At 39.3% G+C, this 52,153-nt stretch overlaps 2 protein-coding genes and 1 long non-coding RNA gene across 3 annotated transcripts; 1 reads left to right on the forward strand and 2 right to left on the reverse strand.

Moving 5' to 3' along the window:
* Nucleotides 1–22,292: 22,292 nt before the first annotated feature.
* Nucleotides 22,293–24,258, reverse strand: LOC144704757 (uncharacterized). Its single transcript, XR_013581899.1, has 4 exons — nucleotides 24,106–24,258; nucleotides 22,923–23,026; nucleotides 22,572–22,704; nucleotides 22,293–22,493 (listed from the first exon to the last, which is right to left on the reverse strand). It is a non-coding gene; the product is annotated as an uncharacterized LOC144704757 (long non-coding RNA).
* Nucleotides 24,259–30,723: 6,465 nt separating this feature from the next.
* Nucleotides 30,724–43,388, reverse strand: LOC144704436 (uncharacterized). The gene is made up of 6 exons (XM_078576854.1): nucleotides 43,324–43,388; nucleotides 43,011–43,218; nucleotides 42,163–42,217; nucleotides 35,194–39,503; nucleotides 34,010–34,123; nucleotides 30,724–30,896 (listed from the first exon to the last, which is right to left on the reverse strand). The coding sequence occupies exons 1-4, from the start codon at nucleotides 43,386–43,388 to the stop codon at nucleotides 39,235–39,237; spliced, it is 597 nt and encodes a 198-aa protein (XP_078432980.1). The 3' UTR covers nucleotides 30,724–30,896; nucleotides 34,010–34,123; nucleotides 35,194–39,234.
* Nucleotides 43,389–43,986: 598 nt separating this feature from the next.
* Nucleotides 43,987–51,136, forward strand: LOC144704069 (signal recognition particle subunit SRP54 2). Its single transcript, XM_078576297.1, has 10 exons — nucleotides 43,987–44,455; nucleotides 44,746–44,845; nucleotides 45,536–45,689; nucleotides 45,924–46,074; nucleotides 46,307–46,455; nucleotides 47,055–47,155; nucleotides 47,316–47,473; nucleotides 48,597–48,711; nucleotides 49,296–49,625; nucleotides 50,953–51,136. The coding sequence occupies exons 1-9, from the start codon at nucleotides 44,225–44,227 to the stop codon at nucleotides 49,619–49,621; spliced, it is 1,485 nt and encodes a 494-aa protein (XP_078432423.1). The 5' UTR covers nucleotides 43,987–44,224; the 3' UTR covers nucleotides 49,622–49,625; nucleotides 50,953–51,136.
* Nucleotides 51,137–52,153: the final 1,017 nt, after the last annotated feature.

Below are 52,153 nucleotides of genomic sequence, written 5' to 3' on the forward strand. Positions count from 1 at the left end.
TAATTCTCTCTAAATATTGATTCGAAGAGGATGTGAAGGGATACTTATAAAAAGGAGTTAGTGGTACGATGAAGGTGGAGAGATGAGAGGGATGATATTAAATATTTAATGAGGGGCTCAAGTTCCAGAATTAGAAGTGAGTTTAATAAATAAAATAGTATAAACCAATACTCACATCGAATACTAGATAGAAAATGAGTACGTGTTGTCTCCATAGAGAATGGATCTTAGGCATTTAATTCTCTCTAAATATTGATTTGAAGAGGATGTGAAGGGATACTTATAAAAAGGAGTTAGTGGTACGATGAAGGTGGAGAGATGAGAGGGATGATATTCAATATTTAATGAGGGGCTCAAGTTCCAGAATTAGAAGTTAAGGTAGGGTGACATGAATAGGGATAATGGAAGAGATGGTGAGAAGTTGGAAAAGATGTAGAGAAACGATGTGGATTTCGTAGATGAAGAAGAAGTGGATATAGTGAGATTCTGGAATTTAAGGTTTTGTGATGATATAGAGGTAGCATAATTGAGATATGACATGGAGGTGGTAGGATGATATGATGGAGGGTGTTACTAACGATGTCCGTATGCTTAATCTGTAATTAGATAATGCGTTATCCATTCAAAGAAAAATGACAAACGCGACAACATCGGTATCAGATATTGATAACGGATATAGTTATGTAGTTATCAATTACTCGACGGATATCGATTCTGGATATTGTTAGTTTGGTAACGATATCGGATGTCGATATCATTAAGAGGATAATGATATCGATACCAAATTCAATGTTGAAACACATAACGGATGGCATATATTGAATAGTAGTTGTAATAGATAATAGAATACGGAATGGATAACGGCCGACGCACAATATGAACACTGATGGACAATGTATGTACATTAATGAAACAATGTAACGAAATTAATGGTAAAATAATGTTCCACATTGATGTAAATTTTGGGAACTTAACGAACGTAAACTATAAAACATGCCCGATGGTACAGACATAGCAAACATCATAGACTTTCATTCCAAAAGCCATCCATTTCCCTCACTGTCGTCTTTGGGTGATGCACGTTGGCGGTTATACAGGTTGTGGGCGACCTGAAACTCAACAAGGTTAATTATTATTGGGGTGAAGTTGTAGCAGGTCTTGTAAATGTGGTCAGCCCATGGCTCAGAAAATGGATCACAACTCATTGGGATGGGCTCAATTGGAGTGAGGTGAAGGCTTGCAAGGATTCGTATCGAACTGTCATTAATCGATTCAATTTTCCTTGGTGAGAATTGAAGGGCATTGACAGCGATGTCTGTCTAATTTATGTCAGGCCTCCCATTATTGTCGTCATCTTCAAAATCAGAGCTAATGACGTGCACAGTTTTGTCTTGTGGTTTCATCACCATGCGCTGAAGGAGTAGTTGCATACTCTGATGTGGTATGCGTCTATGTTGTGTTGTTGGGCCACTAACTGACGCCATGGCACCTATAATGGTTTATATGGCTTAGGTAATATTGGGTGTAATACTCAAATATAAAGTGAAAAGTATCACATTTCCAACTAGCTGCAAACAATGTACTTATATTAACAAAAGAGTAATGAAAGAAAATGTTTCAAAATTTTTGGAAACAAAGTTAGATTCGGCATCACAACGATGCAGAGACTTCATTGTAAACCCCTTGCTTACATGTGTATTTGCATTAAATTTCTCATATTTGCATGTTATCAAGCATAAAATGATTAAATCTATTTTTAGAATGAAATTCTGAATTTTATACATTTGTTGTGCATTTTTTGGGATTTTTCTAATAATAAATTCTAAAATAATATAATTTTTGAAATAGAATATGATTTTTTGGAATATTTTGACATTAAATTTGGAAAGATATGATTTTTCTAAGTCGAAATATATATTTATATCTATTTTCTGGGATTTTATTTTAATTAATATAGATTTTTAATTTTTTTTTGGCCCTTTATTTTGTGCGGCCATGTGTTGCTGGTTGATTTGTCTAACGGCGACGAATTAGAAGTTATTATGGTGATTGCCGACGGCCAATCATTCCATCATGCAATCATGGTTTCACAATTTGCAAAGCCATGATTGCAATTATAATTGACAAATCATTTTTTGAATTTTTCGACACAGGGGCGACGTAGAAGAATGAGAAAAAAGGAGAAAAAGACAAAATACCACTTTTCTCTTGTGTTTTCTATTTCTCCTTTGAAATATCGGCGGGCGACGTGGCCAGATGACACGATCCCACGTGTACATGTAGCACGCACGTGTACACATGGCACACATGCGTCTGCCACTTATTTACTTAAAAATTATTCTGCATTGACGTGCCACCACGTCAGCTGCGAGTCTTTCATTTTTTATTTTGTTTTGTCTTTTTCTCTCCTTTGTCCTTTTCTTTTTGCTAGGTACACGTGGCATGGAATATGAAGAGCGCCATACGGAATACATTGACGCTAATGAGGAGAGAAGGGAATCAAGGGCTAAGATTGGCTAAACTTCAAACGGCCATAATTTTTGATCTACAACTCCAATTGAGCTAAAATTTTCAGTGTTGCTTCATCTTCCTCTCCACATTCCATCCATACTCGATGCGGCGGCTGGAACGGGCGCGATGGAGAGAAGACGTAGAGTAATCAGTAGAGAGTGAAGGAGGGAATGAAGAGGACGACGCAAGGTGAACCTTCAGCTCAAGCGGTGAAGGACTTGGCTAGCACGTCCCTATGAACCGGTGTGGACGGGGTGCGATGGTGGCTGCGAGTGATGGATCGTCTCAGCGGTAGGGTGTGGCCAAGGTGACCATCAACAGCAATTCGTGTGGCCGCGCGGTCCGGTGGAGATGAGGACGCAGTGCGGTCTCTGATATATAAATAGAGGCCTAGATCATTGTGAAATTCATCTTGAACTTGCTTCCTACTAGTGTGGGATGATTGAAAGATAGTGAGTTTTGAGATCCATCTAGTGTGTTCTTGGTGTCTTGGGTGTGTGGGAAGAAGCATAAGAGAAGAGGGGGAGTTTATCGGGACCACAAATCGCCGTGATCCTAGCGGAACGTAAGGATCTAAGGTAAGTGTCTTCGCCTTACATTGTTTCTCTCCTGACATCATAGTTACTATAATTATATTTTTTTATCAACTTTTCATTTATCATTTCACATACTTGTCTCGATCTTTATCATCATTCGTTCGCTCACTCGATCACTATAGTATTTGTCGCACCATCCACTTTATTCTCGTAACACTTTGCGTAATTCCACTTATATTTCCATGATATCAATATCTCGCGTATTATATTCTCGTATTTATCTCTTCTCATACTGATAGTCACTATAGTGAGAAAATTAAATCCTTACTCATCGTTTCCTGTGGAGACAATCCGTACTCATCACTAACAAAATATTCTTAAGTATGGTTAAATATAAATTTTATTGAATAATCTCAATTACGAACGAAGAAATTTAAACCCCTAAAATTGAGATTATCAGTAGTCTCTTACCAGTGAACAACATGGACTCAGCTATTCACTTCATAACATCCTCCATGTGTCGTGTTAACGCACGCTGATAAGCCGAAAATAGGGGTAAAAACTATGCAATTTTAAGCCCTTGTCGTTGTGGATTTTGGCTTATGCAATAAAATTTATAAGAACTCCACTTAAGACGTATAGTGATAAGTACGAGTGTCGTCGAAGGGAAGCTAGTAAGGAATTCGATTTGGTGATTGTATTGGTCGTTTCACTCTGATTAAACTGAATTTGATCTTCAATGAGGATCAAGTCACCCTAATTAGATGAGAATTTAGAAAGGGGGGTAGAAGAGTTGAGATGAATAGAAGAAATATGGAGCTCTAAATTGTTTTCTTTGATCCTAATAAAAGGATCCAAGAGGTGATGACTCTCAATACGTCATCGAATGTTTAGAGTTTTTGAGCATAAAAGCATCAATCGTATCCATTCAATCCATGTTGGTTGTCATTCATATGCATTGTTTTATGAACTTACTAACCCCACTTGATTCTTCGAATCAAGTGGATTATATCTGACATTTTCGATTAGTGAGTTCAGAAATAGATTAAGGCAGCCAAAGGAAGAGGAAATTGATCAGGAGGAGCTGGCGAGAAATCAGGAAGAAGAAAATTCCAAAAATACCCCCGGAGCTTGTTTAAGAGAAACCTATATATAGTCTCTCAAAAGCTCATTTTGGGGTTGTCCAGAATTTCTCTCAAGGAAGCTAGGGCTTGGAGAGGAAGGATTTCTGCAGACCCTCCAAGGCTGATGAGCATTGGGGCTGGGAGAGAAGCAGGCTGAAGAATAGCTGGAGCACGACGATCGTCATCTTGCCGGAAGGGCGTGACACAAGGTGGTGTGAGCGTTTCAATTTCAGTGAATCTTCTTCTCCTTTCTGAGACAATCAGAGTTGGGCTGGAGATCACAATCTATGTCTTCAGCATTTTCCAACTGCTGTTGTTCCTCTGTTTACACTTGAATTCGAGTTTCACAGTTGATTGAATCATTTTCCCTTTTGTTCTCCTAAAAATCCCCACTCATTCTTCACAACCGAGCATGAAATCTCCTCCTGCAGAGCTTCCAAGCAGCTAGCAACCCAGGCAACAACCTAGGTTGCCAGCAATCCAAGCCGCGTGCAGTAACGCCGCACGCAGCAGCTCAGCGAGTAGAGCTCGCCTGCGCACAGCAGCGCTGCGAGCAGGCTCGCCCGCGCGCAGCAGCGCTGCGAGCAGGCTCACCAGCGCGCTGAGACGCCGCGAGCAGCGCTCGCTTGCGCAGGGTGGCAACGTGCAAACCTGCGCGCAAGTGAGAGCCTGCGTTCAGGCCTACCTGCACGCAGGGTGCTTGCTTATTTGCCCCAAGGGGCAAAGACACACTGTCAGCAGAGAAATTCTCTGCTGACTGACCTACTCAGTTAAATTCTATAAAGTTTACTTGTAGAAACTAACTGATAACAATTTAACTGAATTATAGAACTGAACTTAGCAGTCTGAATTTTAATATACTTCGAATTAAAAAAAGGGGAAAATACTCTGAATTTACGTGCTCCCTGTGGATCGACACCCCACTTGCCCTAAGGCTGTGAGGTTATAAATTGTGTTAGATAAGCTCAGTCCTCACACGATTAGACCGATAAATAACCAGTAAAACACCCAAATTTGAGATTATCAAGAGGTCAATTAGAGAGGTTAAAAGGGAATTTTTAATTTGAGTTTGGTTTGTTTTTGCAACTTTGATAATTCAGAACTGAAATGGGGGTAATTTCATCAACTAAGAATTAAAACTAATTTTTTTAGAGTTTTTCTTTGGAATGCAGTTGAATGCTTAGTTGAATCCCTCAAATTTTCCTCTCAATCCTAATCAGGGCTTGTACATGCCGCTCAAGCCAAGCGATTTAGAATTTCATATCAAAACCAAGAAGAAGAAACAAGAAATTGAACTAATCTCATTCAAAATGCACAAATCCAAATACAATCAAGGAAAAAGTACCAGATAACTTGATCCAAGGTGGGACTCCTCTCTGTCTTGCAGCTGTGATAGAGAACCATCAAGAATGAGCTCCCCCTCTCAAAATTCAGCTTTTATACCTAGGTCACATTGTGAAAATTACCATTTTACCCCTGTTTATTATTTAATATTTATCTATCAATGTAGGCTAGATCTGAATGATCCAACCATACAAATAGAAAGAGGGGATCAAGATGAGAAAATCCATTAAAAAATCATCTCAATCGGACTTCAGGATCAAAAGTTATTAATAAATCAATTTTAACCAATTTTAGCCATTGGATTAAAGTTTGATTTATTTAATAATACACGCCATGACGTGTCGACAGCCCATTGGCTGTGACGTTTTAAATTCTTTTGGCGGGTGCTCTCTCGTGGCGCCACATACCCCCTGCAAAAAAAAAAGAAAACATAAGAAAAATTGAAAGTGCGGAAAATGCATACGTATGGCTGTGCGCCTTTGCGTGCGTCTGGTCGCAGGAAGACCCGCTGAGAAGTCGCCACGTCACCCCCCGTGCGAGCGCTTCGCATGCGCCGCACGGGCGGTGATCTTACCGTCCGCACCCTCTCTTTCTTCAAAATCCATTCGATCCGCATCCGACAGCCACCGATGCGCCACGTCGCCCCCCCCCAAGCTTCTTTCTGACTTTTTGCGCAAAACCCCTTACAAATCATTCTTTTGCAAATAAACGCCGCTCAAATGTATTTATACATATATCGTTTTTCGCCTTGTCTCTCCTCCGATTTTTTCTAAAATATTAAAACAATTAATAATGGAATTGCAATAAAACCCTGAATGATTTTAAATAGGATCTTTACGCTTGCAATGGCGACCGAGAGCCATTTTCAGGGTCTTTTTGCAACGAAACGTTGCAAAAAGGCCCCGAAAAGTCTAGAAATTGTATAAATACATTTTTTTCTCTTATAAATATGCCCTTTTTAATAGAATAAATGCATTTCTTCTTGAAATAAATCCCAAAAAAATCCTAAAAATTCGTTAAAAATTCTATAAAATTCCAGAAAAATCACTGATTCATTCCCATCCTGATAAATGTCGAAATAAAATATTAAATATGCCATTTTCATCCCAAAATAATTATTTCGAGCTTCATAAAATCCTTAAAAATTCATATAATTAACAGAAAATTAAGGAAAAATCAGAAATTACTTGAAAACATTATTTTCGTGTAAATGTATGATAACAACCCAATTTTAAGCTCTTTAAATACATAAAATCATGTTAATAACATGAAATAAAGACCGAAATTAGGATGTTATCATATACCCCCAGGAAGAGGACATCCCCAACAACAGACTCCTTTAATCTGGTAACATAATTTGTTGTGTACGCAAAAGTGCCCAGTAAGAAAGTTAACTCCTTAACGAACTCCCATTCTTCACGCGAGAACTTTGTATGGCTACCCCCAATAGTGAAGAATGCATCCCCTGTGTCAATCACATCTCTATTGGCAATAGCTTCTTCAAGCATTTCGTGCATGTTACTCCATCGTGTCAAACAATCAAGTGAGGGAAATCTTGGTTTTAATTTATGTGTTCGACGTGGATCAGTATAACACATTCGTTGCTTTGTTGTTCGATGAATAGCTTGAACTATGTCCCCAAGCGAACCAATGCGCTGCTGCAATGAGCCGTCCTCTTGGACCTCCTCCACATATGATTCACTGTCATACATGTCGGTAGTCATGCCAATATCACTCTCCTCCTCGACTATGGGTGCTGTAGTGAGTATAGAAAAGCTCTTCAATGCAGCTTGAATGATGATGTTCACTATGTGTGTGACACATGGAACGTATCGCCTGGCACTAAACCCTATGTCGTGGTTACGTAATCTTCTTCCTAATATGGCCATCATTCTTTTGTTTTGCGTTATCAGTGTTAACAGCATATAACTGCAATGAAAAACACATTACTCACCTTTGAGTCGAGTCCAAATTCTTAAAGCACCTCGGCAAGAATTTCTGTCATAGAGTCCCCATCGTGGGGACAAATTTGTACCACCTTTGTCGCATTCTTCGTGTGACAAATTTCACACTCATATGTCGAATCCCCAACAAGTGTAAAGTACTTTAGTATGGGTGATCTTTTTGCACATCCACGTAGTAGTGACGCATCAGCAGTATGCTCCGCTGGTAATTCCTCAAACGCCAACTCCTCATCTTTTTGGGGTAAAGCGCTCGCTGCCGTTGACATGCTAGCTGCTTGGGTGAGGCTTAAGGTGTATATGTAATGTACTGATGTTAAAAAAATGATTCTAAATAATACTTGAAAAATAAAATATCACCATAAATAATATTAAAAAAATAAAATAGGCGATCTAGTAATTCAAATGATAGCTAATTTTTCAAAACATTCACTGATGTTTGTTTTTTATATGACTTGGAATTTGGAATTTGATGACAGAACAATCACATTAAAAAATAGATGATGCATCAATTGTACAGAAACATGTATGGACTGTTTAGAAACCTCAATCAATTGATGGATAAATAGATGATGTGGTGTATAGGTACGTAGGTAAGAGGGAGAGAGAGTGAATGAATGAAACATAAAGAATGAGAAAGTGCAAGATGAATAGAAGATAGAGTGAGAAGCAATGACAGAGAGTGAGAATAAGAGAGAAAAAGGTGAGAAGGAATGAGAAAGTGAAAGATAAAGAGGGAAAGAGTGAGAAAGAAAGAGAGAGTAGGAAAGTGAGAGATTGAGAGAGTGAGAAGGAGAGAGTGGGAGAGTGTGAGAGTTAGAAAAAGAATGTGATATAGAGATTGTGACTCAGAGATTGGGAGGCACATAGAGATAGAGAGTTAGAGATTGAGAAAGATAGGAAGTGAGAGAGTGAGAGAGTGAGAGAAAGTGAATGAATGAAATGGAAAGAATGAGAGAGTGCAAGATGAATAGAAGAGAGATTGATAAACAATGAGAGAGAGTGATAATGAGAGAGGGAAAAGTGAGAAGGAATGAGAGAGCAAAGATAGAGAGGGAAAGAGTGAGAAGGAAGGAGAGAGTAAGTGAGAGATTGAGTGAGTGAGAAGGAGAGAGTGGGAGAGTGAGATAGTGAGAAAAAGAGTGTGATATAGAGAGGAAGAGTCAGAGATTGAAAACAATAGGAAGTGAGAGAGTGAGAGAGATAGAGAGGGAGAGATTGAGAAAGATAGAATGTAAGAGACTTAAAGAGATGTAGAGGGAGAGATTGAAAAGGATAGGAAGTAAGAGAATGACGGAGATAAAGAGTGAGATAATGAGATATTGAGAGAGTGAAAGATATCAACAAAATTAAATTGACTATCCACCACAATCATCTAGAAACTTTATAGACAGCAGAATTGTTTACAATAATGATGGGATATTTTCAACATAAATGATAATGTCTAATTGATGTGGTACATTTAATAGAGCATGCCACATCATGAAAATATCATGCTCTGAATTGAATGACTATCTATTGATCATGATCATGCAATACAATGTCTTAAGATGATAGATATGAATGTTTCAACTAATTAGCCAAACTTATGGGGAAAACACCTTGTTATGATGAGTCAGTGTTAAAGTGTTTGCTAAACCAGAATGTTCAATAGATACAATGTGCCTGATAAATATAACTTTAACGATTGTGTGATATAAATCTTCATTAAATAAATTAGTTAAATAACTTTGCACAATTCACCATAAATCACTTGCTCGGCATATGAATCACATAAAGAGTGTGAGAGTTCAATGTCTAGAGATCGTGAGGGTCTTTACCAGCTCATGTAGACGTGGTGGCGTGGCTGGCGAGTACTAGTGACTGATGGTGATGTAGATCAATGCATGATTGTAACACTGGTATTAAATGTGTGTGGCAACATGCAATTCAGTATTATGAATAATGAAAAAGATATATACGTAAATACAGGTCGATGCATGATGAACCCTTTCGAGTGGAGAATATACATGAAGCAAATGAGAACCCTTGTCGTGGTATGCGTCTACCTCCGGCGTCTTCAACAGCTCCAACCGTTGTCTTCAAAAGGAGATCTTCAGCAGCAAATCTTCCAGCAGAAACTTTTCACCAGCACATCTGGCCCTCAAAATCGAAGCCCCATAATCTGGACACTAGAGAACAAATTGGCTCCTCCAGTTCCTCCACCTTAGATGCACATGTTGGGCCAACAAAAACATAAATATATTTTTGGCCCGTCACAAATATTGTTCCCGTTATCCGATATCCATACATGACATCAGATAACGAACTATGAAAACTATTAATTCATTGAACAAAGACGAATAACAGACCCGTAACAGATAACGTCTGAAATTTTTTCCGTAATTTGAAATCAATCTCCGATGACGGATATCGGATATTGATTACAATCATGTGGATAACGAACAAACGTCGAACGAAATGCTTTGCGTATTCAGATACCAGCACCCAGTTTTGTATCCGTTATTGGAACGGTCGCACCCTATTCTCCATTTCTATGTTGATCTGCTCTAATCATTAAAAACACCAAGAACACCACGGTGGATCTTCAAAACCCTCACTCTCTTTCAATCTGCCTCTCTTGGTGGAAGTGAGATCAAATATTTTTTACAAAGATCTAGGGATCAATATATATATATATATAATTATGGATGTATGGAACAGAGACAGATAAAGCTTCCCCCGAAACTTCGGCTTAATCAACTTTCTAGATCATTGGATATCAAGCCTTGAAGTTGGACGATTCTTGGCTATTAATTTAAACTAAATATTTCTCTCTCCTTCTCCTCCTCAGCACCACCACATTGCTTTTAGGTTTTTTGTCTTTAGTTTGATATTGATGCAATGACTGGCACCATCCTCAATCAACAGCTTGCATTGGGTGATGTGTCACTACTAGAAAATACAAAAAAAGAATACGGTAGTATTTTACATCTACCATCATTGGAGTTAAAAAAATAATAATGGCACAAATGAGTCATGCTCATTATGGCGTCACTTATCATGATGCCATAATGCCATGTTTTCAATGATTAGCTAAAGGCGATCATTAACAATATTCAATGATTGGTTAACACCAATTGTTAACGAGAATAAATTAAAAATAATAACATTTGACGAATCGAACAGCGACACGTGGCATGGCAAATTTTGAGCCTACAAATATTTGGTAAATTAAAAAAATAAAAATAAAAATATTTTCCAGCTTATAAAATCATATCTTTATGAACATAATATTGAAAAATTCAGGAAAAATCATATTTGGACTCAAAACACTTAAAATACTTAATAACTCGTAAAATTCAAATCATCATTGTAAAATAAATTTTAATCATTTTAAGCTTGATAACATGCATATATAACCAATTTAATGTAAGTAAACATGTAAATATCATCATATTAACCTAATTAAGAATGCATGTTATCAGTTACTCATCAATACATTTACATAGAATTAGTTCATTACATTATTCACAAACTTGATGAAGTTTCCTCGGTTCATATTTTTTGGAATCAAGTTGTTGTCTGCACACTGGTATTATTGCTTAGCTTAGCATACCTTAATTGAGATATTTTATTAGTGAGTTAGTCAAGGCAGACCAAGGCAATATCAATAGAGGGAAGGTCAACCACCCAGGTCGAGGTATACCTAGTCACAGTCTTCCCAGTTATAGCCAACCAAGACATGGTTAATGGTCAAGTAAACACTGTCAAGGTTAACAATAGTTAAAATCAAACCTAAGTTAAAGAAGACACCAAGACAAAGTCAATTGGAACGCAAAGTCAACGTGAAGTCAAAGTCAACACAAGTATGAATCCACTAACAAAATATTCAGAGACAACTGATGTTCAAATTAACTACACTATTGACATACTTACTTCTCTCTAGTTTTAATGTTATGCATATTGAATCTAGTAATTAAACACATTATTATATTTTTGTTTACTCATTGTGATTTGGAGGATCCATAAGGATCATAAGTGTAGGGAGTACAAGAGGTTCCACCTAAGTTCAGAATAATACCACATGGAGGTATGGAAAGTTTATGGAGATGTGGGATCTCTGTGAGGAGGTCAGCCCAAGGGAGTGGGCCTTTAGTAGTTAGTGCGTGAAGACCGGCTTGGGTAGAGATATTTGATAACAATGAGTGGTAGGGATCACCAGAGGGGCATTATCTGCATCTTGTGTCAAGCTAGTCTTACAATCCTAGTTGGGTGTTTACTGATCAATAATCCCTGGTGAGTTTTAGAGGTGTTGAGGTAGACATACTCAAGACTGTAAAAAGGAAAACATAAATTTCTAATATTTTTAAACTCAGCTTAAAATTTTAAATTATACATCCCAAGGTTTAAGAACTGTCATTGAGATAAAATTTGGTTCCAGGTTAGACTCGTTATCTCTTCGTAATCATATATATATTTATTTCACTTTGCCTAAAATAATAAAGGATTATATCATCCTTTATACTTTATACCCCAACTTCCCATCATAAAAACATGCTAAAAATTACGGCTGTACATTGTCTCATCTATCATTGAGAGTAGTTGGCATCATCCTATTAGAGTTCGTCCATCTAAAATTTCATTGAAAATATTCTGATTGATAAGCCTTTAAAATATAAATTTGATCATTATTCACATATCTCAATTTTTTTATTTTTTAGTAACGCAAAATAAACAATTGAATATGGCATAAAACTACCAATAGGTTTTTTCAGAAACTATAACTCACGACTTGAGTATTTTTATAAAAAAGTTACCTTGGAAAATTCATCAAACAGTTATCTAGATGACTTAGTCATGCATGTGACAGTTGATTATCATGTTTCACTTATTAAAATAACAATCCAATATCTTAAAATTTCAAAAAATATTCTTTGTGCCATGAAGCTTATACCTTTAATTTTTTTTCTGTAAAGGAAAACATTTATCCAAATCATCAATCTCAACTTGTAGGTGAATGATTGAGCATTGAATTATATCCATTAATGTATTCTTGATTTGATAAATAAAATTTATCAGGGTTCAAAGGAAAATATTAAGATGCAGTGTACGCTACATATACTTAAAGACCATCAAAAGAGCCTCCATTTTTTCAAATCACCATAGATCTACAAGGAAATAAAAGTAGAAAAATTTAATGCGGAGAATAGGTTTCCCACACCTCAATATGCTTAGAATTATAGAAATCTACAAATATATTCAATGAAAATATTTATTTAATCTGATATTCATACATTTGAAATTAGTGTCTTTTCAAATTGAGCAGTATAATTTGATCATAGGTTGGATGAATTTCTTGAGGAAGAATAACATTTCTATCATCTACAGATTTATTTACAAAAAAACTAAAGGATAAATTAATGTCATATATTGATATATAAATTTTTGAAATAGAAAATTTTATTTAATTCAAGTAATTTGAACTTCCAAATTTGAAGTTTATGTCAGCATGCTGGCACATTATGGACTTGTTTTTTTAGTCACAGGGAAACGATTTAAACCCCTTCTTGAAAATAAAGATTATTCATTTTCAGAAAAAGGACAAAGGGTAAATATAAAGATGATAATTATCACAAAATAGTTAATTTGGTAATTAAATATGTTTAGTGTCATATAAATTCCAAGTTACTAATGCGAGCTATCTCTTTTTATCCTATGAAAACTTATAGTTGATTCTTCCTCGCTGGAATAAATATTAAGAATTAATTTCTAAAATAATTATTTTCATAGGAAAATATTTGTTGAATTAAATAGAATTAATTTCTAAAATAATTTTAGATTATGATGATTTTGATTGCATCTCCCTTGAAATGTAATGAATATAGTTTCTTCACTTAAATATATTAACGCTATGTTTTTTACTATTTTAATATATAAATATATTTTTTTCCTGAAATACAAGTCAGTGTTTCTGTCTCGCATCTCATGCAATAACTTACACCACATTAGATAAAATCTAATCACAAACCTATCTTGCCAAAAGGTGCTGCAATCTGTTAACCACATATGGAAAAATATGGTTGTTCTCCCAACATATATCCAAAATTATCTAGAATTTATGTACTGTTCCAAGAAAATATAGAGCTAAAATTAACTTGTACTTTTTTAGGCCGAGATAATATGGGCAGCTTCAAACTAAGGTTAGTTTTTAAGATTTTTTACAGCTCTTTATGGACAGCTTACTCACTTGGTTTTTTATGATTTGATGATGTAGCAAATGGCTCTATTGGCTAATTTTTAAGAATTAGGTAATAAATTATGTTACATCTTATCAGTTTGTAATAACTATATGTACTCAGATATGCCTCCTTGATAGCCGAAATGAGAACATTTTAAAACATGCCACTACACTTAATTAGATACCTTAATGGAAGGCACCCAACACATGCAATCACGAAACCAAGAATTTTGATTTCCTATTATTTGAAGATCTAATTTTTATCGTTGATAGATACCATAGTTTGCTAATATGATGTCTGATCATAATTTTCTGCTAATATGATGTCTGATCATAATTTTCTGCTAATATGATGTCTGATCATAATGTACTCTCAGTCATTGGATGTTTTAATAAAGAGTGTATACGAGGATAAAACATCAAAGTTAAATCAATGAACTGTGTTTCACCCTTTGTGCATACTTATTTTCAAATATTTTTCAATACTTTGATACATATCAATTATGTTCCCCCCCTCCTTCATCACTTGGCTGGACCTCCCCTGCGCCCCGTGGTTGTCATCACGTTGAGAGCCTTGGCTTGCCTGCTCTGTGCATGTGTCGTCTCTTGTCAAAGGCTAGCCCACGAGAGTGGTGTATCACATGGAGAACTAGTGGTGGGAGTGAGTGACCTCCTGCCTAAGTGATGTCCCTCAGCACACCTCCATGCTTGCATTCGAAGATGGCACGAGGACCCTCGTACTTCATGTAGCACCAACTCCAAGGGACACACGCACGAGGTGGGAGCCTGCGACCTTCTCCAGGAGCAGCCTCGATATCATCTCTTGTATCTTTTTTCGTTTTGCATCATGGGCGTGGGTGATTAGGGTCTGTGTGTAATAGGAACATTTACGCTTGCTCCACGTCTATAAACGCTTATAAACACTCTACTTAATATATATATAACCCCCTTGGGTGGCATCTAGGGCACCGCTGGATCGCTCTACGGTCACAACTCTTGGGTTTTTTTTTTATTGGAAAAAAACACTGTGCCGGGTACTGCCAACCCTAGGGTTGTGCCCGTAGTCCGATCTATCTGTGCCCTGGATGCCACCCAAGGGGTTTTTATTGATAAATTGTAGTGTTTTTCAATGTTTATAGACGTGGAACGAGTATATATATCCCAATTACACTCGGATCCCACTCGTCCACGCCCATATTTAGGGAAAAGAAAAGGATACATGAGTGATACCTCGCAGACGCTCGGGGAAGTGTGTTCGCCGTCGTCCCTCTGAAGCTACTCCGCAATGTCGATGTAGTGCCTGGTGATGCTATAGTCGGGGTGTGTCCTCTCCGTCGTCAAGTGTGTTCGAGGTAGGGCCCGGTGATGCTGTAGATGAGGCGGGCGCTATCCACGCCTCGAACGCCAGCACTCCACGCAATCCTCCAATCCCGCGGGCATGGCTCCGCGAGGAGGCATCGTGTGTAGAGGGAGGGCATGCCAAGACGGTCGAGGTGATGGCATCCTCGGGCCGTGGGGGGAAGCGCCTGCCAAGAATGGAAAAGAGAGGAGGGGGTGCGAGCATGTACCGCGTGGTTAGGGAGGGCATCGACTGTCTGGTTGCCCTCTCTCAGCTGATGACGAAAGCACGCTATGCGCGAGCGGCACCGCATGATGTCTTTCCACGCGTGATGTAGTCACCACTGGGAGCATGTGCCTAAACGAAGCATGTCAACCAATATCTGTGAGTCTGATTCCACGACGATATTATGAAGGTTTCGTTCCTCGTAGAGGAGTAGACCATCACGTATCGCCATAGCCTCGGCTACTGTATTAGTTTGTATGCCATAAAGAGAAGAGAAGGCAAAATGTAAACTCCCTGTGTGGTCTCGGAGGATACCTCCTCCCTCGATTGGCCCCGGGTTCCCTTTCTCCGCACCATCCACATTCAGTTTGCGAAAGCCTATTGGCGGTGGGAGCCAATAAACAACTCGACACTGGATGCGGGTGGCGGCGGGGGTCACCGAGATGCCAAAGGAGCGGAGGAGCTTGCACGCGAGCGCGGATCGGCCGACTCTGGAGGGGAGTAGAGGATGAATGCGCCAAAGCCACAGCTGAGCTCAACGCATGATGTCCACAACGCGCATGGGTGTACCTGCAAAACGAGAAGAATTTCACCCTTTCCAAATCTCCCATAGAAGATAAGCTATGGTGATGGGGAGGATGGGGCTCCGTGCAGAGCGAGTTGGCGAGAGGATAAACTTGCCAAAACACTCAGACGGGGTCAGAGGACGAAGGCAATCGGTGATGAGACGCCAGCATTCCACTGTCGTCTCACTGTGGAAGAAAAGGTGGTCTATCGTCTCCGTGTGCGGGAGGGTGGGACAGCAATGGCAGTGTGAAGTAAGAGAATAGCCTATCCGAGTCACTCGGTCATCAGTCGGTAGGCCTCAGTGTAGAAGTCTCCAAAGGAAAAAGGAGACGCGCGTAGGGATCGTCGGATGCCAGATGCGTCGACCCTAGTGCTGTGGGGGAGATTTCACACGGAAATGCTCCCAAGAGGAACGTCACATGTAGGCTCCATGGGATGTGAGTGTCCAGATGGCACGATCAGAACTAGAGTCGAGGGGCGTAGACTGGACCTCGGATAAGGTATCCAACGGGAGGTCGTGCTGCTCCCATAGGTGTGGTGTGTTGCCTCAGAGCAACTGGGTCACAGTGAGTCGCACGCGTTGCGGTACGAAATGAGGATGACAAGCGAGTGGCACATCAGCATGCCAAGTATCGTACCACGCGCTAATGTTTCCTCGGTCGATATGCCAACGTGTGACGTGAATCATCTCAAGCCAGTGGCGCTGCCACGTCCATCATCGCTTCGGGCCCCGAATATCGAGCTCGCGATGGGCCCATTCTCCATATTTGGCTAAGATGAAACTCCCCAATGGGGAGTGAGTGGTACGCATACGCCATACAAGTTTCTTTTGAAGCATGTCCTGGACATCTAAGAGGCTTCTGATCCCTAGACCCCCTTCAACCGTCGGCCGACACACTTTCTCCCAAGAAACCCAATGATGACGCCTCTCTCCCTCGAGGTGGCGTCACAACTCTTGGGTTGGGTGTACCCGGTACCTTGTTTTTGCCAATAAAAACATATATGTTTCCCAAGACTATGGATATTGACACGTCAACTAAACATTATTTTCCCTTAATCAGGACATTTAATAGTAGAAGCTAACTATTTTTAGACAAAAAAATAGAATTTATTTGTAAGATTACTATCCAATAAGAGTCAGCTAATTGTATGGGTTTTGATACATTTTAAGGCATTAAATAAACATTTGATAGATTGATAATTTATAGTTTTTGAATTGCCTTAAGGCATTCAACTCTCTCATACTTTAAAGATGTTATTAGAGCTGATGGAATCACTCAGTTAAACAAATGATATATTCATAAAAAATTACATTGATTTCTCTTGTGAATTTTTTATAGAAAAAACTTTATGCTGATGGACATTTCTTTTTCATGATAAATTCTCTCGCACATCTTCAAAATACTGTGGTTTTTTTTTCATTTTTTCTAATTTTCCTGTCAAATCTCACTAGATTTTGTATTAGTAACATACTAAATTAAAATAATATTTATGATTTTTCTCTGGAAAAATAGAGATTTTGGAACATATTATCTATTTTCCCTTGTTCTATCTTCAACCAAAGATAGCAGCATTCAACTCCCATTTATGATATTTCATTTTTTACATGAGGTCAATGGCCATGGAGGATGAAATTATAGCTTTTAATTGAAAACAGACTAATCCAGAAGAGATTGACTTATCAGGTCCAACAGAGTCTATTTGACAAGACAAAAAGTGTAGTCAATGCAAACACATATGAGATGGTTAATGTTGTCCTAACAATCTAATTATTTTTTCCATTATAAAATGTGGATGATATATTATTTCTTTTGGGAATTCAAAAATAATAACACCTGTATTATCAACAGATTTTTTTAAAAAAATAGAGGATGAATTAATGTAATTTCTTGATTTATAAAGTTTTGAATTATAAACATTTTCCTTTGAATTTCAAAATTTTGGGTTTATTTCAGTCTGGTGACATTAGTATGGACTTACCGTTTAGTTATAACGACTAAAATTTTTTGAAAGGTTATTCATTTTGCAAAAATCCAAAATGATAATTATCAATATGATGATTATTGTAAAAAAATATTTTTAATAATTAAATATTTTAATTATTATATAAATTCCACGATAAGAATACGAGTTATCACATTTTACCCAATGAAAAATCTACATTTCATACTTTCTTATTGGAATAAATATTAGCATATCCTTTTTTGACATTGATTTACACTATAACATATTTATGAATCCACATTATTAAATAGAAGTAAATCCTCTTATAATTTTAGATCATGATCACATCTCCCTTGAAATGTAACGAAGATAGTTTTTTATCGCTTCATATAAGTTAATGACATGTTTTCTACTCTTTTAATATATAAGTATACATTTTAAGCTCAATCTGGTGTTTTCAATCCCACATCACATGCTATGACTTACACCAAATAAGATAAAATCTAATATCACAACCTAGTTAGCCAAAAGGTACTGAAATATTTTAATACCATACTGAATAATTATTTTCACTGAAAAAATATAGTTATTCTCCAAACATAAACCCAAATTTCTATAAACTTTATTTTTTCAAAGAAAATATAGAATTTAAATTAAGTTGTTGTTTCTAAGTCTGAGGTTATGCGGACAGTTTCAAATTACTTTGTTTTTTACTGTTCTCTGGTGCCAGTTTATTCACCTTGATTTTTATGCTTAGATGGTGTAGCAAATGGTTTGATCAGCTGATGTGTAAGGATTCATATTATCTTACATTAGAACCTATCAGTTGTAATAATTAGATGTATCCAGATACGCCTGGTTACTTGATAATTGAACTGACAAGGTTTACATCATGTCACTATACTTGATAAGACATCTTGAACATAGGGAAGGTCGTGCGATGCAGTGCAAAAATTCGCACCTACTGTGCGAATTTTGCTCGCACGAAAGGTGCCATGCAATGAGCGGTGCAATTTCATGCGGAAATTTGCACCACACATCGCACGGATTTGCACAAAATCTGAAGAAGAAGTTGAAGAAGAGAAAGAGGAAGAGGAAGAGGAAGAATAAGAAGAAGAAGAAGAGAAAGAAGAAGAAGAAGAAGATCATGATGATGATGAAAAGGAAGAGAAAGCGAAAGAAAAAGAAGAAGAAGAGGAAGAAGAAGAGGAAAGAGAAGAAGAAGCAGAAAAAGGAGGAGGAGAGGAAGAAGAAGAAGAAGAAGAAGAAGAAGAAGAATGAGAAGAAGCAGAAGAAGAAGAAGGAGGAGGAGGAGGAGGAGAAGCCGGAGAAGCCGGCTCACCCGTGAGACCGCCGCCACTTCTGCCACCGCCGGCGATGGTGGCCTTGCCGGCGATCCACAACCCGCAGAAGATCTTCCTTTAGAAGGTCATGGCGACCTTCGAAGGAGGTTGTCTCTCCTCGTCCGAGCTCGATAAGGACTGTTCCATGGCTGAAATGCTCGTTGTATCGGTCATTTTCTATACTGATACAACGAGAGAGAGAGAGAGATAGACGAAGACGAGAAGGAAAGCAAGGACATCGAGCAACCAGGAGTGAGAGAGAGAGAGGACAGGGAAATCCTTCATAAAATTTGCACATTGGCACCTATTCTCACCGCACAGAGGTCTGTACGGTGTGCAGTGCGGTGTGCAAATATTTTGTGAGGTGCGGTGCGCAAAATTTGCACCGCACCGCACAAACGCAGGAAAAATTTTCGCTCGCACATTTGGAACTTCCCTAATTGGACACATGCAATTACCAAACAAAGAAATTTGACCTCCTTTCACGAATAACTCATTTTGGTCTCCTGAAATTTCCCAAAATCTACCAAATTTTCTGCTGATATGATGTCGAATTAGTTTTAAAATTCCAAAAATCATTAATTTCAAAACATGTTCTTGTAAACTTCTACAAAAACATCATAATATTTAATCAATGAACTATTATGTGTCGTTTGTGCACAACTTTATTCAAATCTTTTTCAACACTTTATTATACACCAATTAAGGTGCCTAACGATGTGGATATTGAGACATCTACTAAATAGTATTGTTCTTTATAACCACATATATTAGTGGGAAAAAATTATTTATTAGATTAATATCCTAGAAGATTCAGCTAAATGTATGATTGTGATGTTGTTTAAATTATTTAAGTATACCATTGAAAGATTCTTTGATAGTTTATAGTTTTTAATAGGTTTAATATTTAACTTTCTCGTACTATCTGATGAGAATGTGTGAATTATTTCCCTTCTCTTACTCCCTCCCCCTTGCTCTCTCTCTCTCTCCCCCCCCCCTTGACTTTCTCTTCTTTCTTTATTCGCCTTCTCACTCCCTTTCCCCCCTCCCCACTCAGCCACTTTTAATCGACTTTTCTCTTCCACCTATTCTCTCTATGTTTTATATCTGCTCTTTCATTCTCTTTTTATCTGACTTTTCTACAATTCTTTTCCCTCACAAATTCCATCTCTTTCTTTTCTTCTCTACAACTATCATATCTTACTTTTTCTCAAAATCTATCTTCTCATAAATTTCTCCCACGATCTGCCTGTCCCTTATCCTTTAAAAGAGTCACGAGGCTGTCTGAACATCTTTTGCTTGAAGTTTATTATGAAGTGTTGTTTCTTTGAAGAAGAGTGATATTTCGATGATAATCGCAACAAAAGTGAACATAACATCATCAATCATCAGGTCTTCTATGGCATTCAACTCCTCTTGGTTCCCTCTCTCCCTTTCTTCAATACCTCGTCTTCTTTCCTCATCATCTTCATCAACCTCGCATCCACATCTCACCCGTCACTCCCCATCTCACCTCTCATTTTGATGTCTTTATTCAGTCTCGCGCCTATAGTGCAGTGACGCAGACAGGACAGTTTTTTTGTCTCAGGATGAAAAAATCATCCCGTCCGTGACGTAGGACGAAAATCGGAACGGAAATTTGTCCCAAGACAAACAGACAGGACGGTTTTTGTCCAATCGGCGAAAAAACCGTCCCGTCCGAAGGTCTCGGAAGATGGACAGTAAGGGATGGACAAAAAACCATCGTATTCGCCTCCGATGGTTGAGATCTTGCCACGTGGAATAGCTCTATCAATTCCTTGACATTTTTCACCAAAATCCCTGCTTTTTTCACATGACCAAACTGGGTCGCCCAAAAGTAATTGTACGTATGTCCCTCTGCTTTCTCTCTCCTCCATATTTCCCTAAAAACTTAGAAAAATCCATAATAATTAAATCAGACCTTGGAACTATGTATATTGGATATTTCATCCTTGACGAAGGACGGGACGATTTTTCTCCAGACAGGACAAAACTGGCAAATTCAGGACGCAGACGGGATGGTTTTTTTGCCCTGGGACAGAAAAACCATCCCATCCTCGTCCCTGCACCGATTCCGGATGTCGGACGGGACAATCTTCGTCCCATCCCGTCCATTGTCCACATCCCGGACGATCTGGAACTGTACTCACGCCTTATCCCATCTATCTTTTCAGTTCATATTCATCCCTTCTCTTTCACCCTCCCCACACTACACGTGATCATGTCTTTCATTAACCAAATTCTTTCACCGCCATCAGTATCCAAATCAAACCCGACAATCCTTGTCATTTTCCATTTCATGATATCCCTTCTACTCTAAACTTCTACCTTCACTATTATGTTGAAATCTGTTTCCCATCCGTGGAGCTGCAGATCAACGTCAATCGAGGTCATTCAATATCAAAACAGTCAAGCTATTGGCTCCCTTCTACGATGTACCTTGTGACATCTATATTTTTTGATAATTGTTGGCAAATGAAACTTATTAATTTTCTCTGAATGGTTGTTTTACATCATAGTTCCTTCTGTTCTAAACTTTGATTGGGTAGTCATGAACCATCTACTTCCATTAAATTAGGGACACCTGAATCACCCTTAAAATTTTCATAGCTAAGTTGCATCCTACAGAATTTAACCAATTCGGATCACCCTCGAAGAATATTTTATTAATATCACATGATGTCAGGGATAATGAAATCATAGAATTAAACTTATATTTATGAAGCTTCTCTTATGAACAAAAATATACATTAAACATATATCAACAACAAATTACACTGACTCTCTTAACGAAGCTTTTTAAACACAAGAAACTTTGTTTTTGATGGGCATTTCATTTTCATGATAAATTCTCCCACATTTCTTCACAATGCTATGATGTTTTCCTTGTTTCTCCTTTTCATTTCAGGCACTGCAAATCTGACAAAATTATCTATAACTAAAACTCTAAATTCAAATAGCATTTCTGATCTTCCTCAGCAAAAAGAGAGAGATTTCAGAACATTTCATCTATCAACCAACAATGACAGCATTCAATCCCAGTTATATTTCATTTTTCACCCCAGGTTAATGGGCATGAAATTATAGGTTTTGGCATTGAAAACAAAATATTCTGGCAGATTAATAAATCTATACAAGGACTAGTAAACAGAGATCATGCGAAAAATCCATTGGTCATAGTTCAACAGCCAGAAAATCAATGATATTGTTCAAATTTATTATACACAACATATTCTATAAAAGGAAAATATGGGTTCAGAGGCACCTTGAGGCGTTGCCAAAGCTGAGATGAGAATTAACCACAAGCATTTTTTAACAGATTAGCCTCCACAGCATGATCCACACGCCGGCAGACCATCTGCAGGGTAAATGATTATTTGTCAGCTTAAATTGGTGGCAATAATTGAGATGAAGATGGAGAAAATTATCATCATACTTTGCTCCATGGCTCGAATATCCGCCATCCCTCGAGGACGGCGAGGTCCGCCACCACCACCTCCGCCGCCGCCACCACCACCGGGGCCTCCTCCTGAGCTTGATCTTTTTTTGTATTGGTCTGATCTTTCCTTCTGATGATTAAATGACACGCAGGTCACTGACTACTCCCCAGAGAACAACAAAATATGCATAATGGTTTTTGTAGAATATTCTGTGTATTACAAATTTAAATGAAGTATCTTTTTAGCAGATACTAGAGAAAATTATGCCACTCAAAATAAGAACGTTGGGCCTAATGTGTTAGAAAATAGAAAAAAAACAAAGGCACGAAGAAAAAGTAAAGGTTTACCGAGAACATTGTAACGAAGAAAACACTAAAAAAGTTCACTATGGACCAGAAGAAGTGAGCAATTGTGCTTAATCGCCATAATGATCGTTTTGGCTTGACGACGCCTGAAACAGATAAAAAGTATGAATAATTCGGAATAAAAATAAAAATAGTTCCAGTTTCTAATTAAAATAATAAGCTGCCAATTCCCACAAATTTATCTCCTCGTTGATGATAATAAATCCAGAATACATAATTAAATTTTAATCTAGCAGCTAGCAATAAACGGTTCAATGAAGATGCTAGCAATATTTGTATCAGATAGAATGTGTTATGATTTGGAGTGGGAAAAATTGGCATCCTAAAATGGATCTGGGATAAGAGAAAATCTGAGGTGCGATGATTGATTGTTTTAAAAACTCGATAGTGACTCGCAGAAGAAAAGAAAAAGAGTTCGGGGAACACCATTAAAAAAACAACCAGACGAATTCTCTACGAATCTTTAGCATTTCAAACCACTAGTCCTCTTGACAGCTGATCCCGCATAATTTGTTATTTCCACATATTCTGATTCAGTATCCATTTTTCTCATTTTCCTATTTTTTTCCTTTCAGAATTTAACTAACAGAACCTTCATAACTTGGCAAGTTCAAACGACATCGGCAAAGTATCTTCTATAGACATTGTACAGAGCATGAAGGGGTTGTCAAGTCGCAAATGAGAACTTAAAACTCACCGGTACGAATAATTTACATTTCTTAGTTCACCAGAAAAAGTGTAGACTGAAATAAAATATAATTAAAATAAAATGAAGAATATGGTGCCTATAACAAACTAATCAAACGTTCTTCATGGTTCTAAGGTCATAGAGCGTTCTTCCAAAAGGTTCGATGGATAATTCGAAGACGAGATAGTTTCATCCAGGGGATAATCAATAGGAAATGCTATGTCCTAAGAAAAAAAATTCACTTCCATTGAATTCAAGACCTGTTCACTTTGACACAACCAAAACACCACGTCGACAATTCGACCGTGGCAAAAGTTCAGATAAACTACCCTAGGTGTCAATAACGCAATAAGTAAGCAGATCCATCCGAAACACGAGTAATCGATCGAAAAAGAGGAAAATTTCAACTCGAGAAAGAAATTCAATTTGCCGAAAAGAAGCAAGATGCGATCGGACACGAGATTAAGATGAACATACCTCGATCGATGAACGCCATGAAACGATTTCCTCGAGAAACTTCCAAATTCCCTCTAATTCAAACTTTGCGAAGTCTGTATTTAAAGGGCAAAAGTGAATTCGCAAGAGCTATACGTACTGAAACGCACAGAAAGTCATGCACGGCGAGAAAATATTTTCAATGGTTTTAAATATCGTTCAGACTGAGACGCATGACTTGCGTGCAATGCGATTTGTATCATTAAAACGCGTTTCATGACGTGGCTCCCGCTTTTCAATTGGTGCGGGCCTGAATCAATTAATTGGACCAATTTACCCTTCCCCCTATTTCCACAATTTTCCGATCAGATTAATGTTTTGTACAATTGAACAACATTAAATATCATGGAAATTAATGGTAGAAATGGAGATATTATGTACATTAATTTCATGAAGTGTCATGTGTTTAATGAGGGTTTCCATGGAAATTTATAAAGTGATGCATGGGGGTCATCTATGTTGTATGTATGAGATACTGGATCTTATATATAAGAATTTATGTTTTTTTAATTTCCAAACGATAAGCTGAAAAAATATGGTGTATTCCAATTGCGTGATGGACATAATACTTGCATGATTCGTGTAGCAGAAGACGAGTGGAATCATAAAAGATCTCTTATAAAGTTGAAGAAGTAATGATTAAATCACCTTTGCACGTATCAGATCTGCAATTTTGCAATTCCTCAAATGAGTGTGTTAAGTTATTCAATTGTCCAACATCTACATGTATTCATGCAATCCTCAGCACATCAAATCTCCTCGTTCATCTTCATGAGCCCCGCAACTGATCCAACTGTTTTGTCATTTTGTTTCCGTCAAGGTTTTTTTTTGGGTGGGGGGGGGTAGGGGGAAGTCATTCTCAAGTTAATCGGTCATCGAGCCAATCACACTTCCATGTTGTTTAATTTCATTGAAATAAATATATTTATGTAATTATTCTCCTGCAATATTCATGTAATGAGCCAGCGAAGTATGATGAGCTCATAATAAAATGCTCACTGGTCGTATACATCTATTATAAAAATTATGATTCAAAGGATATTCAAGATAGACATTGAACTGTCTAGAAAAAATAGCATTGTATGATCCTACCTATATAAAGATAACTGATCTTGTGGCCTTTATTGTGGGGACACAAAGGACACATAATGGACGCTCTTTGGAAAAATAGTTCACTGAATTGATTAGGATGGATCCTTGAATGGTATATACCTAACATCAATAGGGATGATTCATGTCACAGTTGGGTAAGTGGTCGTTAGACCTGAGACTGCAAGGACATGTTGTGGATGGCTGGCTATGTTTTAAATACGATTAACGAGTTCCTAATGATGCGATTCAAAAAATTCTTAGCTTAGGATACGTCAAGAAGTACATGAAGGTGAATGAGCCATCAAGATAATTTCTTCTGACCTCAGAATATGAGGAGATTCAGTTGAGGAAGAATATACACTTACTTGGCTAGGGTAGTGAATATATTAGAGTTGAAGTTCTTCAATGATCTCTGTTACACATCAGTACTAACTAAAATGAAAGGTTATGTTTTGATGATTAACAATATCCAAAATCATTCAAGAGTCTCAGTCTGATGAAGGATTATATGTGTAGTAATAGATAATGTTAAAGGTTACATGAGAGAGTTTAATCACTACTCCATATCTTTTTTAGCATGAGTTGTCGCTTGGCACTCCACTAGCTCGAAACCTAAGCCTATTGATTGGGTAATCAATTATTGATTAATTAATATATGTCAATCAATTTAATTGATAAGGTTGGGAATAGATGTTATCAGACCATTTAACTTATTCACTAGACTGGTATTTCGGCCTAAATGGTGACACTAATAAGATACATGGACGTTGGTGGACTTAGTTTTAAGATATTTTATGAAAAGTTACAAAAAAGTGTAAAATAGAGGAGGACCCATTTAAGGTGGCCATGCAAGCCAAACCTGTCCCTCATATCTTCTTCTCAAGACACTTCCTCATCAAGTGAGACTTGATGGTGAAAATATTTATAAGATCTTTAATGAGAGTTTGAGAAGTTAAAGAGGAGATCCAACATTGTATCAATATCCTAGAGGTCAGGCATATAACAGTTTGAAGAGACTCTTCAAATGAACGAAGATAGAGTGAAAGAAGTTTCGCACAAGTTAATGACATCATCTTTGAGTTTCTAGTTCAATCATATTTGATTTACATTGATTTCATTGCATTTATTTGTTTGAATGATCAAAGCCCAAGAAATTCTCAAAAATATATTACTTTCAAGAAAAGTTCTATCCACGAGTAAGTATTTAGTAGAAATGAGATAGGAGATTAAGAAATTATTAAAATTTTTAGTTAGATTTCTCAGATATGAAGCAACATCCTTACATTCATAATTCCCACATTTGGTTTTCCCATATGCTTAATGTTATTTAAAATATAAATATCATTATCTGGCTAAAACTAAATCTTTATTATAAAAGTTTCTGATAACTATAACTTAGTCCTCTTCATTGATTTATGTGTGTTTCCAAAGGATCAAATTTTAATTTAACACATATAAATAAATGAAATTGCATGCCTATTTTGATAGCACTCTAATGTAAATCAATTTGTTAATGTTGTTATATAGGTATAGAAGAACATTTAAACTAGCTTGGTATTGGTCTAACTTATAACCTAGACTCATAAGAGTAGATGCCTTAATATTTGATAACCCTCCACCATCAACATTTTCAAAAAATAATTAGTGTTTTTATCTGAGAGTATGAAACTCTACTTGCATTCCATATTTTTTTTTACTAATTTTTAGATTAAGTCTGTCATAGAACTCATCTAATATTCGATCTAATTTAGAAAATTTTCTTAAAATTGTAATTTTGGATCTAAATTGGATATAGGTAAACACGAGTAACCTGATTATTAATAGTAATTTCATGTGTTTATTTTCATTAAATTGTCCACAAATGCATGTTAGTAGCGTTCTCAATTAGATATTACATTATTTGAAGGATGTTATGATTTTTATCAAAGATCATAATTGCATGTTATTTCTCAACCAAATTTCCTGACATTAATTTCATTAAGGAAAACATTTTACAAATCAGAAAATCTAACATTGAATTTATTTAATTATTTTTATGGATCCATGGATCTATGTGTGTCTATATACCCTAATTATGGATTATGGAAAGTGTCCAAAGGCTATATTTGCCTCTGCCATTTTATGAGTATCTTCATTTTTTCTTATGGCATTGCCACTCCCTTTTGCAGAATCTATTAATTTGGAAGTAAATTTGAAAGATATATTTTGAAAAAGACATGATTGCCAAATTTTCAAGACATCTTTTGGTTCATGATATATATGTTCAAATATGCCCCGTATTTAGACTAGTGATATCCATATTAGAGGGCATTCTACTCATTTACAATGTTTCAGGAATGTTGTCCTCGATGAAGGAGTGATTATCAATATTTTTCCATGAAGGGATTTAGAAGAAGCAACCTATATATTGGTGTTAGGCCCCTAACTAGGCGGCATTCCCTGCCCAGAGGCCTGCGTGCTTATTGGGAGGGCGTGTCCGTTGTATATCGTCTCACGACATTAAAGGATTGAGTCATTATGGGTAGCGATGCCCAAATACCTGATCTTTTAGGCCATTGCCACTGTCGATGGTGATTCACGGCAGACTGTGCACGTGCCCGTCCACGCCCAAGGCGGGACAGATCAGGTACGGTTCGCGCGTGCTGGGCGCGCAGGCTGAACGGTGTGTGCGCGCGCATGCCAAGCGCCGTGCACCAACACCAAGCACCACGCGCGGGCGCCAATGCTACCTGCCAGCGCCGAGCGCTGCGCGTGGGAGAGAGAAGCGCTGCGCGCGGGTGCGGGACGCGCAGGCTGGGCGGCGTGCCGCAATTGCAGCGCACGGAGTTGTGAGGGGTGCCATGCAGCGGCCACGCGGGCAGCGCGCGCATTGCGTGTGCGGGGCGCGGGGCTGGGAGACATCACGCCAGGAGACTAAGACATGTGGCGCACTGAGAGCGCTAAGACGGCACAACGGGCGCGTAGCGCTCCTACGGGTAGTGCTGGGCGTGCAGCGCCCAGCTCAGGGGCGTCGAATGTGGTGGCGTCGCGCAGACTGCGCGCTAGAGTGTTGACACGGGCGCTGGTGGCGTGTGTGATCATCAAGGTAGGGGTGGCGTGTGTGATCGCCAGGCCCGCGGGTGCGCGGCGCCCGGCCCGGCGCACTTGTGTAGTGGCAGAGCGGGCACGCGCGCGCGGAGCGGCGGCCCTGAGGCGGTGTGGCGACATTACCTCGGCACAAGGCGCCTTGTCTCGTTCGTTGTATCACCCCTCGTCTTCCCCCATGTAATTACCCCCAATGATGATATACTCTTTATGATATGAATGCAATGACCCTATTCACTGACAGTGCCTAGCACCACCATCTCCTCTAACCCCTTCTAAGCGATCTTAAGCAATCTGCAAAGTTTCCGCTGCAAGAGATCAAGGCTGCTCAGTGTTTTGCTCCAAGCACTGAGGCCGGCACACGCCAATTCTGAGCAAGAAACCTAGCTTGATATTTGACCGTGTGACAATTGGGAACAGAGATCTATAAGGATAGGTCAAGAAGGTTATCATTAATCTCCAAATCTATGAGCATATCACCAAAAATGGATATTGGGATGGGTAATTCTGATAGAGGTTCATTGTACCATGATAATAATATTCACCATGTAAACTACTCTATGTGCGATGCCAAATTGACTTAAGTTCTAATTGTTATGAGCACTAAAACTAAGTGAGATATGCTCTCGGAGTGTTGAAAAAAAAGAAATTATTTCTAATTTATGGAGAAGATGAATTGAAACTCAAGGGTTGCAAAGTTTTCAATGATATCTAATTGACAGAAAGTCTACATTTGGGTTCATGATTATACAACAAGGAGATATAAATGTTGGAAAGGTTCCAAGCAGGTCAACTTAAAACTGGACATTGAAAGTTGAGTACTTTATTATAGCTGGTGTGTACTAGGAGAAAGCTGACTGAAATTTTCATCACTAACCTTGGAGTCACATATTTGATCATGTACCCTATTCCATTGTTGTGTGACATAAATGGTATTGTATCACAAATGAAAGTGTCAAAGGTCTCATTAGAAGTTAAAGAAATTACAAGGATACTTCACTTTATTAGGGACATCATGCATAAAAAGGAAATTTCAGAATGGAAGTGTCCCATTGACGGATAATGTAGTAGGTCCATGTATGAAGCCATTAACTCCATGTATTTTGAGCATCATTACAAAAAAAATGATTTGTTTAGTAACAATGATTGGTTTTTGTCTTTGTCTAAGCGGGACATTTAAAGAAATATATGCGGTCAGTAAGCCCCTCACACGTTACATATTTTGTTACATGTTCATTAATACAATTTGTTCATTATGGTGCACATGTGATGCTTATAATGAAGTCCATGAATACATGATATGAGTAAGTGAATTTTGATGTGATCATATTATGGAGACACTAGCCTTTAAGATTCTTATCTAAATATTCATATTTGAATGATACCTGAGAAGGTCATTGAAATATCCATATAGAATACCATTATCTAGTAACACTTGTATGATGAGTATGGTCGTTCCCATAGCCATTAATGTGGACACATTAAGGATAGATGATGGATGCTCCCTTGGGAAATAGTTCTCTAAATTGATCCTTGTGAATCCCTGAATGGTATTATATCAAGTTGTCAATGGATTTTATTCATGTAATGGTTGTGTGAGTGGTCCTTAAATTGATACACCAAAGATATCTTGTAGATGGACAGTTGTAATTTGACTCTGATTTACGAGTTCCTAATCATGGAATTCTATATAGTTTAGTTCAGGTGCAAAAATAAATTCACAAAGACAGGTGACTAGTTAAGATGGTATTTTTATCCCTCATTAAAAGAGGAGACAACTCAAGGTAGATGATGCGATGAAGTCCTTTGCCAAGGTAGTGTAATATCATAGAAGAGTTCTCCAATGATTTTTGAACACATCAGTACCGACTTGAATGATCGATTAAGGTTTGATAGTTGAATATACCCTAAGGCCTCCTAGGTGCATCAAGTTGATGAAGCATTGTACGTACACGATAATCGATGATATATAAGATTTATTAGGATTTTTATGAAAAATAATCAACAAAGTTGAATTAAGGGGGAACCCATTTTCAAGGGTCGATGTGAACCTGACCTTGGAATCCATGTTTGTTGTATTCATGTTGAAAATATATATCTTCTCGTCAAACTGAAGGGTCATAAATTTTCCAAAGTTGTCAAAGGTATTCAACATAATTTTAGAGGGGATCCATCATTAGGGTAAAAATTTATTTGAAACCAGAAATATCATAATTGAAAACTCAATCACAGCAATCATCAGATTCCCCTTGAAATTATGCATATAAGAAAGTAGTTTATGTTCTAAATCTGTTTCTTTGGAAAAAAACTCACTGGAAACATGTTTTGTTGCAGGACAATGAAGCAAATAAAGATAGGGTTATATGTACAATGACAGTAAAAGGTTTTTCAACTTACGACAAATAGTAAGATAGAGATAAAGCATACCAAAAATAAAAGTTAAATTTAAAGTTATTTATTATATTGCCATTGTCGTGCTGTTTTTAAAAAAGCATAAAATGATAAAACGTAGTAAACTATCACGACTTACACCAAACATTGGAATGAAGCAGAAACATAATCCCATAGACTGCCTTCTTGTTGTTCCCCCCATTATTCTGTTACATGAAATAGAGAGAATTAAGAGAAAGAAGCATGATTTTGCAGCGGATAGAAAGCGATGGAACATAACGTACCAGCACATAAGTTGTCATCGTCATCATAGTCATCATTAGAGTATGAGGACTATTGACCTACACGACGGAACCATGCTCGTAACATCATCAACATCTCAAGGCTCTCTACATCTAGGTGTGATCTTCGATATGTGGTGATGTCTCGGCCAACTGAGAAAAGCCACTCCACCGGTGCGCTAGTCTGGCTTATGATAAGAAACTGGTGCACAATTTTGGCCAAGTTTGGAAAGTATCGCACGCCGACCTCCTTCCACCAGCTAAATGGAGTATACTCATCCTCTCTGCATGGGATGTTGAGATAATTATCCAGCTCTTGTCTGAGCATGGAGCGTGGTTGTTGACGATTGCTCGAACGCATATACTGCCGTCTAGAGGTAACATATTGTGGTAGACATCGATCTTTTGACAGTTCTCCCTGCTCCGAGTCACATTCAATAGCTTTTGAATCTAATGTATAGTCCAAAAGTCTGCCAAGATAGGAAAGCACATATTGACGGCATGACGGATCCACAACCTCTATTCTAGAAAATGGATCCAATGTTGCCGCAGTAGCAAGCATTTGATTTCCCCAAAGTACTAGCATCACCTAATGCTGTTATTAATAGTCTGCATGATATGGAGCTGCGACCCATCCTCTTCTTTGAAGTTACAGTGGTGAACTCAATGTTTCAAGATCAAGCCTGGGCATTGGTTGGAAAGCAAACCTAAGTGATGTTGGTACTTGTAAAAAATTAAGAATGGAACCAAACTGGCATCCCCCTCACATCTAACCCGTGTGACACAATTCTACAATGTTTTTTATATGAAAAAACTGAAAAATAGAACGGAAAATAAAGAGACAGAGATGCTGTTATGATCTTCCAAACCATTGCATATTGCATCAGCTTAGTATGCATAGAACTATGCGCGGACCACAATGCATCCCTCCACTCAAAATCCAATGTTGCCCCTCCATTGTACATAGCCTGCTCAAGATGAGTTGTAAGCTCAACGACCATTGATGTTACCCCTGTGATTGGAAATTTCTTCGTTGAACAGACAAAGTCAAAAGCTTGGCACAGTGGGCCAAGGATGTCCAGATATTCATCAATCATCTCCCAATCCTCTTGACAAAGGCCGTAGTCTTTATTTGACGTCGTAAGGAACCTTATAGCCATAGTGTCCAATATCTCTCTCTTGGAAAGAGCATGCTCTAACATAATGAAAGTGGAATTCCAACACGTTGGGCAGTCAAACCTTTATCTTGTTTGAATTTGGGAGCTCAATTGCAGAGATCGCCATATTTCTCCATTCGTTGCGTGGAACCCTAAATAGCATTAACGATGGCTCTCACGCGTGAAACAGCCACTCCCAAAGGTGGAAGTTTCACCGTCATAATTTTGTTGACCTGTGATTTAAATGGTTCATTCATGTCTAGCATTGTGTTTGGGCAAAAATCTCGTAGGCGTAGCGTACTACTCCCTAGTGCCTCTAGATTACGAATGATCTTGAGTTTGGCCTGGACTACGAGGTTGAGGATGTGGGCAACACATGGTACGTGTCGTTCCATAGTGAATTGAGGGTTTATGGTCTTCACTGAATCACAAGCTTTGACTCAATGCCATTTCCATATGCAACTTCCACGACGGTCCTTGCCAAGTTAGTGCCGCTATGTGATCCCTTGATCTGTCGGAGAGCAAGAAATAGCTCACAGAGCTTCCAGTCGGTGTCAATCCAGCGGGCAGTGACACCTAGAAGGGCAAGGTTATTTTGGGATGTCCAAGCATCCACGGTAAGAGAGACACTGTGGATGCCAGCAAACATCTCCACTAATTTCCCTTAGTTTTCTCTGTACATCTTTTCAGCCGTTGCTTTGACCACATCTGGACCAGGGATCTCCCTGACCACTTGTGTCTGTAAAACCATAGTCTTCGGAACGACTTCTTCTTCACAAGTCGCCAAGGAAGATTAGTGTCGCAGATGAACCTAATGAACTCCTCCTTCGTCTGCTCCATGGTGAGGCCGTGCAAGTACAACTTGTTTGAGAGTAATTCATAATGGAGAAGAGTTCTCTACTTAGTGGGGCCTCCCCTGATGTCATCGTGAAATTTATGATGTGCTTTCTCTGGATGTCTCCAAAATACGTTTGTGCTCTTATCTTTATTCCTCTTGATGATGACCTTATGGGTGGGGTTCTACGCTTGACAAAGTGTACTCTGGTACTCGTCTGGGCCAACTTTAACAAATCGAACTAAAACTTTAGACCGATTGTGCCTTCCACTTCGAGATGAGACATTGTCATCAACCTCTATTAGGAGGTACTCGACGGAGCGGCATCTTGATACCACCGGGAACGGGAAAAATGGATTCCAAGGAATACAAAAAGTCCTGAATTAGCCGCTGCTTGTGAAGTTTGGAAAGCGATCAAATTTGAATTCGAATTGTAAATAGTCAAGATACTCATAATTTAAGTTAGTTTGGTTATGTGAGCCCGCTTAGCTCAGAGGTTATAGCTTATAGTTAGATAAAGAGGAGGATTTGATGACTTTAAGATAAGTGCTGTTGACGGCGTAGACCTAGAAGTTGATTTTGGAGTGGTAGCAGATGTGGACTCCATTACTCAACCAAATTAATTCACAAGACACAATCATTCGTACAATGCGTGTGACGTGCAGTTTTCATGAAATACTAGAGTCGCATTCAAATATAAAAAAATGGACATTTAAATAATTATTTTCCAAACTCTAGGTTAAAAAAATTAAAACTCACAGTAAATAATGATGTTGTAATGATCGAATCCTTGGCCATAGAATAGAATGGACAAATGGATCCATTACAGTAGTGCATATGATAAGGAAGATGGGTGGAAAGAACCCATTTCTTCTTCTCTGAATTCTCAATTCCATTTAGTGATGACCATTGATAATCAAGAAAAAGTTTTTGACCGATTGAACTAACTATAGATTGACAGATCCAAAAAAATTATGACTGACTCTTATACATTAATCACATAACGCACACGACAAATTGAGATTTATGTAATTAACTTAGTGTACCTCTTTTGGGTCGACAACAAAGAAGCAAGAGATCATGCGCCTATGCTCGAGTTATATTTCGACCTGCTCAGTAGTGGCGGGAGTGACGTGCTCAGTGATGCCTCGCGGACTTCTCTAAAATCCAAGAAAGTTGAGGTAAAATTAGATATATGAACAATTCCAGTCATATTGAGAAATATAGAAAGCAAGTGAAAAAGAGATTGAGCGAGATGGAGAGTGAGAGAAGGAAAGATTGAGAAAATTAGGAGAGATAACAAGCAAGAGAATGAGAGATTGGAAACAATTAAGAGTGAGATAAGGAAATATTGAGAGATTGAGAAATATAGAAAGCAAGAGACAGAGATTGAGAGAGACGGAGAGTGAGAACATGAAATATTGTGAAATTCAGAGAGGTAGCAAGCAAGATAATGAGATATTGAGATGTTAGGAGCAATGGATTAGGAGCGAGGGAGAGAGAGAAAGATTGAGAGATTGAGAAAGATAGAAAGCAAGAGAAAGAGAGATTGAGCTAGATGGAGAGTGAGAGCTGTGGTGCACTCTAATTTTACGTGTTTTTATTATGTTGTTATAACATCACTTAGTATAGTGAATAAGTAAGGGTCGATCCTCTCGGAGCCTAGGTAATGAGTTAGATCATTTGGATTTAGATGAGGGAGATGTAATTATAATTACGAGAATGTGATCTTAGAAGAGAAATGGATAATTATAAAGAAAGAAGATGGCAAGGAATGCGAGAGGAGGTTCTTACGAATGGTAGAGAGAATGGCAGAGAGAGTAAGAACCTGAAACAAGATGTATCAGGTGACGTTCTTACTGACCTCAGAGAGAATTGATTAACAGACAAGGAACAGAAGAGGGATTAACACTATCGATTCTAAATAAGGGGTGAAGGTGTGAGTTAGATAATTGGGGAACTAAAAAGATAGTAGGGAATACGAGAACGTGATTATGTAGTAATAACTGTCAAGATGGGAGAGAGTACGATAAAGTGACGCTTATCTTGGAGGTAAATTTGAAGATTGAAGAGATTCAATTGAATAAGGTAAGAGAAGAAGACCGCAGTGATTTTAGAATATCACTCTGGTTCCAAATCACAGAAGAAAACACACTTAACTCAACTGAAATATGAAATCAATCCTACATTATCCGTGGAAGAAGATTCAACGAAAAATCCCAATCCAAACCTCTACACAAACCCCAATTGATGCCAGTCCTAGGCCGGGTGGTGCATGGCTTGTTACGGTTACAATCATGCGCCGTTCTTGCTTCCACAACATCCTCAAATCATCGAACAATGAAGAGAGTGGGCCTTGGATATCCTCCCCCTCCTGGTTGCCTGCTGATGAGAAGAGAAAAAAGGACACACAAAAGGAGAGGAAAAACATGTATTTACAGGGCTTCTTAGGGCTAGGGTCAACCATCTGAACGGTGGACCTGCTGGTCCACCGAAAATGGATATGCATCGCACCCTGATTGGACCTGACCGTGTCCACTCTTAGCAACAGTCAGCTCCTATTTGGACCATCCGATCACGATTATCGCGATCAGACAGTCCACACTTTCATTCATACTATCAAGCTGCCCCCTTTCTTAGTGAAATTTCCACATCTCTCTCATTTTAGATCATTTTAACCCCAAATTTACTCCATTGGGTCAAGAATTTCATCCTTTATCTTTCTAAACCATGAAATGCAAAATATAATGCATATAATTAGGTTTTAACACATAATGAACATAACCCTACCTATGGGGTAGACTAGGTCCTCGGGTCAATTCCCTGACGAGAGGGAATTAACCGATTGACTTCTTAATGTGTGGATCATCCTTACAAAGTGGAATGGTCTTTAAATGGTTAATAATCTGATTGGTTATGCTCCGAAGTCAAAGGTGTGTCCGGTCCTTTGTCAGCGTCGTCGTTGCGTCCATATCGCGACAAATTGCCGATCCCTTGCATCCAAATTCTCATTGAAAGTGTGAGGATGAATTATTTGACTTCAGAGAAGTCAAATGGAGTTAGTTTATCAAAATAAACACACAAATGTACATAAAATGATGCATGTTTGGATTAAAGCACTTAATTCACATAAATGTTGTACGTCATGTTAAGATAATTTATCATCTAATAATAGCAATTTGATGCATGTATGCAACAAAAAATTCATGCTTATTAAGCAGGAAAGATTGAGAGAATTTGGAGAGATAACAATCAAGAGAATGAGAGATTGGAATCAATTGAGAGTGAGATAAGGAAAGATTGAGAGATTGAGAAATATAGAAGGCAAGAGATTGAGTAATGTAAACAAAAACTGAAAGATGGCACAGTACCTCTGAAAATGGACGGCGCCTCTAGAAAGACCTCCAAGAAAGGACCTTGGTGCCTCTGGTGAGAAACTGGCGCCCACGTCCCGCGAGAAAGTCTCCGTAGTTGATCAGCCGCTTGAGATCGAAGGGGCTGAGACTTGGGAGCACGAGGTGGGAGAAGAAATGCTAGAACGAAGAAGAGGAAACGCTAGAGGGAAATGAAACAATCCAATATTTCATATGGCAAAAGGTTCCCCTTTCATCCCCGTCTCAAGGGATATTTAAAGAAGCAACACACTTGAAAGTTTTTAACCTACTAGGCATGGGGACTTACCAACCGGTAAGGGGGCCCACGTGGAGTATTAACTCCAGCCGACGGCGGCGTATGCAATATGTCATACACAATACGTCAATTCCCATGGGGTTCAGAAGATTCAACTCCGTTGAAGTAGGGAATAGCTTCAGCGTAGCTTCTTCCCTGAACATTCTAAGATCACCACTCCACGAGCCAGCTGTTGCCACTAACCTCCACAAGGGGGGACGTGGTTGTGCCTGGGATGATGGCAGTGATGGGTTCCTCGCGAAATGGCTGAGCCACCATTGCGCGTACTTGGCAAATCATGGAACTCCCAAATGAGTGTATCCTTGAAGCAATCCTTGGGTACCTTATGAGGAGGGTCCGGAACCCCAAATAGGAAGGGTTGTAGGCGTGAGAGAAGGCAATGGGCATTTTCAAGAATTAGCGCATGTTGGCGTGGCGTCCAATGAGGAAGCAGGACTGTGGATGCAGTAAGCAAAGGATCCGGCGGAAGAGGCAATTGAGGCGTCGGGCTGTCGGAGTCTGAATCAGAGCTAATGACAAAGACACCTTCATTTGGGTGATGATAGGCCAAACATTGGAGGAGCAAACAAACACTGTGGCGCGGAAGGCGTTGACTTCATCGTAGGTTATCCCTGCGCGGCTCTGCTTGACTATGTGGTGTCGACGATGACCGAGTCATGTCTGCTGGTTGAGTTGGTGACTCCCGTGCTGCAAAATACTCGTCCCACAAGTGTGGAGCAAGTGTTAAAACATCGGTTAGAGAAATCCACGAGGTCTCTTGGGCAGGTAGACCATGCCATTGGGCAACCACTTCGATGGACGGTTGGTCCGCAGATTGGGGTCTTGTTGCCAAAATCTTTATAGGTTGAGGAGCATCAATCACGGGCCTTGACAGCAAGTCAGTGCTTGTCCTTGCGGGATGCAAAAAAGGACCCTGATCCGTCGGATCAAGCGGAATGGACGTTTCGCCATGATAACATGTAAGATCTGATATATTGAATGTAGAGCTGATATTCCACTGTGAAGGTATATCTAGCACATAGCCGTTAGGGCCCAGCTTCTTGATAATTCTGAATGGCCCCGTACTTCTTTTTTGTAGTTTGTTGTGTGTCAACGCAAACCGAGCGGGATGCGTCCGAACCATAACTTGATCTCCTTCTTAGAATTCAACGAAACGACGACGGGCATCGGCAAGGGTCTTGTACATCTGATTAGACATAGCAATTTTGTGTGCTACCTCGTTGTGGAGAGACTGGATGCTTTCTACTAATGATTATGTCGTAAATGATGACCTGCCAAGCCGTTCAAGAGGAGGTAAGTCAATAGGTTTGCGGGGTCGGTGATCATAGACTATCATGAAGGGACTCCGGCCGGTGGATCTATTGCTGGTGCTATTGAAAGCAAACTCTGCATGAGGTAGTAATTGATCCCAGGGAACAGAAGCATCGATCACAAGGCACCTTAGTAAATTTCCTAGGCTGCGATTAACAACCTCTGTTTGCCCGTCAGTTTGAGGATGAAATGCCGACGAAAATTGTAATTTGGTGCCCATGTGATGCCATAAAGTTTTCCAGAAATAACTCATAAATTTTGGGTCCCGATCCGAGACGATTGTCTTAGGAACCTCGTGAAGTCTGACGATTTCGGCAAAGAAGAGTTTGGCTATATGAGAAGCACCTGAAGTTTTCCGACAAGCCAGGAAGTGAGCCATTTTTGAAAACCGATCCATGACTAGGCAAATAGAATCTGATTTATTGAGTGTCGGAGGAAGCCCTAGGACAAATTTTATGCTGACGTCCTCCCATGGTCGTTCGGGCACTAGCAAGGGTTGGTACAGGCCTTGATTAGTGTGTACCGACTTGCCGTCGACACATGTGCAGCATCGTTCTAGAGTTTTGTTGATGTGGCCCCCCATTCCAGGCCAATAGAACCGCTCCCGTATAACGTCATAAGTCTTGGTCCTCCTGGCATGTCCCGAGAGCCCTCCTTGGTGCACCTCCCAAATAATGAAGTCTCGCATACACGCGCGCGGAATGCATAAATGCTGATCTTTGAAGAGAAACCCATTAGTAATACTGAATAGGTCGGCACTGTGGTCTGGGGTTGGTGGAGATCTGCATAAATTTTAGAGAAATCAGGACAGTCTCGGTAGAGAGTGGGAATACTGTCAAATTCCACGAGCTGGGTGGAGATAGCAGATAAAAAATGTCGCCGGCGGTTGAGAGCATCCGTGACTCGGTTGTCGAGACCCGGCTTGTGTTTAAGAAAGAATTGAAATGACTGAAGACATTCCACCCATTTTGCATGCTTCGGGTGGAGATGGCGCTAAGAGTGGAGATACTTCAAAGCTTCATGGTCAGAAATAGCACAAATTCTCGTGAAATGAGCTAATTTCGTCAGTGCTTCAAGACTTGGACTACGGCATAGAGCTCCTTCTCGTAAGTGAAGTATTTCTGCCTGGCCTCGTTAAGCTTTTCGTTGTGAAAGGCAACAGGATGACCCCCTTGACTGAGGACACCGCCCAGTCCTGTGCCTAAAGCGTCACATGAAACTTCAAAAAGCACCCCAAAGTCAAGAAGTCTTAAAATAGGCGCACTAGCCATCAGGCATTTAATCTGACCAAAAGCGGCTTGAGCCCCCGCATTCCAGGAGAATTCTTCTTTGCGGAGACAGTTGGTGACAGGTGCCATGACAGTGCTGAAATTCTTAATGAATTGTCGGTAAAACGTGGCCAATCCATGAAAACTATGAACGTCATGAATATTCTTTGGGACGGGCCAATCGATGATGGCGCGTACCTTTTCAGTGTCGACCAAGATTCCTTCCGCCAAAATGATGAAGCCCAAGAAGAGAACCCGATCTTGAAAGAAACTGCATTTTTTAAGGTTAGCCATAAATTGGTGTGCTTGTAGAAGACGACAAATAATACGGAGATGCTCGAGATGTTCATTGCCGGTGGGGCTATAGACGAGGATATGATCAAAATACACAACCACGAATTTTCCCAGTTGCTCGCGGAATGTATGGGTCATAATTCTCATGAACGTGATGATGCATTTGAGAGGCCGAAGGGCATCACCAGCCATTCGTAGAGTCCATCTTTAGTTTTGAAAGCCTTCTTCCACTCGTCTCCATGACGAATGCAAACTCGATGATATCCACTCTGGAGATTAATTTTAGAAAACACTTGGGTCCCCGTCATCATGTCAATCATGTCATCCGGTCGAGGAATTGGGAATTGGTATTTTACTGTAATTTTGTTGATGGCGCGACAATCTATACACATCCGCCAGGAACTGTCTTTCTTTGGAACCAGTAAGGCTGGTACTGCACACGGACTGAGGCTTTCTCGGATAAAACCCAAGTCAAGAAGATCTTGCACTTGTCGACGTAACTCTTGATGTTCGGCTGGGGCTAGATGATAACGAGGCATATTAGGTAATTGGGCTCTTGGGTGTAAGTCAATGATATGTTGCACATCCTTGAGGGGCGGTAGTGTTGGAGAGAGTCTGATTCTACAAAAATGTCTGGGAACTCATCTCGCAGTTGTTGCTCTTGCGGCCCACTGAGGGTGGCTTAGCTTCCATAGTCACCAGTGCTGGATATGCAAGAAATAGGGGAGCTGTCTCCGTACAAACTTGACGGAGTATAATTTGTAGAGGCAAGATTTGCAATTGGAGGCCAACGGCAGGATTCACGGTGACTATTTTAGGTTGAGGTCGGAAAGGTTGATTACCACTCTTTTAATAGCATGAATGAATGTGCATTTGTTGCTTTGCCCATGCAAGGTCGCGCCAGTATTATATAACCACGGTCAGCCCAGGAGCATGCTGCTGACTTTCATAGGCAGGACATCCATCCACACATCATCTTGATAGGATCGTATCTGTAAGTTGAACAAGCATGAGTGAGTTACAAGTATCGATTGAGAATTTACCCATGCCACTTGATACGGAGACGGGTGTTTCTGAAGGGGCAGTTGCATTTTCTTAACAGCTTCTTGGGAGATGGCATTGACGCTGCTGCCATTGTCAATAATAACCTTGTAATGTTGACCATCGACGCTGGCATAAGTGCTCAATATAGAGGTACGTACATGATCCATAATCTGTGTTTGATGATATAGTAGTTGCAGTAAATGTGGGTGTTTCACTTCTTCCTCAGGTGTTACGAAGTCGGGATCCAACTCATACTCTTTTTCCTCAATATCATTTTGCACTACTGGGGACCGTTCTTTGGGTGTTTCATCCACTGCTTCCTCTTGTGTAATGGCGAGGGTTCTGTTGGGGCAATTTCCTGAAAAGTGGTCGTATCCTCCACTAGAGAAACAACGCCGGTTCAACGTCGTGGGAGCTGCACGGGGACCGGGTGGTGCTTGAAGTAACCCACGGGTTTCACGCGGTGGTATAATCAGTGGAGCGACGACTGTGGGCTTCGCTCCACGGGGCGGTGCCCCTTTCCCGCGCCCCAACTCCTGCGGCTTGACTGCCGGGCGAACTGTCCAAAACACCCTTTGCATACCTATACGTCCCTTCACTCAGACAGTATTACTGGGGCGGGAGCGTTGCGAATCCAACCCCTAAGCCTCCATCGTAGATCCCAACTGCTGCTCTGTCAAGAACTCATCATATTCCAGTGTCGTGCGATAAGCCTCCTCCAAGGTCCTCACCCGCTTGAGCCCCACTTCTCTTTGGATAGGCGCTTTTAAGCCCGTCCGCAAGCGTGACAATGTCAGTGTTGGGTCTTCATCAAGTCCACAAGCAAGCATCAGAGCATCAAATTCTTTAATGTAATCTCGAGAGCTTCTATTACCTTGATAGATTCTCTGCCATCTGTCCACGACACGGGAATGATATCCTTCGGTAAAATACTTTTCCCTCACTTTCATTTTCGATGCTTCCCATGTAACAATGGGTCGATCTTGTCTTTGGGCCATGGTCTCCAATAGGTTTTTCCATAAGACTTTGGCTGGTCCCCGTAATTTAATGTTGAGTAGCTTCAATTTACATGCTTCAGACAGATCCACCCAACCAAAATAAGCGTCCATGGCGTCTTCCCAATCATAATACTCTGTGGGGTCTTGTTCACCATCGAATGTCAGAATATCCACTTTGACGCTTTGATAATCTCATCCATTGTTTTCATGTCTTGTTGGTGGTCGGCCTTGTTGATCATACCCTCGTGGCCTATGGGGTGGAATGCCCTCGTCGCTTTCTTCATAGTCGGACTGATGCGGAGATAGTGGCCGTTGTTCTTCTAACACAATCAATCAATCCCCCATGTGCCGAAATCCATTTGTCATAACTTGTAGCAGTGTGCGAGCTCAGGGCGGTATAGTTTCTTCGGCTGCTGTCGATGCTGGCAAAGTCGATGTTGGTGCATGGTTACTCGACAATTCTGGCGGTTGATATGGCGTTCCAGATCGTAAGGTGAATACAGGTTGGCACCCCCGCTCATCACATCTTCCTTGTGACATATTGATGCTCTGATACCACTTAATGTAAACAAAAACTGAAAGATGGCACAATACCTCCGAAAATGGACGGTGCCTCTAGAAAGACCTCCAAGAAAGGACCCTGGTGCCTCTGGTGAGAAACTGGCGGTTAAGAAAAGGAAATATTGAAAAAATACGAAGAAGTTAGAAATAAAAAAAGGTATTGATATATTTGGACAGATGGAGAGTGAGAGAAAGAAATATTGAGAAAATCTGAAGAAATAAAAAGAAAAAGAAAGAGATGTTGATATATTGGGGCAGATGGACAGTGAGAGACAAAAGTAGTGAGAAAATTCGAAGAGGTAAAAAGCAAGAGAAAGAGATATTAAGAGAGATGAAGAGTGAGATAAGGAAAGATTGAGAAGATTCAGAGAGGTAGAAAGCAGGATATTGAGAGATTACAATATTGGGAGGGATGGAGAGTAAGAGAAGGAAGGATTGAGTGATTTAAGAAAGATAGGAAGCAAGAGAAAGAGAGATTTAGAGAGATGGGGAGTGAATGAAGCAATGATTGAGAAAATTCACAGTGGTAGAAAGCAAAAGAAAGACATTATTGAGAGATAGGAAGGGATGGAGAATAAGCGAAGAAAAGAGTGAGATATCAAGAAAAATAGAAAGCAAGAGAGAGAGATTCATAAAGATGAAGAGTGGAGAAGGAAATATCAAAAAATATAAGAGCGATAGAATGCAAGAGAATCATATATTAAGAGAGTGGGAGTGATGGAGAGAGAGAGAGAGAGAGGAAAGATTGAGAAAAATAAGAAACATAACTAGAGAATTGGAGATTGAGAGATTAAGACAGACGTCCATATGACATAGAAATGCACATTTCATCATATCGGAATGAATGCGAGAATCATAGCAGAATACGAGAATGCACATACCTTGAACGTCTTTGAGGCGTCCATCGGGGAAGCGCTCTCCGACGATGAAGAACGGGCGCAGAGGGTGTCGGGGAAACAAACGCCGCCGACGAGGACCTCCCGAGGTAGGCTGGTAGCACCGGAGAGGGTGGAGGGTAGCTGCAAATTGCTGTCGGCCTTGTTCTTCCATTGAAAAGGAAGAAATAACTCTGGTGGGGCATCCCTTGGCCTTGTTGTTTCAAAAGATATTTTATTAAATTAATAAAATATAACCGGTTTTTTTCGTCCAGGACTAGGGACGGGACGTTTTTTTCCTGGACGGCACGAAAAAAACGAGCCGTGAGTACTGGACGGGACAGTTTTCAAACCCTCGGACGAAAAAGCCATCCCGTCCTTCATCCCTGAACTGACTCCGGACGTAGTATGGGACGAAATCCGTCCCGTCCGGTCCATCGTCCACGTCCGGGATGATCCCGAACTATTTTCAAAGTATACTAAGAAAATATCGTCTACCAAGTATACAAAGTGTAAGAATAACATTTCATATGAAGAAAATATCACGATTAATATTCCAACAATCCTACACAATCAACAATATAAATTGAGACATTATAACGGTAGAAAATTATGAAACTATGGATTTTTCTTTAAATGCACATTTCAATCGATACAAATCTACACAAATGTTTACATTTTCTAACTAATATATTATATGAATTCGTCATCGGAAAAAGTCATCAGTCATCCGCCACTTTTCGTTCGTCATTTTCGTCATCCCTCGTTCGTCACGAATGACAGGTGACTAATGATGCATGATGTATAGCCCTCCGTTCAATCATCCGTCCGTCGCTCCGGACGATGACGGATGACGATCTCACTGTCCCTCTCTCTCTCTCTCTTTCTCCTTCTCTCTGGCCTGAGGGCGGTGTGAAATTCCAATAATACCCTTCTTGGGCTAAAAAAGCCATAAAAGCGATAGGGCAGAGAGCCCACTTCAACGTCGAAACTTCTCTTTCTCAATTCTCATCTTCCCTTCTCTCTCTTCTCTATTCAACTCCCCCCCCCACAACCATCTCTCTCTCTCTCTATCTCCACCAATTCTCTCTCTATCTCTCTCTATATCTACCCATTCTCTCTCTACCCATCGCTCAATTGCGCATCTCTGTGCGGCGGAACCCTAGAAATCCCCTCGGCGCTAGAGAGAGAAAGTAGGGCATCTTCAAGGAGGAGCGAAGATGGTGCTCGCGCAGCTCGGAGGGAGCATTTCCAAGGCGTTGCAGCGCATGAGCAACGCCACGATCATAGATGAGAAGGTGTTGAACGAATGCCTCAACGAGATCACCCGCGCGCTTCTGCAGGCCGACGTCCAGTTCCGTATGGTCGCCGATATGCAGAAGAACATCAAGAAAGTTGTCAATCTTGACGATCTGGCCGCCGGACATAATAAGCGCCGAATTATCCAGCAGGTATATCGCCGGAATCCCTGAAATTCGCTTTTTTTTTCTTTTAATTGTGCGTGACTAGTCGTTATTTTATTTCTAATGTGCTTTTTGATCTTTGATTTCGGTTATGCGTTGGGAAATATGTTGATTCCGCGTTCAATTTTCATACAAACTTGTGTGATTGTCGATAATTCGGAGTTGAACTAAACCCCTTTTAGATTTTATTCAGTGAATCTGTGGATCTTGATTTAATTATTGAAGTTTGATCGCGCTTAGGATGTATGAAAATTGAGGCTGATGGGTTTCTACTGCAGGCAATATTTAATGAGCTTTGCAAGATGTTGGACCCAGGGAAACCATCGTTTACTCCGAAGAAAGGGAAACCGAGTGTTGTTATGTTTGTTGGTTTACAAGGTAAGTCTGTCAGTTTTTTTAGTCCGGCTCCTATCTTTCAGAGAAATCTCACATAACTAGTGTATGTTTCCTGAATTTTTATTTGAACGTTTTAATTTCATTTGCCAGGGCGTTAAGATCATCCCAATTTCGTAGGAGGCTCTATATGAATGGTGTGAATTTTAAATTGTAAACATTATAGCAATTGGCATGATCCACTTTTAAAGATATCTAGAGAAGTTGGTTGGCGAATTCTTGAGACTCTAAATGACTTGTAATTTAAAAGCTGGAGGGAATATAGAATTTTGGAGGAATAAACATACGTGCTTATGCTGCAACTGTGGGTGTTTGACAAAACTCAAGGTTCTGAAATGCCTACACAGCTACCAGCATAAAAGGATGGGAAAACAGAGAAACTAGGGTAATCTTTCAAACGTCTTGGCAAGTCTTCACGAATGGGACATTCTTTGATCTGTTGGTCATTGGTATTGTCTGAAAAACGTTTCAGCTGCTCTGGCCGGAATTTTTCCTCAAAAATTGATAATGGACTTTCCCCATTTACGTTAAAGGGCCTAGCTCCGTTCGTCTTGCTTTTGAAAAAATAAGGCATTAATGGTTTATCCTACATTACTTGTGGAATCGACATAAGATCCTGATGATCCCATGATGATTTTAAGTAATTCTTTTTTTTTTTACTGATCGAATCTTCAGGTTCTGGGAAGACTACAACATGTACAAAATATGCACATTATCATCAAAAGAAAGGTTGGAAACCTGCCCTTGTTTGTGCTGATACTTTTCGAGCTGGTGCCTTTGATCAGCTGAAGCAAAACGCTACCAAAGCGAAGATTCCTTTCTATGGAAGGTAGAGAACCTTTTCTTTTCATATCTGGCTTGCACCAGTTACTCGATTAATTCCCAAAGGAAAACATATAGACGAATTCGAAACATTCCTGATTCTGTGCTAACGTCAGTTTCTTGCTCCATAAAATGATTCTGTGTGCATGTCTGTCATGCTGTTTTCCTCTCCAGATTGTGAGTTCTTCTCTTCTTAGAACTTCCACTTATGGTTTTATTGTTTGTTGATGTTCCCCTGAAGCTACACAGAGTCAGATCCTGTCAAGATTGCCGCAGAAGGTGTTGAGAGATTCAAGAAAGAGAACTGTGACCTTATTATTGTTGACACCAGTGGACGTCACAAACAGGAGGCTGCTCTTTTCGAAGAAATGCGCCAAGTTTCCGAGACCACGGTATGAACTTTATATGATCTCTGACCCCTGCGAGGGATATTTTCGTCATTTGGGTTTAGAGTAGTCCATCCCTTTAGGAGTGAGTGCAGTCAAGAACTATCTCTCTTTCCATTGTTCTTCCTTCCTTCAAAGAAATCTCCTCGAGGAAGGCCTATACAAAGATATCTATCAGTATCTATTCTTGTCTTTGAAAAGAATTATGGGCTAATTGTTTATTTTTGTTTTTTTATAGAAACCAGATCTTATCATATTCGTCATGGACAGCAGTATCGGGCAAGCTGCATTTGATCAAGCGCAGGCATTTAAGCAAAGTGTTGCTGTTGGTGCTGTTATCGTGACGAAGATGGATGGTCATGCGAAGGGAGGTGGTGCTCTCAGTGCGTGAGTATTTTTTTGGGTTTAACGTTTTAATAATTTTCATATATTGTCTCGATAGTTGACTTTTACCTGGTTTTATTAATAAAGGAAATAACGTCCATGACATAATCAACCTTTGTTGGGACTAGTTGCGAATGATAAAAGTTATTGGTGCAATCTATCTGTTGACCATTTCTGGCAGTATAGGAACGAAAACAGTTGAAAGCTTCTCTTTGGCCAAAAAAGATTGCATTTCCTGCAACTTTTTGCCTATTCTTGCCGAATTTCTTTTTCTTTGTTAGCTGCTCATCTTTCAGTATTGCTCTGAGGCTTGTAAAGCATTGCATTCAAATTTTAAGCCGCAATCTATCAGATTTTTAAGATCCTACAAGAACAGTATCTGGATCTTTTGATTTAATAAGAGTTAAGATTAGAATTACACTATCGTAGAAGACAAAAGATTATTTTTTATCCAAAAAAATCAAATTTTTACTGTAGCTAAAGAAAATCAGTTGGTCAAATTTCACATCTCTGTGCATTATCTTTTACCATACTCAACCGTGTTCCCAGAAATCCACATTATCCGATTCATTTTAACTTTTGCGTGAATTTCCCTATTGCAGTGTTGCGGCAACCAAAAGTCCTATTATATTCATCGGGACAGGGGAGCATATGGACGAATTTGAAGTATTTGATGTCAAGCCTTTTGTCAGCCGTCTTCTCGGTAAACAACACTTCTGCTTCAACTTTGTTGATTTCAGATGAAGATTTTTTTTTTTTGAATAAACGGATGAAGATTCATTTAATTGGCTTCACCACCTAAAACTGAACCTTAATTTTGATGATGAAATAAACACATGATCTTACGAGTTGCCTCGTCTTAGGTATGGGTGACTGGTCTGGATTCATGGATAAGATTCACGAGGTGGTCCCCACGGATCAGCAACCCGAGCTTATGCAGAAACTGACAGAAGGGAATTTCACCCTTAGAATCATGTATGAGCAGTTTCAAAATCTCCTCAAAATGGGTCCTATCAGCCAGGTTTGTTTCTCTGCTTATCCATCATTTTTTAAATGCGTTTATGGTAATCTGTTATATCTGAATAAAAATATGGCATCATTTTCTTGAAATTTTACCTTGTTTTTTTTTAAGTGATTTAAGGTGGACACCCGACAAAGCGGTGACCACCCTGGCTGTAAATTTAGCTTGAAAATTTAGCTTGTACAATCTTCTGGCTGTAAATTCTGATGAATCCAGAGCAACAAATTATCTTTCTCTTGATTCTTGATATGAATTAGTCAAGATTGAAAATATAAGACCTATTGAAAAGATCATAGATCCCTCAGTTATATATTTTGTGATCTTCTAATTCTTCCCTCAGGAGACCATTTCTTCTGGAAGGATTGGTGAAACCACATTAATAAGGAACCGGGGCTTTGTGAGGTTCTGTCTTACCGATCACTGTAGTCAAAACTTTGCTTCATTCCTGTTAGGGAAAAAGAGAATTTTTGTTAGAGTCCTGATGAGATAACCGATTCTTGAAATTGTAGGGTTATAAATACCCCCTTGTAAGGTCATTAGAGGGACTTTTGATGAATGATTACCCTGTGGTTTCTTGGCACGATTAGCTGCATCCGGCTTTCGTGAGGGCAAGAACTCCCGATTCGGAGGTTCTTGAGAGTTTGTTCACCTATCGCTTTCTCTTCTTCTCTCTTACCCCTTCCATCTCTCTTATTCTCCTCTCTATTCCTAGTCCCATTTCTTGATTTGTTAGATCTCCATGGGGATCGTAACAATTTTTCGGTAACTATTACTTAAATGGTTCCTACACAATGTCAGATTAACCTAGGACGTTAATAAAATTTTGCATTTAAGCCTTTATCGATTGCCAACTCGGCCTGCTCTCTTGTCTACTGATCTCTCTTCGTCATCACTCTCTCTCCTCTCTTTTTTTTTCTTCCATCTTTCTCTTTACTTCTACCTCTAATGGACTTCAACATCCCCAATAATAAGTATCTTAATCCCATAAATTTATGACCCAGACAAACGAACAACATACAATTCATATCCGGCAGAAAGAGGATGGGCATTAGATATTTTTTCCTCTGGATATTTAGTCTTCTTTGGGTAATTTTTTCATGGATATAAAATTGATTTTTTTCAGGTGTTTTCCATGATTCCGGGCTTTAGCGCGGAGTTGATGCCAAAAGGCCGCGAAAATGAGAGCCAGGCAAAGATCAAGAGATACATGTACATGATGGACTCGATGACTAACGAAGGTAATTGCGATAGCATCTTAATAACATGTTCATTATTCTTCGTCATCAATCAAAAGTTTGACTCTGTGCTGCACATTCTGTCTTGTTCTGAAACTTTCTTAGGTGTAGAGAGAGATTTGAGATGGGCCAAGAGATGGAGAGATTGAAATTTAGCAAGAGATATATAGAGATAGAAAATGAATTGAGAGATTGAGAGTGAGCAAGACAGACAGAAAAAGAAATTGAGCTGAGAGTGTTAGTTAGCAAGAGAGATAGAGAGAGAAAAACATGAGAGATTGGGATTTGGTAAGAGAGAGAGAAAGAGAGTAGAGACAACTTGAGAGTTAGAAAGAGAGATAAAGTTGACGGAGATCGGGAGTTAGCCAGGAAGAGCGAGAGTTAAAGAGTTTGCAAGAGAGAGAATAAGAGTGGAAGTCAGAAAGAGAGAGATAGTTGAGAGAAATTGATATAGAGTGGAAGAATGGAATTGGAGAGCGAATGATAGAAAATACCAGGATGGTATCTTTGGGATTTTAGTTTCATGAGGGTTTTTCATTCCCCAACAAGACTGCAATCATCACGAAGTCCTTTCTCCCTCTAAACAGAGCTGGACAGCAGCAACTTGAAGCTGATGAACGAGTCGAGGATTTTGCGCATTGCGCGAGGCTCAGGCCGGCCCGAGGTAGAAGTGATGGAGATGCTGGAAGAGTACAAGCGTCTGGCCAAAGTCTGGAGCAAGATGAAGGGCCTAAAGATCCCCAAGAAGGGGGATATGAGCGCCCTCTCGCGTAACATCAACGCCCAGCACATGAGCAAGGTTCTTCCCCCGCAGATCGTTAAGCAGTTGGGCGGCATGGGGGGTCTCCAGAACCTCATGAAGCAGATGGGCAACATGGGAAACCCCAAGGACATGATGAACGGCTTGCTTTGATCTGGTAAGAACAAAAATATTCATTTATTTTAATTTTTGTTTTTTTATCAACAGAAGATCTTCATCTTAACAGTTGTCTAGACCCCAGTCAGGGTTGAGGTTTGGCTATCTGATCACTGATTGGTTTGATCTGTGCGTATAAGATCAGGTCATTCGACAATTTGGATTTCCCTGATTGATCGTATCTAATCAGTGTGTGAGGATCTGAATTGAACGATCAGAAACCTGGTCGGATCGTTTTCCCTCGATCAGGCAGATGATCTGACCATCGAGGCGATTAAGTGGGTTGCGATCAGCTCACAAGCATTTGTGTTTTATGGTAAAACATCCTACCTATTATTGTGGCAAGACTTTAATTTGGGATTAGGTTTGGCAATCTGATCGCTAATCAGCTTCATCGGTGCGGATAGAATCAGATCATGGGATCAAATAAGATCATCGACAGTGTTGACCGGTTGATTGTCATGATCGATTGTACCTGTTTACTGCGTGAGAATCTGAACATTGGTTGGGTGTTTTACCATAAATCACTAAAGTAAAGACCAAGACGGGCTTGATTGCGAGCTGATCGCGACCCTCTCGGCGATCAGATCGTCTGCCTGCTTGACGGACTAGAGCGATTTGACTTCTCTTTTAGGTTTTATGGTCAAACTTCTGATTATTAAGTGCTAAAATATATAAACGTTTTATGGTAAAACATCCTTACCATATTGTTGAATCATGAATCTTTTATGATAGAATACATGGACGCACCATTTTATGTCATGTGGTAAACATTCTAACCATGATTTTTAAAAACATATAAACGTTTAATGTTGAAAGATAATGGTCGTAGCATTTATGTTTTATGGTAAGAAATCCTAGCCATAGTTCTTTAAACATGAATCTAGTTTTTGTTTTCTGGTAAGACATATTAAACATGATTGCTTTAGCATGAATCTTTTATCGTAGAACGTAAGGAGAGAAACTTTCACGTTTTATGGTAACGCATCCGTAAAGCATGAAACCTTTTATGGTAAACCATAATGAACGTAACACTTTTGCATCTGTTTCCCACTTGGACAGGATATATGTAATCTGAAATTATAGATCTTGAATTTATGAGTCCACAATCTGTGGAAGAACGTTCTACCTATAAAATGAATCTTTTATGGTAAAGCATAATGAACTTGACACTTGTATTTGAGTGAAGAATCTTTTATGGTAAATCGGCAAAGATCAGATTTTTTTAAAGTAATTTCGTCTTAAGGGTAGTTGAATTAAGCTGGAGAATATGTTTTCTTTTTATGATTGATCGTTTTATGGTGACTCAAATGCTTATACTTGCGCAGAAGACGAATGCTGAGGAATAGAAGTGGATTATGTGAGCAAAATCTGATGAATACGACGCGCTCAACTCTCATCCATGTACATTCGTGACTTTTTTTTCTGATCTCCCCCTCTCTCTGCTGTATTTTTTTTTCTTTTTTGGTTTTTTCCTGGCTAATTTAATGGATCAAATCTTCTGTTTCTTCAGCTTGATCATCCCCCAACCCCTACTCATTATCATATCAGTAGAGCCTAACAAAATACTTGTGAAATGAGGCTACATTTTTGTTTTCTGCTTTTATTTTGTTGGAAATGAGGCTACATTTTTATATGTTCTGCTTTATGAATCCTCCGCTTTAGAAGTTGTCTATTTTTCTTTTTCTTCATTTTTCTTTATTGATCTCGAAACATTAATAATTATGTGTTTTAGGCACTGGGAAAAGCGTTCTGTTGTCTGCTAAATTCCGGTATTATAATATCGGAATCATACATTAAGTGGTTAATTCCGGTATTAATGTTTGCAGTAACATTAAAAATATGCATTTTGTGCTTAGGTGAGCCCTTGAATCTAGTAAGCCCGAGTTAATGTATGATTCTCAATTTATTGATCTCATACAGAGTATAAAAACCTGCAACTATATAATCATATTTAATTAGGGCTGGTCTGGTACACATTTTACGTTTTGGTTCGGTCCGGTTTGGTTCAGTTTGGTTCGGAAGTTAGAGCTGCCCATCGACCAGGCCTTACACGATCAGATCATAACATTTGCAATAATCTGATTTAAGTATTTATCCGTGTGAAATTATAATAATCTAACTTTTTTGCAGTAACTAGATATACATAGTTTAAACTTAAATATTAATCCAGGGCCTGCAAATGAGAAAATCAACCACTTATAAGTAGACTAAATTTATCTTTACTTGGTAATAATTTTATTTTACTGTCAATTAAAAGTTATTTTGTATTATTTTCCCACAAGAAAATGCAATAAAGCGTTAAGAGTCATTGGCATTTCAAAAATAACATCCCAAACTAATTCTTGTAATTCAGAAAAAAATGAAGCTGAATATTTCTTTGTGCGAACCATATGGCTCTATTTATTGCTTTCTTACCAGCCATACATTAGAAAATGACACACTGTATCACTCTCCATCAACTTTTTAAACAATCATATTTAATCATCTCAAAGTTATTACAATCACTTGTAAATTTTCTAAAAATAG

Source organism: Wolffia australiana, chromosome 6 (assembly GCF_029677425.1).
Source record: "Wolffia australiana isolate 7733 chromosome 6, ASM2967742v1".
NCBI classification, from domain to species: domain Eukaryota; kingdom Viridiplantae; phylum Streptophyta; class Magnoliopsida; order Alismatales; family Araceae; genus Wolffia; species Wolffia australiana.

Coding starts and splice junctions, on each gene's coding strand:
- LOC144704436 (XM_078576854.1), bottom strand. CDS start 43,388: ATGAAGGACGGGATGGCTTTTTCGTCCGAGGGTTTGAAAACTGTCCCG. Junction 43,219..43,323: donor CCGTCCAGTACTCACGGCTC/GTTTTTTTCGTG, acceptor TGAAACAACAAG/GCCAAGGGATGCCCCACCAG. Junction 39,504..42,162: donor GGCACCGTCCATTTTCGGAG/GTATTGTGCCAT, acceptor TAAAAAATGCAG/TTTCTTTCAAGATCGGGTTC.
- LOC144704069 (XM_078576297.1), top strand. CDS start 44,225: ATGGTGCTCGCGCAGCTCGGAGGGAGCATTTCCAAGGCGTTGCAGCGC. Junction 46,456..47,054: donor GGAGGTGGTGCTCTCAGTGC/GTGAGTATTTTT, acceptor TCCCTATTGCAG/TGTTGCGGCAACCAAAAGTC. Junction 48,712..49,295: donor GGACTCGATGACTAACGAAG/GTAATTGCGATA, acceptor CCCTCTAAACAG/AGCTGGACAGCAGCAACTTG.